General features: G+C 45.7%; 3 protein-coding genes across 9 annotated transcripts; 1 reads left to right on the top strand and 2 right to left on the bottom strand.

Moving 5' to 3' along the window:
- Positions 1-2899: 2899 nt before the first annotated feature.
- Positions 2900-14350, bottom strand: Zbtb8os (zinc finger and BTB domain containing 8 opposite strand). Of its 3 annotated transcripts, none has more exons than XM_039111528.2 (7): positions 13664-13802; positions 9682-9706; positions 8588-8709; positions 8371-8453; positions 6591-6643; positions 5388-5424; positions 2900-3702 (listed from the first exon to the last, which is right to left on the bottom strand). In XM_039111528.2, the coding sequence occupies exons 3-7, from the start codon at positions 8658-8660 to the stop codon at positions 3616-3618; spliced, it is 333 nt and encodes a 110-aa protein (XP_038967456.1). In that variant the 5' UTR covers positions 8661-8709; positions 9682-9706; positions 13664-13802; the 3' UTR covers positions 2900-3615. The 3 variants fall into 3 exon arrangements, with proteins under 3 accessions (XP_038967456.1, NP_001386419.1, NP_001386418.1); NM_001399490.1 differs by lacking the exon at positions 13664-13802 and adding an exon at positions 14275-14350 and having other exon boundaries at positions 2904-3702; NM_001399489.1 differs by lacking the exon at positions 13664-13802 and adding an exon at positions 13913-14083 and having other exon boundaries at positions 2904-3702.
- Positions 14351-14787: 437 nt separating this feature from the next.
- Positions 14788-34082, top strand: Rbbp4 (RB binding protein 4, chromatin remodeling factor). Its single transcript, NM_001107912.2, has 12 exons — positions 14788-14810; positions 15372-15519; positions 20927-21072; positions 24343-24516; positions 24752-24867; positions 24981-25141; positions 25245-25371; positions 26144-26221; positions 28019-28095; positions 28331-28388; positions 28484-28594; positions 33421-34082. The coding sequence occupies exons 1-12, from the start codon at positions 14795-14797 to the stop codon at positions 33484-33486; spliced, it is 1278 nt and encodes a 425-aa protein (NP_001101382.1). The 5' UTR covers positions 14788-14794; the 3' UTR covers positions 33487-34082.
- Sync (syncoilin, intermediate filament protein) lies at positions 33742-58574 on the bottom strand. Of its 5 annotated transcripts, XR_010066424.1 has the most exons (6): positions 57394-58560; positions 50360-51509; positions 38308-38432; positions 38099-38175; positions 36911-37748; positions 33742-35690 (listed from the first exon to the last, which is right to left on the bottom strand). XR_010066424.1 is itself a non-coding variant. In XM_063288024.1 (5 exons), exons 1-5 carry the CDS (start codon positions 57441-57443, stop codon positions 37729-37731), a joined length of 1422 nt encoding a protein of 473 aa, XP_063144094.1. In that variant the 5' UTR covers positions 57444-58560; the 3' UTR covers positions 33742-37728. The 5 variants fall into 5 exon arrangements, 4 of the variants coding, with proteins under 4 accessions (XP_063144094.1, XP_006239006.1, XP_038966285.1 ...); XM_063288024.1 differs by having other exon boundaries at positions 33742-37748; NM_001108683.1 differs by lacking the exon at positions 36911-37748 and having other exon boundaries at positions 35060-35690; positions 57394-57566.
- Positions 58575-63294: the final 4720 nt, after the last annotated feature.

The following is a 63294-nucleotide window of genomic DNA, read 5'->3' as shown; positions in this document are numbered from 1 at the left end:
CCTGGAAATGGAGTTTCAGTTAGTCGTTAGCCTGGTACCAGGTGGGTACTGGGAAGTTTACCCAGACCTCCTCTGCTTGGTTGTTTTCTGTTGTTTTTGTTTTTTGAGACAAGGCTTCTCTGTGTAACAGCCTTGGCTGTCCTGGAAGTTGCTCTGAAGACCAGGCTGGCCTCGAATGTACAAAGACCTGTCTGACTCTGCCTCCCAGTGCTGGGATTAAAGACATATGTCTGGCTTGACAAGTGCTCTTAACTGCTCAATTATCTCTCCCGCCCCAGTCCCATGCCTTTTAATCTCAGCACTCCAGGGAGACAGAGGCAGGAAGATCTCTGCACATTGGAGGCTAGCCAAGGCTACACAGTAAGATCCTGTCTAAAACAAAAGGAATAATTTTTATCATTTATGTCACCAGGCTGGGTGATAGTGGTGCATGCCTTGAGTTCCGAGCACTTGGGAAACAGAGGCAAGCGAATCTCAGAGTTCGAGGCCAGCCTGGTCTACAGAGTGAGGTCCAGGACAGCCAGGGTTACACTGAGAAATCCTGTCTTGGAAAAACAAACAAACAAACCCAGCAACAAAAACCCCACAAAGGAAAAAGCCACCTTTATGTCATGCTATATTTCTTACGGAGTGGTTTGTCCACAGTTCCTCGGTTAATCGGTGAGGTTGTAATCACAATCTGATCAGCTAGGGCTGAAAGGCAAACAGCTGGCAGGAGCGGTAGCTGTGCTCATGATAGACATGCTTTATCTTTGGGAATGGAGGAGGTGCTTTGCCTGGGACCCCAACGTTACTTTACACGGTTCCTTCTGCCTGAACACCAGCAGTGTCTGCCACAACACCACCAGCAGTTAAAATTGCCTCTTAATAAACAAGGTTTTCTTTCTTTCTTTTTTTTTAAAATAGATCTTGCCTCAAGCTTATTTGTAAAAACAGCATAGGACACTGGTCGTCTGCAAATAGTGTATAGGTGGGTGTGTCGCACCAGTCCGTCTGCCTTCACACTGGCAGGAGCCTTTTCTATGGGGCCTTCACAGGGGCCAGGGCACCCTTGGGAGCCTGGGCTGGAGCTTTGGCCTCTGCCTTGGTTTGAGCCTTGGGCTTTGGTTGGCAGAGCCTCCGACCCTCGTCCATGTAGCTTCCCAAGTCTGGGGTGAGTGATGAAGGCCAGACAGCTGAGTTTGCAACTGGAGCCCTTTGGCATCTTGGGCTTGAAGGCCTGAAGCTTCACAAGGGCCTTGATGGCCTCTGCTCGTGCACTCACTGACTTGGCATTGTTGGCCAGCATCTTCTTTTTTTTTTTTTTTTTTTTTTTTGGTTCTTTTTTTCGGAGCTGGGGACCGAACCCAGGGCCTTGCGCTTCCTAGGTAAGCGCTCTACCACTGAGCTAAATCCCCAGCCCCTGGCCAGCATCTTCTTCAGGCCTTTCTTTTTTTTCGGAGCTGGAGACCGAACCCAGGGCCTTGCACTTGCTAGGCAAGCGCTCTACCGCTGAGCTAAATCCCCAAACCCATCTTCAGGCCTTTCTTGTTGTGCTTCTTGGCACAGCACACGTTCCTCAGGAACTTGGGGTCGACCCCCTTAAGAGATTTGTATCTTGGGCTGGAGAGATGGCTCAGCGGTTAAGAGCACCCGACTGCTCTTCCAGAGGTCATGAGTTCAATTCCCAGCAACCACATGGTGGCTCACAACCATCTGTAAAGAGATCTGATGCCCTCTTCTGGTGTATCTGAAGACAGCTACAGTGTACTTATATATAATAAATAAATAAATCTTTAAAAAAAAAAAAAAAGAGATTTGTATCTTTGTGACTGGGGTTTCTTGATGCCATTCCTGTGCCATTCGCAGGACTGGTTGTGTGTGGTGTGGTTTTTGGACTTGGCCATGTCTACATGGTAACCCGCGGCTCCCACAGCCTAAACAAGGCTTTCTTACAGTTGTCCCCACAAACCTGCCCTCCAGGTCACCTGCTAGAGCAGTGGTTCTCAACCTGTGAGTCTCTATCTCTTTGGTGAACCTGTATCTCCAGTAATGTCCCCTTATCCATAACAGTAACAAAGTTACAGTTCTAAAGCTGTAATGAAATAACCTTATGGTTGGGGGTCACATGAGGAACTGTATTAGAGGGTCGTATTAAAGGGTGCTATTGAACATCCATTCCGTCATTTTAGTATCATAGAAAACCATCTAAGGGCTGAGATGGCACTGGGGAATGGGTTTGTGCACTGTGTATTTCAGGTGCTGACTTCTATGCCCAGACACCTCTTTGCAGTCCGGATGATGGCATGGTCATCTCAATGTTATGTAAAAATCGTTTCTCATCACCTTTGATTGGCTAATAAAGAGCTGGTCAGCCAATTAGCTGGGCATGAGAAGAGAATAGAGCAGGACTTTGGATCATAGTTGGGGGTCTAAAAGAGGAGGAGAGAGGGAGGCCAAGAGAGGATGTGGGTTAAGAGGGAGAGATGGGTGGAGGGAGGAAGAGGAGGAGAAAGAAGAAAGGTGTGGAGAGACCTGGAAGAACCAGAGGATTCACCATGAGGTTGGCTATGAGAGAGCAGCCATGAGGACACCTGTGGACAAGAGGAAGAAGAGAGCAGTCCACCTGTCTCAGAGCTGGAGGTGGAGGTCCGCAGATGCTCAGCTTCTCATACAGGTGCGGGATACGAACTCTGGCCCTGATTGCTCGGCAAGAGCTGTTAATCACTGAGCCATCTCTTCAACCCTTAGTAGGCTAAAAAGTGTTTCTTCCTTCTCTAACTGGACGCAGAGACTGGCTTTAATAAAATCACATCGTGCTGGGCACACCTTTAATAATCCTAGTACTCAGAAGGAAGAGGAAGGCACTATGAGTTCAAGGCTAGCCTGGTCTACAAATTGAGTCCAGGAAAGCCAGGCCTCTGTTATACTGAGAGAAACTTTATCTTGAAAAACAAACAAACAAAAAAAGCAAAATAAAATTACATGTCAGAAAGGTCTATATGTAAGGCACAATGTCAGATATTTATTCTAAGAAAATATTAAGTATCATTGCTCCTTAAAAAGAAGAGAGAAAAAATCAGGAGTCTTCTAAGTCTTCTAGAGGGCTCTGCTCAGAACCAGCTAGAGCAGAGGATGGCTCTGTTCCCTAGCAACGTAAGCCATGACCTCAGCCCACGTGGTGAGCATGCTCTTTGCTCTCCAGTTGACTTTTTGGAGACAGGACCATGTTCAGTTGCCCAGGCTAGCTCTGAACTCATTCTACAGCCAAAGATGGCCTTGAACTCAGGATCCTGAGTGTTGAGGTCACAGGCACAGGGCTGCTTACACCCGTGGGCAGTCCCTTCAGAGAGACCACGCTGGAGCGCTTTCATTGCAGTGGAGGACTTAAGGCGGCCGCGGCTATTGCTCATGGACCAAGTGCACGACTGCTCCTCAGAACCGAAGAATATATCCTCTAGGAATCACAGACCAAGGCTACACACTGGTTTTCCATTTCCAAAAATCACCCTTTAAATTCCCAGTTCTGCATTTTCATTTAGCAAAGACACTATAGAAAATGAATCATCATATCCTCTCTAAAGGAAGAAAACGAATCAGTTCTTCACAAGAGTCTTTCCTTTTTTTTTTGGTATCTTAAATGTCGATGATCACGAACACTTCTGGCTTCTCTTCATTGTAGACTTGCATTGCTGAGTATGTTATTGCTTTGACCTCGGTTCCCTAAGATTACAGTGACGGGGAAAAAGAAACTGGAATTAGAATCTTTATCTCTAGCCGGAGCTGGCAGAAACTCAGACTGTAATTATGAAACAAGAAACCGGCGGTTATCAAGTCAGTGCTGTAGCATGTGCTGTGACGTGGCCACAGGGAGCACAGCAGAAAGAGCACGGGGCTTGGAGCCGGTGCTGATGCAGGCCCAGGGCCAGCTGCTCAGGGAAACGACAGACCTGGCTGGGCATGGGTTTGTGTATTTATAAACTGAGTCGGGTCAGACAACACAAGCTTCTCCAGGCTGGCCCAGGGCCCTCTGTCCCTCTCCACTTCCCTCCGTCCTGACCTGGCCCCAGCCCTCAGCTTATTCTTTGGGATTCTTCTCTTCGCAGGTCCAGCTGGAGAGTGAGTTTCCCAGGCCCGAGCTCTCCCAGGATTCTGATACACGATATTACCCCACCCCTGCCCCAGTTTAGAGCAAAAGGATTAGATGTCCTTTTAAGTTCCTTCCAACTCTAAAGAGAATCTGTAATAATTCTGAGGCCATAAAATATGCCAGGTCACAGTGAATGGCACCTGCTGGCTCTAATGCACAACATGTGACGAGGACACAGGACGGGTGACTGAGGTCACTGTCTTCCCCTGCTATTATCATGTAGTGGCTTTCTACCGCAGGCACACTGTCTCTGAAGGCACCACCGTGTGTGCCCATCCACATCTCTAGTGGAGGTTTACTGACAGTGAGCTGCACGGGCAGCTTTTCTCCCTGAAAGGACAATCCACACTCCCTCCTCGGACATCTCCCCTCCACCCTCTCAATCAACATGCTTCTTAGGGAATAAAAGCTATCAATAAGAACCAACTCCTATGGCCAGCCTGATCTACACACATAGCAAGTTCCAGGATAGCCAGGGTACACAGTGAAACCCTAACTCAAAGAAAGCACTAAGAGAAGTAACTCCCATCACAGTCAGCCTGCCGTCCCTCTCCGCCCTTACCTGCCTTCTTGCAGTATGATGTTCCAGGCCTGTCAGGAATCCAATTCATACCTACAAACTGATTCCCCACCACCACTCACCAGCGTTCAACGTCCTCGTCCTTTCCAGTGTACCAATACACCCCTCCCTCCTTACTCATCCCATGTTGCATATAAATATGCTACAAAACCTCCTAACTAAAGCTACATGAAATAACTTGTCATTTCACACTTATTAAAACTAAAGTTTATGGGGGCTGGAGAGTTGGCTCAGCAGTAGAGAGCACTGACTGCTCTTCCAGAGGAACTGGGTTCAATTCCCAGCACCCACAGGACAGCTCACAACTGTCTGTAACCCCATGATCTGACACCCTCACACAGACTACATGCAGGCAAAACACCAATGCACATAAAATAAAAGTGAATGAATTGTAAACGAATAAAACCCCCTGTTTACGGGCTGGAGAGATGGCTCAGCGGTTCAGAGCACCCGATTACTCTTCCAGAGGTCTTGAGTTCAATTCCCAGCAACCACATGGTGGCTTTCAACCATCTGTAAAGAGATCCGATGCCCTCTTCTGGTGTATCTGAAGGCAGCTACAGTGTACTTATATATAATAAATAAATAAATCTTTAAAAAAAAAAAAAAACCCTGTTTACATTCACCTATGCAAATGAAATGCTTTCAGTGGCTAGATGTGTGAACATCCGTACGTACCTGAGGGTGCTTAGACAGTGAAAATTCTTCTCCCCACCTTGAGAAGGAAAGTAAAAAACATGGTTATTATTTAAACAATTTTCTATTTTTTATTTTATTCTGTACATTATAGAGTAAGGCTTCTAAGTGTGGTCTCAAACCGGGGGCCCTGGAGATGTGGGCAGGGGCAGGGATGAAGTGCGTGGGTCTAATGGAGGAGAAGGCGCGTCATTTCAGACTACTATGAAACACTGTGAGCAAACTGGGATCGAGCTCAGCGCGGTGGCACTCATTGAATCCCAGCACTGGGAGGCAGGTGGCTCCTAGAGTTTAAGGACAGCCAGGGCAACAGAGCAAATTCCAGGACAGCCAGGGCTACCCAGAGAAATCCTGACTTGAAAAGCCAAAACAAACAAACAAATAAACAAACAAACTGGAATCATCTAGTTGAGGGGCTGGAGAGATGGCTCAGTGGTTAAGAGCACTGCCTGCTCTTCCAGAGGTCCTGAGTTCCAATCCCAGTAACCACATGGTGGCTCACAACCATCTGTAATGGGATCCGATGCCCTCTTCTGGTATATATGAAGACAAGAGAGAATGTACTCATATACATAAAATAAATATATTTTTTAAAAAATGAGGGCTGGAGTGATGGTGGCTCAGCGGTTAAGAGCACTGGCTGCTCTTCTAGAGGACCTAGGTTCAATCGCCAGCACCCACATGGCGGCTCACAACTGTCTGTTACCCTAGTTACAGTAGCCCTGACACCCTCAGCAGGCACTAGGCATGCATGTGGAACACATACATACAAGCAAATATCCATACACATACATTTTTTTTCCAAGACAAGGTTTCTCTGTGGAGCCCTGGCTGTGCTGGAACTCTCTCTGTGGACCAGGCTAGCCTCAAACTCAGAGATCCTCCTGCCTCTGCCTCCTGAGTGCTGGGATTAAAGGTTGTGCACCACAAATGCCTGAATTAAAATAAATTTTTTAAAATTGGGAATCAAGCTTGCGAATCCAGAAAGAAATTTATTTCCGCAAGTTTCTGAGTCTCTAAAGCTCAGGTTAGCTCATACTCCTAGGGGTCTATACAGGTCAGCCTACCAAGGCTAACCGTCTGCAACGCTCCCCTGGCTCACCATTTATATATGCCATATAAATATCATATATATAAATTTTAATGTCTTTTGTGACTTGCTACTTAGCTGGTTTGAATACTTACCCAATGGATCGTAACTTGAAATTTTTTTGGTCAATATTAAGTACTTTCACTTCCTAAAGAGGAAAAAAATGTTACTTATCTTATTTTAAAAATACTTTTGGGGGGCTGGGGATTTAGCTCAGTGGTAGAGCGCTTATCTAGGAAGCGCAAGGCCCTGGGTTCAGTCCCCAGCTCCGAAAAAAAGAACCAAAAAAAAAAAAAAACTTTTGGGACAAGGTCTTATATTATGTGTTAGCCTCAAGATACAGCCAAGGAAAAGTATGCATCATGGGCCCTTCTGCCCTCATCTTTGTGGTAGCAGGGTCACAAGCATGTGCCACCGTGCTTGGCTTTATAGAGTGCTGGGGATTGAAACTAGGGCTTCCAGAATGCCAAGTTAGCATTCTTCCAAGAGAGCTACAAGCACAGCACAGAAAGCCATTACTTTCAACAAAACCAAACACAGAAGCAGCACATGGGCAATCGTGGCCCATGCTTTAATCCTAGCACTCAGGAAGCAGAGGCAGGCAGAGCTCTGAGTTCAAGGCCAGCCTGGTCTCCAAAATCAGTTCTAGGACAACCAGGGCTACACAGAGAAACTCTGTCTGGGGTGGAGTGGGGTGGGATCCATCTGTAACACAATACTGCCCTGGTCAAGTCTGTAGTGACCCAATGGATACATGGGATGGAGCTGACAAATGAGAGACTGGAGGATTTGGGGAAACACGAAAGGAATATGTGTCAGGTGCTGGAGACGAGTCCTAGAGGTCGGCAGCAGCAAACAATTTGCAACTGGCTTTTTTCTCTGTTTGCATCAAGAAGTCTAAAATCAATTGTTGAACTTAGGGCCAAGTGACAGAGGCACTAAACTTCAAAGGCAACAACTGGACATGTGGACATGAATACAGCTCACAGGTACACTGCCCCGCCTCCCTACTGCCCCGCCTCCACACTGCCCCACCTCCACACTGCCACTGCCCCGCCTCCCCTCTCCTCCCCCCTCCCCCCCCTTTTTTTTTGGCAAACTGGGCTGGACTGGAACTCAGAGTTCCTCATGCCTCTGCTTCCCGAGTGGTATAATAAATAGCGTGCCCATCATGCTGGCTCAATAAATATTCTCTCCACCTCTTAGTGATATCCAACATTTCACAGCCAGAGATGTAAGTAAGAGAGAGAAAGAGAGAGAGAGAGAAAGAGACAGAGACAGAGACAGAGAGAGAACGAACCTAGTCTAACAGGTTAATCAATCAATAAGGACCTACACGGAGCTGGAGAAACTGCTCAGCAGTTAACAGCACTGGCTGCTCTTGCAGAGGACCCAGAATTGATTCCTAGCACTACTGTGAGTCACAACTGTTTGTGAGTCTGGTAGCAGGGGCATGTCGCCCTCTTCTGGCCTTCATCGGCACTGCATGTACTTGGTGCACAGATATGCATACAGGCAAAACAACTATAAACTAAAAAGAAAACATTTGGCTTTTCCATGTGTGGGAGCTTGTAAATAAAGAGTGTGAATGTGGGGTTGGGGATTTAGCTCAGTGGTAGAGCGCTTGCCTAGCAAGCGCAAGGCCCTGGGTTCGGTCCCCAGCTCCGAAAAAAAAAGAAAAAAGAAAAAGAAAAAAAAAAAAAAGAGGGTGTGAATGTAAGAAAAAATTCTATTAAAAACCCTGGAATTTATATAATTCAACATTACCTCACATATCTCGATGGACTGGTTTTGGATCCCATGCCTTACCTTTTTAAAATGTGAACTAACAGTCTACTTGCTCAGGAAAAAAACCCAAGAAAACCCTGTGCTTACCCGGGGTATGAAGTACTCATCGGCACTGAACCTGTAAAGCCACTCGTCCAAAAAGTGAAACAGCAGAGACTGCAAGTCGTCTCCTACACAGGGTCAAAGGGACCAGGACAGGTGATGTTAGCAACGTTCATGATCCACTGAGGGCCACTCTATACTCAGATCATACAGAATAATGTACTCTCCTGCCTTAACTTTTCCTTGAGAATAGAGCACTTACCTTGGGTTTCCACTTCCACTGTTTGGAGGGGCTCCACAGTCCCGGTGTCTGTCATGTAACCAAACATGGCCATGGCACACTGTTCAAATGCTTCCTCCAGGGTGTCTCCCCATGCATGTAACCTAAAGTTAAAGAGTTTAAATTAAACCAATAAAAGGGGCCTTGCACACACACAACTACAAGACAGAAAAATCCCACAATGAAGCAAAAGAAAATCAGTTTCATAAATATAAACTAAATGCCTAATTTAACCATGCCCAAATTACATTTTTTAAACCATCATTTCAAATTTAAAACAACCACATAAAAGGAGAAAAACAGAAATACACTCGGGCCAGAAGGTGAAGATACTTGCCATCAAGCCTGACACTGTGGTGGAAGGAAAGAACTGACTTCTGACCTCTGCCCATACACGGTGGCACTCATGTCTTACACACCCAGCCCACAAAATAAAATGTAAGCATACGCTGGGGGCACACTTTTGATCTCAACACTCAGGAGGCAGAGGAAGGTGTACCTCTATGAGTTTCAGGCTAGCCTGGTCTATAGAACAAATTCCAGGCCAGCCAGGGCTACACAGTAAGATCCTATCTCAAAAAAGAAAAGATGGAGAGCTGGGGGGCTGGAAAGATGACTCAGTGTTTAAGGGCACTGACTGCTCTTCCAGAGGTCCCGAGTTCAAATCCCAGCTCCTACATAGTGGCTCACAACCATCTGTAGAATGAGATCCAATGCCCTCTTCTGGTGTGTCTGAAGAGCAACAGTATACAGTGTACTTACAAATAAACAAACAAACAATAAATATATAAGAAAAGATAGGGGCTGGAGAGATGGCTTAGTGCCTAAGTGTATTGGGTCCTAGCCTCGGCACCCACATGGTGGCTTATATCCATTTATAACTCCAGTCACACCTGATAACCTCTTCTGATCCTTTGGGCTTCAGGCACACACATGGTACACAAATATACACACAGGCAAAACGTCCACATGCACAAGAAAATCAGATAAATCTTAAACATAGTTAAATTTTTTATTAAAAAAATTAAAGCATTCATTCTAAAGACATTTTCAAGAATGACTCTTGCTATACTCACTGGACATCAGCTGTATGATCCAAATCTGAGGGAGAGAGGGGAAAATATGTGTAAATCACTGAACTTGACTCCAAGTCCTACAGAAATAACACTAGAGAACTGACGGCAGCAGACAGAAAGAGCTCTACTCACCTGCCACTCACTAAGAACATCATCCTAGCTGGCTCGCACCATAATCCTAGTACTTAAGTGGCTAAGGCAGGTAGAGCATAGATTCCAGCCCAGCCTAGGCTACTAAGACAACCTGGATACACAGTAACAACCCATATTCATTCACTCATTCATTCATTCCTGAGTCAGGGTTTCTCTGTGCAGTCCTGGATGTCCTGGAACTCACTCTGTGCATCAAGCTAGACTTAAACTCAGAGATCTACCTGCCTCTGCCTCACAAGTGCTGGGATTGAAGAAGTGTGCTGTCAGGGCCCAGCAATATTACTCCATCTCTGAGGGGGACAGCAAGGGGATGGCTCAGTGGCTAAAGCTTGTACTGGACCACATAGTGGAAAGAGAAAATTGACTCCCTTGACTTCTCTATGTATACTGTGGTGCATATATATATATATATATATATATATATATATATGTATATGTATATGTATATGTATGTGTATATGTATATATGTATATGTATGTGTATATGTATATATATAATATATATACTCATCCCCCTTCTTACACACACACACACACACACACACACACACAGCTTAGTAGGTAAAAGTACATGCTGTGCAAGGCAATATGACATTGAGAACCCATGTTAACATCACACACAACAGCACAAACATCTACTATCCCAGTACACTTATTACAAACTGGGGGAGGAAACAAGAATCCATAGACTGGTAGTTTTCAACCCGTTGGACGATAACTTGTGGAAAGTACCACGACAGGAGGCTTTCCGTGTTTTGTTTCATTTTGCTTTGGTTTTAGTCACAGGGTCTCCCTGTGCACTCCAGGCTGGTCTGGTCCTCCTGCCCCAAGTGCTAGGGTTACACATGCCCAGCTCCTTCTAGGTATCCTAAAACATCTAAGTTGTGCGCACCAATGGGTCCCTGCAATCCCAGTTTGAGTTTGAAGCTGGATAATCACTTGAGCCCAGTTCAAGGCTGCCCTGGGTGACACAGCCAAGTTGATGCTTGTCAGCTGTCTTACATATTGGCCTCTTGGTAAACATTTCCTATCATCAGTTACTTTTCCTGACTAACTAGCCCAATTCTGAACACTAAATAGTTTAGGAAGGCCGGGGGCTGGAGAGATGGCTCAGTGGTTAAGAGCACTGACTGCTCTTCCAGAGGCCCTAAGTTCAATTCCCAGCAACCACATGGTGCCTCACAACCATCTGTAAGGGGATCCGATGCCCTCTTCTGGTGTGTCTGAAGACAGCAACAGTGTACTTATAAAATAATTAATAAATAATTAAAAAAAATAGTTTAGGAAGGCCAATTCCACAGGCTGTGCACTGAGTGTTCCCACAGGACAGACAGACCTCAACAGCTCTACTGCATGCCCCACGGCGACCGTCAGTGCCTCCTTTTTCGTCTGTCCTTTGCCTCGTCCATGGTTTATATCAATTCTTTCCACCCATTTTGCTTTGGGCTGGGGTCTAACGCTGTAGTCCTGGCCGGCCTGGAATTCACTATGTAAACCAGCCTGGAATGGATGGATCTCTTGCCTCTGTCTCCAGAGTTCGAGGGTTAAGGATGTGGGCCACAGCAACCAGCAATTCTTCCCACAGCAGGGATTCTCAGAGGCCATGCCCAGCGGGCTGGGGATGTGGCTCAGTGGTAGAGTACTTGCCTAACGTGTGCTATATTCTGGATGTTATATTGAGCATGAGACAGAAGTAAAGCAAAGAGAATGAAAGAATGGAGAGATAGACAGGCAGACAGACAGGCAGATAGACACCTGGAGTCCATGCAGAACAGTAAAACTGGTAGAGCTGTTGTGCAACGAAGGTTTGCTGTAGACTCAGGCAGGAGGATCACAAGTTTGAGGATAGTGTGGTATATGTATTGAGCTCAAGTATTGAGGTACACAGAGCGCCATATTTCAAAGTACCTCGGACCCCAATGAAACTAATTTTAAAAGGGGAAGGGAGCTGGGGATGGAGGTCACTGGCAGTGTTTAACTTGCTACAACAAAATAAATAACTGATATAAGCATTATCATAAATCTGCAGAACTTAGTACGTAACAGCTGCATAAAAACACTGTATTTAACCAAACTCTAGCATGGCCTCTAGTAGCATAAAGCCACATCTTTAGGATAGAGCGAAGTCTTAGTTAAAATGGTTGCCTGGGGAAAGCCTAACAAAGGCTGTAGGATTCTCTCTGTTCTAGCCAACACTTGATAAGAGGCTCTGAATCTTTCTACTTTACAGCAAGAACCAAAAATATGCCTTAAAATTGTGAATATGTATCCCTTCTAGCTCGGAACAATCTTCCTTAAAGACCTGGTTCTTTGAAATGTTATCATCCCCACAACCGGGGCCTCTTGTCCCCAGTCTGTGGGAGGCTAGAACTCAAGCTTCAAAAACTGCCAGGGAGCAGGCATAACTGGCCTTGGCCTTGTCGAATCTACAGCGACTACAATGACTAACCCTTTGTACTCGGTCCCTCCTCTGACTGTAGGAGACTTTGCTCTGTCCTCCCTCATTCTCCGAGAACAGTCTCTGTGTGAACTGGAATGACTCTCAGCTCTTACAGCACCCATAGTTAACCACATTCCGACTTGTGTCTGCCTGTGTTACCTTAGTGGCGGGTAAAAGACCTAGACACAAAGAACCGAGAGGGTGAGTCCACTCATTGGAATCTCTAACACAGAAAATTATATCCTTGAAATCCAAAATATAACAATGGTGGCTTCAGGGATAAGAGGCTGGAAAGGAACTGAGGGAACTTTCTGAGATGACAGAACTGATCTATCTGGAAACTAGGGCAGCTTATACAGGTGTATCTGTTAAGCAGCAGTAATAATCTGCACCAGGTGAGGTGCCTCATGTCCTTGATTCCAGCACCAGGGAATCACCTAGTGAGTTCCAGGCCAGCGAGGGTTAGAGTGAAATCCTCTCACAAAAAAAAAAAGAAAAGTACTTTAACACTTTACTGAAGGATATGTAAATTATACTCAATTCTTTAAAATTTTTTAAAAAGATGATACATTGCTATGTAGGATGGTTCTTCAAGTTTTTCATCTCAGGAACCCTACACTTGAAGACTACTCTAGGGGGCTGGAGAGATGGCGCAGTGGTTAAGAGCACTGACTGCTCTTTCAGACGTCCTGGGTTCAATCCCCAGCAACCACATGGCGTCTCACAACCATCCGTAATGAGATCTGATGCTCTCTTCTGGTGTGTGACAGTGTCATATACATTAAATAATAAATAAATAAACCTTAAAAAAAAAAAAGACTACTGTAGGCCTGAAGTTATAGCTCAGCAGTTGACTACTGGTCTACAGTGTCCATTAAAGTCATAAGAGATTTCTTTGTTTCTCAAACAGGGTTACTCTGTACCCCTGTTGTCCTGAAACTATGTGGTCCAGGCTGGCCTCAAACTCAATACATCCTCCTGCCTCTGACTCCAGAATGCTGTGATTAGAAGTATGAAGCTGACGCAAGAACTTTATAAAAGGAAAACCCAACAATTTCAAAATATTCATTTAAAAATAACAACCCCAATTTAACATAAATTACCATTTTTATGAAAAACTAAATTGTCAAAAATTTAGTGTTTTTATATTTCAAGAAATTTTAACGTGAGGCAAAAGTTTCAGTACATAATAAAATACAACCTTGGGCTGTGAACACACCCATACACACGTACTCACGCAGAGAAAAAGGTCTCTCTCGATTACTCTAACATGCTCATACTATTCCACTACTGGGAAAACTCGAGGATAACCCAGAAAACACTTAAAAATACAACTAGCCCACAAGTATAATTTATAATGGTAAACGCTACTACACCACTGAACTATACCCGCAAAGTTAAGTGTGATTCAGGCACACGAGGACTTTTAGGAGAATGTTTGGGGCAGGTAGGGCCTCAGGTTTCTTCATTCTCTAGTATGGCGATCTTTTTCTTCACTTTCCCCCTAAATTAGGTACAATGAGGGGCACACTGTGATTATGCCAGAGCACCTGTGGGGCAAAGAAATGGGTGAGGCAGGAAGCTGCAGGTAGGCAGCCGAGGTTGTCCGAATGTCACAGATGTGAGCCACCTACTCACATTCATACTTTCGATTGACTGGAGGATACTTGTTCTTGATCGCCTTCTGCTCCTCCGTCAAATTGTAATCTCTAACATCTTCCTCTTCTTGAGCCATGATTGCAGATTTGGAACTCTACTTCCGCCCTTCATCAGCCAGACTTCGGCCCTGCGCCATAACTTCCGCTCTACACCCCACCCCTTGGCAGCTGGTCTAAAAGGACCAGGACTCCATTCTGGGAGCTCGCGGAAGGATATTGCCGCTTGCGACTTCCAGTCTAGGTCCTCCCGATTTTATAGCATGTTTTAGAGAGCGGCACCCTATTTCCACACTCACTGCGACTAGTATTCTCAAAGCTGAGGGAGTAAGCTAAATTAGGCACCTGTAAATCTAGACAGTGATGCGTTTTCTCCTCGTCTGGCCTTCGGGGTTGCTAACTAGACCCGGAAACACTTCAATTTTTTTTTTCTACCCTGAAGGTGTTGTTAGCATAACGGCCCTCTTAGGAGCTGGCTGCGCATGAGCTTGTGTGGGGCGAAGGGAGAGGGGAAGGGATCACGTGATCTGCACGGGAATAGTCCGGGCAGGCGGGGCGCGCGCGCAATCCGTGGAAGCCTCTGGACCGTAGTGGGGGGGGGAAGGGGCGGAGCGCGCGCCTCGACCCGCGGAAAGCGACTCTTGAGCGTCTCCATAGGCCGCGACACAGATGCTCCGCCCACCCCTCCGACCCGCGCTTCCTCATTGGCCAGTGTTGGCGCGAAGGCACGCGAGCCGGCCCCCCACGCACGGGCCGCAGGAAACAATAGAGGCCGCGCGCGCGGAGCGAGCGCTCGTAGCCTCCCCGCCCCTCCTGCAACGCACGACCCCGGGATCCCCCAACCCCTCCCGGCTCTCCTGCCGCCATGGCTGACAAGGAAGGTGAGTGTGCCGAGGCCGGCTCGGGAGGGTGCTGGGTTTCGGGGCTGTGTCGTGGCCTGTTACGCGGCCTAAGACGGAGAGAAGGCCCGACTCTGGCGAGCCTAGTCCCAGTAACTCCGGCCTGAGGAATGAGCTCCCAGCCGGGCGGGCTAACGGCGCGCCGGCTCCTCCGGAGCGGATGCCCGGCGACGCCAGGTCTCGGGCCTAGGCGAGTACGACGTTCCCTGCCAACCCCTCTGCCTGTCGGGACTCGGGGCGTCGCTCCCCAGCCCCGGGCTCGATGCGCAGGCCTCCTCCTGGGTTTCGTGGACTTGGCGCGCGCCACCGTGCTTCGAGGTTGGACAGCATCGCCCCAAAGGAGTAACGGAGTGTCCGGCTGGGTGGCCCTAGGACTTCCGGCCCGTGGCGGCCGAGAACGGCATTAGTGCCTGCGACCTAGGAGATTAAGACGAATCTCCATTTCGTTGTCAGAACCCGGGCGCCGCGCCGGTGGCTTTGGAGAGGTTTGTTCGCTTTCCGTTTGTGTTTGCTAACTTAACTTGTTTTTTAAAAACGTTTTAGCGGCCTTTGACGACGCGGTGGAAGAACGTGTGATCAACGAGGAGTACAAGATATGGAAGAAGAACACCCCATTTCTTTATGATTTGGTGATGACCCATGCCCTGGAGTGGCCCAGCCTAACTGCCCAGTGGCTTCCAGATGTGACCAGGTGACGAGAATATCTTGAATATTACTTTGGTAGTTGATATCTTTGTTTTCTTTTTTTCCTCCTGTCACTCTAGGGGTAGGGGGGCATAATCAGAGCCTATGGGTCGTATTTATTTTCCTCGACTAAAAACTAAGGTCGAGAGCATAAGATTATTTTGTAATTTATCCTGCAAGAGAAAACATGCATTTTTGTTGTTGTTGTTGTTGTTGTTGTTGTTGTGTTTTTGTTTTTCCCTCGGCAGTGAGTTGAATAGCCATCCTTATAACTGGGGTTGGTCATGTAATATAAAGCTTGACAGTTTCCAGAAGGTATTCTGGGTTGTTTATTCAACCAAACGTGTGATTTCTCGACATTTATGATAGCCAGGTTCTTAAATAGTAAGATAAATCTCGTATCTGCCTAGCTGAAGTGGGGGGCAGGTGTTTTCAGCAGTAATGTGTGAGGTTTTCAGTAAGTAGATAGGTAAGGCCAAGAGGGCTGGGGGTTGTACTGTTTAGTGATTGAGCACCTACTGGCAAGAACTTTGATCGAAGACAGCACAGAAGGTTGGGTTGTGGGGGATGGGGCGGGGGGGGGGGATGAGACCCTCCAGTGAACCTGCATACACAGAATGTTCTAACCAAGGGGAATGTCTGTCACCATGAAATACGAGAACTGGCTTGCAGAAGCAAGTGGCAATACAAACATGGTGAATGTGGCTGATTACTAATGTAAACTTGTCAGGAGTGAACGTCTGAAATTCAGAGCTAAGATGGGCACAGAATTGGGTTATGAGACTGATTGGGTTCAGCAGGTGGTAGAAATTGGGAGTGAAGCGCTGTTTTGGTTTGAAGGCTGGGAATTGAACCTTGTGCCTGGTAAGAAAGGCAGTGCCTCTACAATCCGTCTCTACTTCGTGCGGAATGGAAAGTTGCTGTGTGTTTTACTAGTAACTTAAGAATGAGGCTGCTACTTTTGCAGCAGTGTAGAGGGAAATGGAGACCTTTATCTGAAGGATGTTGAACAAATCCATGCAACCATCTCGAATGGCCTGTGTGTGTGTCTGATGTGAGTACAGTGCCAGCAGAAGTCAGAAGAGGGCTGGAGCTCCATGGAATGGGCGTTATAGGTCGGGAGCTGCCACAGAAGTGTTGGGACCGGATTCCTGGCTTCCGAAAGAACAGGCAGTGCTCTTTCTGCTGGACTGTGGTCTCTCCAGTCTGTGGGGTTGGGCATGTGTTAGATTAAAAGCTAGTTGGGAACTCAAGCTTAGTAGAGTTGCCTGTCTGTTCTCAGTGGTTGTTGACCCTACTGTCAGTGTTGAGAGGGTCTGTGGTCTACACACTTGTAATTCCAGCACATAAGAGGCAGAGCAGGAAGATCAGGAGTTCAAGACTAGCCAAGTTTCAGGCCAGCCTGGGTTACATAATACAACTGTCCTCTCCAAAGTGTGCGTTGGAACTATGACTCCCAAATTTTTAGCTATTACATGATAGTTCATTATAGGTCTCCTCCCGCTCCCACACACACTTTTTAAAAACAAAAAGGGAGGGAACAGACTGACTGCATCTTTGCCTCTCAAATTTAGAGAAATTCCTACTGTTGATATCTTGAGACCCAAACTGAAGTTCATCCTGTTTCTTGGACCCTTGTAGTGTCTCCATTAGAGTGTCTAGAGTGTCTTACTGGCTTCTCTTCCTCGATATGCTTAAAGTAGTTGGCTTTCGGGATTTCCTAGGTAGTTTACGTAATCCCTTTGACAACAATTGTGAACTTTCATTTAATCCTATTGGTACAGCATCTTTCCCATCCAGACAAAGGGTTTCAAATTGTAATGTGCAAGTCAGCTGTAGGTATTGTAACCTTTGTGTCTCCTACTCTCTAAGGCTTCTGATTCTATAGAACTGAGAATTTGCGTTCCTTAATCTTTATCCATGGTACTGGTACTGTTGGTCTAGGACAATGATTTCAGAAACTCTGCTCTACAATGTAGATTAACTCCCCCCCCCCACCCCCCAGCTGGGGACCGAACCCAACCACTGAGCTAAATCCTCAACCCCCATAGATTAACTTTTTACAGGCGAACACAAATGGTATCAAGCTACGTCTCTTTTTTGAAACTTAATATTCCTTGTTGCCTACAGTATAAAATCTAGACTGCCTTAAGCTGACATTGAAGAAATTGGACAGAGATTTTAATTCTCTTTCTAGGTTTCTCATTTGACTTTTCCACTTCCAAAATTAGAATTGGACTTTGCTCTGTTATCTCAGCTGTATTGCTTAAATTCCTCAAATTTCAAATATTTTCATTTCAAATTGGAATAATTCTCCAAAGTATTGAGTTTAAATCTAGCCCAGCCCATAATGTATTAATTTGCTTTTCCTGAATTGGATGGGCCCTCATGCATGCCAGTTTCACACACTACTGCTGGACTGTATTCCTCAGCTGTTGCCTTCCAGGGGTTTGTGTGCCTTTCATGTGGTGTATACCGCCTAGTATTTGTGTCACTGACTAATTACTTCGTTATTTTTTTAAACAGCTTTTATTTTTATGTATGTGTTAGTGTTGTCTTAGTTTGCTTTCTCTTGCTGTGATAAAAACCACGAACAAAAGCAACTTGGGGGTTGGGGATTTAGCTCAGTGGTAGAGCGCTTGCCTAGCAAGCGCAAGGCCCTGGGTTCGGTCCCCAGCTCCGAAAAAAAGAATAAAAAAACAAAAAAACAAAACAAAACAAAAAAAAAGCAACTTGGGGAGAAAAGAGTTCTGTTTCAGTTTACAGTTTATAATCTGTCATGGAAGGTCAGGGTGGAACCTGGAAGTTGGAACTGAAACAGGCCATGGATGAACATGGCCTCTGTCTTGTTCAGTTTGCTTCTTACATAACTCAGAGTCATCTGCCCAGGGATGGCACTGCCCATGATGGGCTAGGTCCTACATAAATCATTAATCCCAGAAAATGCCTCCACAGGGTTGCCTACAAGCCATTCTGATAACAGCAAGTTTTGAGTTGGTTTTCTCTTTTGTTTTTGTCTACATGCATGTCAGTATATCAATTTGTTCCTGTACCTTGTACTGTGTTCCTGGGACCTGGGTAGGCTAGAAGAGGGTATCAGATCCTTGTGAGCCAGCATGTGGATGCTGGAGACTCAACCTGTGTCCTCTTCGAGAACAACAGCGGCTCGACCACTGAGAGTCATCTCCCCAATTCTTGGTCCTGGCTCTCTAAGAAGAGTACCTGTCTTGTTTTTTATTTTGTTTTGAATTTAAGGCATGTGCATATTTTGTCTGTGTGTAAGTGTATACCCCATATGTGGGTTTCCAGAAGGTGGCATTGTGGGTCCGCTGGGTCTGGATTACCTCCATGTGGGTATTGGGAATGGAATGATGGTTCTCTGGAAGGAAGAGCAGCCAGTTTTCTTAACTGCTGAGCAATCTCTCCAGCCCCAGGGAGTTATGTGTAATCATCTGTGTTTTCAGTAGGAGTGCATGTTGCTCAGTGGTAGAATGTTTAAGTGAATAAATAAAGTTTGGGGTTGTGGGCCAGTAGATAAAGCAATTGTAGAAGTTTGAGGATCACAATTCAAATCCCAACATTGGTATAAATAGCAGCACACTAGTAATTCCAGGAGGCAAACAGGATCACTAGAATAAACTAAACTAGCAGACCTGGGAGACTCTAGGTTGAGGAGAGTTATTATGTCTTCAGTCTATCTGGAGGAAAAAGATAAGCCAGAGGCCCATTGTCACATTCTAGCCTCCATATGTGTGATCGCACACATAGATCTGTACACACAGAAAGGATGGTCGGTAAGAGACAACTGTAGGGTTAGGGAGAACTGTAGTGAAAACAAAACTAATTCCAAAGTGTTTGGAGCAGTGTACTTATTAATCAGGAGCACAGTAAATGTTTGGACAGTTTATTTAATGTTCTTTTTTGGTTATTTGGATTCCTCTGGAATTCAGAGATCTATCTGCCTCTGCCCCCTGAGTGCTGGGTTTAAAGGCATGCACCTCTGCCTGCCTAATGTTCTTTTTCTTTTGTGGAATACAAGAACTCTTGCACATGACCAGGCACAAAGCTCTGTCGTTGGGTTTTTTTTTTTTGTTTTGTTTTGTTTTTTTTTTTTTTTCCCCCGGAGCTGAGGACCGAACCCAGGGCCTTGTGCTTGCTAGGCAAGCGTTCTACCACTGAGCTAAACCCCCAACCCCTCTCATTGGTTTTTTCTTTTTTCTTTTTTTTCGGAGCTGGGGACCGAACCCAGGGCCTTGTGCTTGCTAGGCAAGCGCTCTACCACTGAGCTAAATCCCCAATCCCTCTCATTGGGTTTTACACTGTAGTTTCTCCTTTCTTTCTGTCTCTTTCATCTCTTAGAGCTCTTGGTAAACAAAAATATATTGGCATATCTAACATGTTTTCTTTTTACCCATTATAAAGGGTGTGTAGTTATTCACTTTTTTATTTCAATAAACTGGGAGAAAAGTAAGTTTCCTTCGAGTAATTCTAAATTTTTTGGCCAAGGTAAGTAAAAATCGAGTGCTGTATTTGTGCTTTAGCCTAAATAGAGGGCCACTAGAGCTAGGAAATAGACTGCCAAGTAGAGTCAGTGGGTAGAGGTGCCTACTGACAAGCTTGACAACTTAAGTTTGATCACCTGAACCCATGGGGTGGAAGGAAGAACTGATCCTCAACAGTTGTCATTTATTTTATTCCATCGTGGGGAGGGGATTGTGTGTGTGCACTCAGGATCTCCTGGAGCTAGACTTTGAAGTGGTTGTTTCTTGACATGGGAGTTGGGAACTGAACTCAAGTCCTATAAGAAGAGCAACAACCACTATTAACTGCTAAACTATGGTTTTAGTTCCACTTTTTTTAAAAGTGAGAAAAAGTCTGAGAACCAAGGAGATAGGTAACAGGAGGATCCCTCAGTCTCACCAGCCAGGCTAACCTAATTGGTGAGCTCCAGGTCAATAAAGCAAGTCTTGTCTTAAAAGAGATAAATAGCATCTTGAGAGGTACTTAAAAAAAAGAGTGGTGGGGCTGGAGAGATGGCTCTGTGGTTAAGAGCACCGACTGCTCTTGCAGAGGTCCTGAGTTCAATTCCCAGCAACCACATGGTGGCTCACAATCATCTGTGATGTGGTCTTGGCACCTTCTTCTGGGTTACAGGAATATATGCAGGCAGAACACTGTATACATAATAAATAAAAAAATCTTAAAAAAAAAAAAAGAGTGGTATCTGAATTGTCTTCTGGTATCCACATGCATGTGTGCTTGCACATAGGAGGGTTTTGTTGTGTTTAAGTAGGAAGTAGTTTTTACTATCTCAAGATTGAATCATTTGGGTTTGTTTTGTTGTTTTGTTATATGTATATTACTGACTGGTTTCCTGGGTTACCAATTTGAATAGTGGTGAATTGTTATTACAGGCCTGAAGGGAAAGATTTCAGCATTCATCGGCTTGTCCTGGGAACACACACATCAGATGAACAAAACCACCTTGTGATAGCCAGTGTCCAGCTCCCTAATGACGATGCTCAGTTTGATGCATCCCATTATGACAGTGAAAAAGGAGGTGAGACTTCGGGATGGAGGAAGTAATGGTGTGTGGGTTGTATCTTCATTAAGGGGGATACAGTTTGGTCAGCAGGGGAGACACTGACCCAAAGACAGAAATTAGTTCACAGATGTGGGTTGCTAAGGGGGTTCAAACCTAGATCTTCATCTTTGCTATATAGCAAACTTCTTGCCCACCAAGCCATCTCTGTCCTCCGAGGCTGTGTAACTATACAGTTATAAATTATTAACTTTTCCTGTAATGTCCTCCAGCTTTTTTGTCATTCTTTGAAATACAATCCTGTTTGAAGAGCTCAAAATAATTTTTTTTGTACTTCAACTGAAAAATCTTTGGTCTGTTTATTTTGCTGGTGTGTTTGATTAGAATTTAGTCCTGTTCCCCTGAATGTTTTTCTTGCTGTGGGGAATTGGTGGTCAGCATGCTCTCTACCACTGAGCTCTTTTCTTTGACTACAGTTTTGTTTTGTATGTCGGTGTGCCACAGTGCCAGAAGGGGAAAATTGTCATACATTAAAGGCAGTTGTAGTCTGCACATTGAGACCCCTAGTGAACATCCCAAAAGGGCTTCTCTTTCCAAAAACAGTGACAAAAAAGCAGTAATGTGAATAACAGCTGTGGATACTTTATTTTATCAAATACCCCAGTGTTACACACTTCGTTTTTCCTTCCCCATTAAAGTAGTGCTTCACAGATCAGAGAATAGACTTGGTATTTAAAAGGTGTGGGGGAGTGGTGACTTCAAGCAATGGGTACAGTTATGTCTAAATGTCTACATCTTTGGGTGCTGGGTTGTATCTCAGTGGTGGAATTTACTAGTCTTGGATCTATAGGACCCTGGACTCTATTCCTAGCACCACAGACACAAAAAGAAAGTGTTTTGAGAGATTATTAGGTAAGTAATTTCCTATCTGAAAGATGAACTTCATTATAAAAATTCATTGATTGTGATAATGGCTTTATTGTTTGGTTTGTGCTGTTAAAACATATTCTTTGAGATTCCACTAAATTTGTGGCCTAGAAAGGTGACTTGGTATTAGAAGTAGTCAAGGCTTGCTAGGAACTTGTGTTGTGATAATCAAATTAATCTTCACTTCCCTCTCTTTTTAAAAAGAGTTGCTTTTATCGTTAGTATTAATGTATATGGGTGTTTTCTCAGCATGTGTGTCAGTGTGCTGTATAGGTGCCTGGTGTCTATGGAGGCCAGCACCAGGTGTCAGACCCCTTGGAACTGAAGCTACAGGAGGTTTATGGGCTACCATGTGGGTGCTGAATACCAAAGCCTGGTTCCTCTTGAAAAGCAGCTCTTGCTCTTCACCAGTGAGTCACATCGCCAGCCCACTAGAGTGTTTTCATTGTGATTTGAAGAGTGCTTCTCCTGGTATACACAGATCTGTTTGTTTCTGTTGTGTTTGGGTTAGTTTTAATGGTATTTTGCCTTTGAGAGTGGTTTTTTTTTTTTTTTAACTTGGAAGAATTTTTTACTTTCAGTGAGTTTTTAGTTATTATTTTAGACCTTTCCTATTTTGAATGGCCCTTTCACTTATCTACTTTATAGTGGCAATCTCTAATTTTAAGTAGGTGTGGCTTGGGTTGGGGGATGTTAATGGCTCAGTAGTAATATGTTTGTCTAGCAAATGTGTGGCCTTAGGTTCAGTCTGCAAAAGAGACACGTCCTAACCTGTTAAAGCTCAGTTTGAGAGCTGCATATGGTAGTAGCACATGCCTTGTAATCTCAGAACTTGGAAGGCAGGAGGCTCTTGAGTGTGAAACAAGCTGGGCTGGGCAGACACTGTCTTCAAAACAAAATAATCTCAGTTTAGATTCTCTGAGCTTCTACTTACTACTGTATTTTAAATATATGCCCCAAACTGAGATCATGCATTATATGACTTGATTGTCCCTTTTCCTGTGGGTTCTGCCAAGTGTTGGTTTTCTCCTGTAAGACTGTTAGAAGGTCGGAGTTGTGTGTAGCTGTGTGCTTACTGCTACCATGTGCTTACACTGCAGTTTTTTCTTTAAAGATTTATTTATTTATGTACATGAGTACACTGTAGCTGTCTTCAGGCACACCAGAAGAGGGCATCGGACCCCATTATAAATGGTTGTGAGCCACCATATAGTTGCTGGGAATTGAACTCAGGACCTCTGGAAAAGCAGTCAGTGCTCTTAACCTCTAAACTCTCTCTCCAGCCCTAGAGTCTTTTCAAGGACAGGGTATCACTGTGTTCCCCTGGCTTGCTGGCTAGTCTAGCGCTCAAACGATGTGTTGCATGGTATGTGCACTACAGGGGAAAATGGATAAATGTGGTGGCTTGAGTCTGTCAGTACTTGGGGAGGCGGAGGTAGTTGGATCACTGTGTGTTCAGGCCAGTCTGATCTATATAGCAGGTTTTAGCCTAGCCAGGGCTACAGTGAAACCTTGTCTCACAATAAATGAATGTATATTTTGAGACTGAAGATTACCCAATAGGCCAACAGTGTTACTTACTATTTACATCTTTGCTCTCTGAGAACAATTTTTGTCCTTTAGTTAGTAGTACTTTGCTGGTAATAGAGATGTTTGTCTATAATCCCAACACCAGAAGTGGAAGTTCAGGTCATCCTTGGCTACATAGTTGTTGGAGGGTAAGGTGGGCCTATACTAAATAAATGAGACCCTGACAGTCAACCAGTGGATAAGTAAGTAAAGTAACACTTGTTGTTTCTTCCTCTATTTCTTTTTTTCTTATTTGTTTGTTTTATACATGTGAGTACACTGTAGCTGTCTTCAGACACAGCAGAAGAGGGCATCAGATCCCATTACAGATGGTTGTGAGCCACCATGTGGTTGCTAGGAATTGAACTCAGAACCTCTGGAAGAGCAGTCAGTGCTCTTCACTGCTGAGCCATCTCTCCAGCCCATAAAGTAACATTTGAATAGTGGTGTTAGTGACAGAACTTTTTTTTTTTTTTGGGGGGGGGGTTGGTTTGGTTTTCCAAAACATGGTTTCTCTGTGTTATCCTGGAACTTTTCTCTGTGGACTAGGCTCGCATCTAACTCGGATCCACCTGCCTCTGCCTCCTAAGTGGTAGGATTAAAAGTATCCATTACCACACCTACACCTGACTTGACATGCTGTCATAATTTCAATTAATAATGTATTTACTACTAATCTATCTATAATTAGAAATGTATGAAAGTTCTTCGGTTCTGTAAATGTCTAGGTTCAGTCTTCTAAATATGAGACTTGGTTGCTTAAGTACTTTGTATTTCTATATATATTTACAGAATTTGGAGGTTTTGGTTCTGTCAGTGGGAAAATTGAAATAGAAATCAAGATCAACCATGAAGGAGAAGTAAACAGGGCCAGGTACATGCCTCAGAACCCTTGCATCATTGCAACGAAGACTCCATCCAGTGATGTTCTTGTTTTTGACTACACAAAGCACCCTTCTAAACCAGGTACCTCCTCTTTTTATTCAGATACAGATTTTTATTTATATTTATATGTGTGAGTATTTTACACTTTTCAAGTGAAATAATGCTTTTGTGCAGAAGAAAATCATGATGTCTAACTTGAGCGTTATATATCTGGTAATGGGCCTGTATTTTGTATACTGATATGTTTGTGACATTATTTTGCTTAATAAACCCAGAAAGACAATGGATTGTATACTCTTGATGTATTATTTTGCAGACCCTTCTGGAGAATGCAACCCAGACTTGCGTCTCCGTGGGCATCAGAAGGAAGGTTATGGGCTTTCTTGGAATCCAAATCTCAGCGGGCACTTACTTAGTGCTTCAGATGACCATGTGCGTATCCTTGTGGTTTTGAAGCAAATCTGGGATTGTTACCAATTGGTTTCTTTTTTGGGATATGCGGGGAAGTGAGAATCTTTTATATAATGGTTAATTTTACATTTAAGACCATCTGCCTGTGGGACATCAGTGCAGTTCCCAAAGAAGGAAAAGTGGTGGATGCAAAGACCATCTTTACAGGGCATACAGCAGTAGTGGAGGACGTTTCCTGGCATCTGCTCCATGAGTCTCTGTTCGGGTCAGTTGCTGATGACCAGAAACTCATGATGTAAGTGGAGCCCATTGTTTATTTTTAATGCATATGTTTTCACAGTTTTGTGTTAGTCACCATGTCAAGTTTCTTTTTCTGTTCTCTTTTTTTGTTAATTAAGTTGGGATACTCGTTCAAACAATACTTCCAAGCCAAGCCACTCGGTTGATGCTCACACAGCTGAAGTGAATTGCTTATCTTTCAATCCTTATAGTGAGTTCATTCTTGCCACGGGATCAGCTGACAAGGTAGGTTTGCCTTGTTAACTTGAGGTTTTAAATTTTATGGGTATGGGTGTTTTCACAGACGTGTGTTTTAAGCACAGCGCCTGGTACCTGTTGAGGTCAGATCTCTTGAGATTTAATTTTACAAATGTTTGTGAGCCACCAAGTAGGTGCTGAGTTAATGTTTTATTTTAGTTAAAGGTTTTCTGTTCTTTTGTAATTTTTTTTTTAAAGATTTATTCATTTATTATATATAAGTACACTGTAGCTGTCTTCAGACACACCAGAAGAGGGCATCGGATCCCATTACAGATGGTTGTGAGCCACCATGTGGTTGCTGGGAATTGAACTCAGGACCTCTGGAAGAGCAGTCAGTGCTCTTAACCACTGAGCCATCTCTCCAGCCCCCTTTGTAATTTTTAAAAAGAGCTTATTATTAGATTGGCAGGATGCCTCAGTGAGTAAGGCACTGGCTGGAGTCTGGAGATCTCACAGTTACATTCATCTATTTGATTGGCAGGGGTGGAGGAGGCGCATGTGCCATGACACCTGTGGAGCCCAAAGGACAGCTCTCCAGAGTCTGTCCTCCTCCTGCCCGCTGCTTGGGTTCTGGAATCACTCATTTTGTCAGGCTTGTCAGCAAGCACCCTTACCCTTACCCATAAACCATCTTGTTATCTCTAGGGCGCTCTTTTTTTTTTTCTTTCTTTTTTCTATTTTTCAGAGCTGGGGACCGAACCCTAGGGTGCTCTTATTTAATAAATTAGTACTGATTTATTTTTCTTTTTGTACATAGACTGTTGCCTTGTGGGATCTGAGAAATCTGAAACTCAAGTTGCATTCCTTTGAATCACATAAGGATGAAATATTCCAAGTAAGAGAAATCAGTGTGCTTACCCCATCACTTCCCTTTCCTTTCTTTCATCTCCCTTTATCATACAGAAAATCTGCTCAGGTTAGTAGAACTTTAGAGCTTGAAACAGTTCTAAAGAAGAAAAAAAATTTTTTTTAAAGATTTATTCATTTATTATATATGAGTACACTGTAGCTGTCCTCAGATACACCAGAAGAGGGCATCGGATCTCTTTACAGTTGGTTGTGAGCCACCATGTGGTTGCTGGGAATTGAACTCAGGACCTCTAGAGGAGTAGTCGGGTGCTCTTACCTGCTCAGCCATCTCTCCAGCCCGAAGAAAAATATTTTTATACCTATGCTGGTTTCTTGGGATATTAAGAAACTAGTGCTGGATTTTTGGGTACCTGCTTATAATCCCAGTACTTGGGGAACTGGGGGTTAGAGATAGGATTTTTCTGCATATTCCTGACCATCTGGAACTTATTTTATAGACTAGGCTGGTCTTGAACCCAGAGGTCTGCCTGTTAAATGGTGGGATTAAAGGAGTGCACCACCACAGCTGTCTCTTTTCTGATTTTTAAAATTATTTTGTTCTGTGTGGTCATGATTCACACCTTTATCCCAGCACTTGGGAGGCAAAGGCAAGTGGATTTCTGAGTTCTGGGGCTGCCAGGTTTATTGCACAGAAAAAGAAAAACCCTGTTTCTAAAAACTAAGGTATGTGCATGTGCATATGTGTGGAGGTGTTTTGCCTACACATGTGTTTTGTGCACCTCAGAGACCAGTTACAGGTGATTTCGAGCTACTGTGCATTCTAGGAATTGAACCCTGGTCTTCGAGAAAATTGGCCAGTACTCTGACCCATATCTCCAGCCCCACCTTTTTTACTATTTTAGCCATTGCTGGAGTCCTGTGTGCCCCCTTTTTTAATAGGCTGGTCCCTCTGGCTCAGACAATTGTCTGCTTTAAAACACATGCTCTTAAGGCAGTGTGTGGACTACTTAGCAGCCTTCTCTCTCAAGCTTGAATTTTATAATGAAGGGGCAGGCATTACAGTACATGACTCTAGTCCAACACAGGGGTAGCTTACAACTCCTGAGTTCATCTTGAGCTATCTTATAAGAGACCCTACGTTCATGAAGACTGCTAATAATCCCAGGAGGCAGGAAGAAGAGGCAAGAGAATGAAATACAAGGTCATTCTTATCTAAATAGACTAAGTGTTGAACATATTTTGTCCTTGACTCCTCGTGGTGGTGATGTTGCTTGAAAGAATACATTCTTCCCTAACCCGTTAGTCAATAATACCTTTCTTGTGCCATGAGCCAGCATTTTCTCAATAAATAGGAACAGAATTCGTGATTGTTGTTTGTATCTTACAGCTAACGTGATTGTAAGGAATCTTTGAGGAGAAAGGTAGAAGGAGCCTATCTTGTATTATGTGACACAACGAGCAGTTGAGAAAATAATAGATTTATGTCACCTGTCAATATTTTAGTTTACATTTCAGAATTGAACTTCTTTTGACTAAAAGGCAGATTAGGTATAAATAATTTGTCAAGAAGAGGAGGAAAATAAGGTTTCAAGGGTGTTTCTGTTTCAGTGTGTGTGGTTAAGGCAAGAGGCACACAATTTTGAAGCCAATTTGAGCCGTATGCTCTGAGGCCCTATTGAGCCAAACCGTGGAGCACTGTAAAATGGAGCAGAAGCTAATATCCTGTCTTTAGTGATGAGTTATTCTCACATGAGTGAGAAGTACCTGTCAGGTTTAACCATATCCTTTTATTAATGAGGTTTTTCTTCACTCTCGGGTATAGGTTCAATGGTCACCTCACAATGAGACTATCTTAGCTTCCAGTGGCACTGATCGTCGGCTGAATGTCTGGGATCTAAGGTGAGTTTTATGTTAATTACTCTATCCTGAAGTGATTTGGATGGGGGTGTTCTGTGGACGGCTGTCCTCAAGTTCCCTCGATAGGCCAAACTCAAGCAACTCTCCTGCCTCTGCTTCCTGAGTGCCGCCAAGCTTAGCAAAATCACTCTCTTTACATTGTTCAAACACAGATACTGAGTGTAATGATGTTTTTCTTTTTTCTTTTTTCTTTTTTTTTCTTTTCTTTCTTTTTAAGTAAAATTGGAGAAGAACAGTCCCCAGAAGATGCAGAGGATGGCCCACCAGAGTTGTTGGTATGTCACACAAATCAGGCACTTGGGGATCTTAAAGCTTTTTAAATAGTGAAATATGTCTATATTTAATATCTTTGTTTTGGTCCTTCTTCCAGTTTATTCATGGTGGTCACACTGCCAAGATATCTGACTTCTCCTGGAATCCCAATGAACCTTGGGTAATTTGTTCTGTATCAGAAGACAATATCATGCAAGTGTGGCAGATGGTAAGTGGCTGTTTGTTTATACAAAGCTAGATGGGAGACGTAATTCCTTCCTTACCTATGTATGTAACTGAATGATGGTAGAGATAGACACACGCTTTGTAGACACAGCTGCCGTCTGTGTTCAGTTTTCTTTGGATCTGACTTCAGTATTTTTGTGTCTTTTTTTTTTTTTTTTCCTTAATGTTTTTGTTTTGAGGCAAGGTCTCATGTAGTCCTGTCTGGTCAAACTCTCATATGTGTCATTTTGTTTTTTGTTTTTTGTGTTTTTTTTGTTTTTTGGTTTTTTTTCCAGAGCTGGGGACCGAACCCAGGGCCTTGCACTTGCTAGGCAAGCGCTCTACCACTGAGCTAAATCCCCAACCCCATATGTGTCATTTTGAATTCTGCCTCTTTTCAGTGTTTTTTGGTTTGGTTTTTCAGGACAGGGTTTCTCTGTATAGCCCTGGCTGTCCTAGAACTCACTTTGTAGACCAGGCTGGATCCACCAGCCTCTGCTTCCAGAGTTCTGGGATTTGGTGATGTGTAGCGCCACTGCTACCTGGCTCAACTTTTCTTTATCCGATCGTGCCACTGGTTATTTTTAGCTTAACTAAATAAAAATTAATCTTCTCTTTGTTTTATTCAGTGTGGCTATACTTAGAGACTTTAAAGCTCTTCACCTCTGGGTCTAGTTAAATCATCATATTAGATTTAAAAATATTTCCTGTAGTTTTGCCTGACATTAGAGTGTTGTTTTTGTTTGTTTGTTTGTTCGTTTGTTTGTTTTTTTAAGAAGTTGAGACATTCTTCTTTAAAGAGAATTTTAAAATCGTTTAGCAGTTCGTGATGTGGCGGCCTTTTTAAGATAGTCTTCAGACAATAGAGACCTAAAAGGTTGTGTTTGGGATTTATTTACATGTGTGAGTATTTTTCCTGCATTTATTTATGTGTACCATGTGCATGCAGTGCCTCTGGAGGCCAAAAGGAGGGCATCAGATTCCCCTTGGCCTGCAGATGCAGATATTAATGATAGTGAGGTACCATGTGGGTGCTTAGAACTGAACCTGGGTTCTTTGCAAGAACAAGTACTCTTTACCACTGACTCCTGGATTTAATTCATAGCAATCCACCTGCCTCTAGGGGGTTTTTTGTTTGTTGGTTTGGTTTTTTTCTCTTTCTTCCTTTTTATTGGGGGGGGGGGGGCTTACTGTGTAGCTCTGGCCATCCTGGAACTCACTCTGGACTAGCCTGGCCTTGAATTCACCTGCCTCTGCGTCCCCCAAGTTATAGAACTCAGGGTCTTGTGCATGATAAACACTCTACCACTGAGCCAAAATTTAGTAAACATCAGAAGAGCCATCGTTCTGAGGTTCCGCCATGAGCTTTGCACAGGCTATTAAGTTTAGACTTGTTCTAGATATTTGAATGTTAACATTTAAGCGAGAAAAGAAAGCTGTAGATTTTTTCATTTAAGTGGGGTTTTCTTTTTGGACCCCATATGTTTTAATTCACTTCCTCAAGACTGAGATTGACAACAAATTTCCTTTGGCTTTGGGCATTCTCTTTATCATTGGTTACTTAGTCAGCCTGATTTATAAAGGGCCCTACATTATCCAAAAAAAGACAACCCTGTTACATGTTTGTCCTGTCAGCCATCCAGAATGTACCTGATCATTACCTGGAATTGCTTGAGTGTGAGTTTATTAGGCCATTTTGAACTCTGCTAGTGTTTGAGGGTAGCCATCATTAGAGCTCTAGGCCTGTCCTTCCTTTAGAAGATAGGACGTTATTCTTGACTGTTCGAGGTGGGTGCGGGTCTGTTTCTTAGAACCTGGCTAAGGAGCAGTTCATTTCTGGGTGCTCAGTTTTCATCATTTTGGCAAGTATAATATCTTCAATCTGGGGTTTGTCTGAAGCAGCAGGAAAATCAATTGGGCTTATTTTGTTTGTTTTCCATGGACCCTTTGGACTGTCTTTGTTGCTTAAAAATCTCAAAAGAAAATTTAAAATTTAACTGCTCCTGTTAGGTCCTTCAGTTGAGTCACTCCCTCCCTGTGTAAGGATAAGCGTATTACATATTGAAGGAAACAGTCCTTGGAAAGCAGCGTAGCAGAAACACTCCTAATTTAGTAGCATGCGAACAGTGTAAAGACACACAAAGTGTTGGGGTTTTTTGTTTTGTTTTTTTAATTTGTAATGCCTATCTGTTTTAAATTCTGATTATTTTTCCCATAGGAGTAAGCAGTCTTAACTGACAGCATTACCCTTCTCAGACACATAGCTAACCTTTGATTATGTCAACAGCTTGGTTTTTAGATAATGATTGTTGGTTTTAGTGAGAACTTGTTTTATTTCAAGACAGGGTTTCTCTGTGTAGCCATCTTCCATCCTAGAATTCACATTGTAGATCAGGCTGGCTTTGAACTCAGAGATCTTCTTGTCTCTGCCTCCCGAGTACTGGGATTAAAGGCACACATCACCACTGCCTAAATCTAAGCCTGGTTTTTCGAAAGAAGAAAGCACCAGTAGACAGGCAGCAGATCTTTATGTATAAATGTCATAGCTATAAGTTAAATTTTACCTTAAAATGTAAGATTAGTGTAAAGATTTCATAGCATAGCCATTTTTATTACATAGAGCAAGCCAACTTAGTTTATGAATGATATTACAAAGATTGTGTCACTTGGCATTTGAATTATGAATGAGAAATTAAACATAAGGCTTTTCACAAACATTACATCATACCTTTAGTAAAAGTCTTACATTCATCACTTGTATAGTAAGAATATTCCTGGAAAAGAAGCACAGAAATTAATAAATTTTAAATGTACATTAGTTATTTTTGATTACTACAAACTGGTTTTATGTCCTATAATTTTTGCATTACTCATGACTATTTTTTAAAGATTTACTTTAGAGAGTGTGTATGTGGGCATATGCAAACAGGCCACTGCGTGCTAGTGTCAGAGAAGGCAATAGGACGAGTCTGATACCTTGGAGTTGGAGTTACAGGTAGTTGTGAGCTGTTTGACCTGAGTGCTAGGAGCTGAACTCTGGTCCTTTAGAAGAGCAACAAGCACTCTTAACACTGAGACATTTCTCCAACTTTGGTATATTGTATTTTAAAACAGTTTTATTCCTTGTCATGCACCTGTCTAAAATTATACGCAGTGTAGTTGTGAATATATTGTGGGGCCAGGCACAGCTTTAATCTCAGGACTCGGGTATCTCTGTGGTTCAAAACCAGCTGGTGTTCTACATACTGAATTCCAAGACAGCTGGGCCTATGTAGAGACCCTAACTCCAAAAAAAGCCAGGAAAGGCCAGGAATGGTGGCGCACGCCATTAGTCCCAGTGGCACTTGGGAAACAGAGGCATTTGAGAGGCATCTCTGGGTTTAAAGGCAGCCAGGGTTACACAGAGAGGAAACCCTGTCTCAGAAAAAGAGAAGAGGTTAAGAGAGTGAACTAGATCCAGGCACACTGCCTCCATTGTGGGTTATATCCGTGTAATACGCAGTACATGCTTAGGCTTTGTCTGACTTTTGGCATAGAACTGCTAAGAAAGCATTGGAATTTCCAGCTCATTTTATCCTGTTTATAATGTCCCTTGTGGGTCATCTCTGAGTAAAGGCAATTTTGGTGGCACCCTAGATAGCCTCACAGTTGGGCTAGTCAACAGAATTGCTGATAAACATTTGGCACTCTCAGCCTTCCCAGTGGGAAAGGGGAAGTTTGAGCTTCCAGATTTTGGTGTTCACATTGACTTGCTTGGAGAGTAGTATGAATAAATAGTCTGTGCCTGCTCCCTGTTGTATTAATCTCTTCCACTTGGTCCCTTGGTTACATCCACTGTAATAAACCCAATAATAAACAGGGTGTGTATGGTGGCCCTGTATTCCTAGTTCATGGGGAAGCTGATACAAGGGGGGCTTGTACGTGCACAAAGGTAAATGTCAAAATCTCTTGTTTCTGTGTAATTGTAGCAAGTTTTCAAATCAAGCAAAGAAGTTCCTTGCAAAACTCCCAAACTTTATAGCAATGGTGAATAGAAATGGCACGATAATTCTGTAGATTGGAGCTTGCAGTGACCCTCTGAGGTGGTATCTGTCAAGTCTACTGATGAGTATTGACATGAAATACCACCTCCACCCACCACCACCACCACCTCCACCACCTCCACCACCACCCACTACCACCACCAAAGTTACAGATAGTGGCTGCTAGCAACAATAAATTTTGCCCAGAGGTTAGTGGTTTGGGGATTTAAGATTAATCTGTTTTGTCACCTTGTGGAGATAGGGGTTAGTTTATGTGAAAGCGGTTTTTTCAAAACATTTATAAATTGAGATTTGGACATAGGCCTTGTTCAGAGTTACTTAAATTTTACCATTCAGTGAGTTTTATACTCCTAGAGTCACACATCACAAAAATTTTTACAAAATTCTATCATCCCAAAAAGAAATTCTGTGCTCACAATCATCACTTCCCTGTGTATTTCGTAGAGACTTTCTGGGTTTTATTTTAGCAATTAACAATAATTTCTCTATTTAGAGGGTTTGGGATGATGATCACCTATACTTAGTGAAAGTGCCCTCTACAGGAGGCCATGGCCTGTCCTTGTTTTTATTGAGCACGCCGCACTAACTTAGATTCACACTGGTTGCATGTTGCTGTTTTTATTCAACAGTAGTTGTTAAGTTAGAAATGTCTGACCCTGCTTGAAATGTTATCCGGTACCTTGGCATAATACTTTATAGAAATATATCTTAAAGAAATAATTTGTCTTAATGCTAAATACCCTCCTCTCTTTATTTATTTTTTTTATTTTATTTTATTTTTTGGCAGGCAGAGAACATTTATAATGATGAAGACCCTGAAGGAAGTGTGGATCCAGAAGGACAAGGATCCTAGATATGTCTGCACTTGTGATTTTAGACTCTCCTTGTTTTCCTCTGAAGCCTGAGATGGATTTAACATTGGTTTGGGACACAGACTTTGTTCAGCTGTCCAACTTCAATAGGTCCCACCAACAATGCTATTAGCCCAAACCATGGGTGTTTTCTAAATCTTAACTGGGGGGCTTAATTCAGCAAAGCCTCCATTGGTGGCTTCAGTTGTGGCTGGATAGCTGAACAGAGTCTGTTTTTTGTTGTGTGTGGTTTTTACTTCTTTTTTTTTTTTTTTCTTTCTTTCTTTTTTTTTTTTTTTTTTTTAATCTTTTTTTCTTTTTTAAACTTGGGACCACCAAGTTGTAAAGATGTACGTTTTTACCTGGCAGTTGTACCACTGGTGCACTGTCATGTTGAGAAAGAGTGGATTGCTAGTTTGTATTTGTTTCTAAGATTAAATTAATCCTTGATAAACGTTGCTTTTGTAGGGTTAGTCTTTGACCACTATAGTTTGACGCCATCTCCATTTTGGCTAACCTGTCTCACCATCAGGCCTATTAACTCTCCATGACTAACTGTGTAAGTGCTTATAACGGAATAAATTGCTTTTCTATATAGCCCCATGCTGGTGGGTTTTATTTAGTATCCATCAGACAACAGTCTCTGGCTTCTGGAAGAATTTGTTCGAATGACAGTTGTTTTCCATGATTTTGACTATCGAGATTAGAATAAACATAACAGACCTACAACCATAGATAAAAGAGAGCTTTACTCCAGTTGGGGAAATTGTGAAGACATTACTGAATAGAGTACACAAATCAGCCGTGGTAAAATGACATATTCTTGAAGTTTTCTCTAGAGAGCTCCATGGTTTCCAAGAATCTCGGAGGCAGTGTGATAGAGAACTTAAGGCATAGTTTAAATTTGAAAGACACTTGAACTGTTTTACAGAGAGCTAATATCTGACGAATGTTTTTCATTGGAACCCCTACTTTTAAAATATAGTCGGTGCCTTTATTGGCACGTGGTGATAGCTGGGAAAAGTAACTGCTTTTGCTTGGACTGACTAGCTGAGTCTCACCTCCAGAACCATTTGTGATCTTTGGGAAAGTTTGAAAAACAAAGTGTCTGGTCCAAATCTGAAGTCATTCCTAGGAGTTCTGGTTACATTAGCATGTAGTAAAAATTATCAAGCTGGGCATGGTGGTGCACACTTAATCCTAGCTCTTGTGAGGCAGGTAGATTTCCATGAGTTTGAGTCCCTCCTCTGAGTCCCAGGACAGCCAGAGCAGCAATCCATGGTGACGGTGACTCTGGAGGTTGGGGTGTGTCTTGGGTCGTGCTTGATGGTGCACACCTGTAGTCCCAGCAGTTGGGAGGTAGAAGCAAGATCAGAAGTTCAAGGTCATCCTGACCTACATAACAAGTTAGAAACCAGCCTAGACTACTTGAGGCCTGGTCTCAAAAACAAGCCTGTCGTGCCTTTAGTCCCAGCACTCCAGAGGTAGAGGCAGGCATAGCTCTGAATTCAGGGCCAACATTGTCTACAAAGTGAGTTCTAGGCCATCCAGGACTATATATAAGTGGGGTCTTGTGGTGGTTTTAATTTGACACTATTTTAAGAGTAAATTATGGGGCTGGGGATTTAGCTCAGTGGTAGAGCGCTTACCTAGGAAGCGCAAGGCCCTGGGTTCGGTCCCCAGCTCCGAAAAAAAGAACCAAAAAAAAAAAAAAAAAGAGTAAATTACGTGAGTGTAGACTTGAAGGGGAACATCGCTTTGTGAGTGGAGTCATTTAAAACTCTTAATACCTGTAGCACAAAAGATTTTGTTGTGGATCCATGTAGCAAAAATTGGCTGACTTTGACACCAATGTTTTCCCGTAGATGTTCTTGGTTTGGATCAGCACAAAGCAATCCATAATGTTCTTGATGATACTTCAGGGTGTGGTGATCTATCCATTACTCAGGGTTCTGCCGGAAGATAAGCCGCACTGACGTCAGTACCTGTAGCCTACAGCAGACTCCAGATACGAGCTGACTGGGAGTCTGCCTCCAGCCAGCCTGACCTCTCCAGGCAAGCCCGCCAGTGTATGTACTTTTACAGGGTACATTGCTTGCCAGGTGCTTGCTACTCTTATCTTGGGAAAGTCCATCCCTACTGATCCTTTGATAAATGCGTTCTTGTTTCTGGGTTACAGAGCCAACCATACATTTCTAAACAGTCCCTGTAAAATTGAAAGAAATACAGTTAAGTTTGTTCTTTTTACAATCTGAAATTAATTTTTATAACAATGAACATAAAGGTTTTCTTAGAGCAGCGTGGGTGGGGGATAGATTTCTACAATGTGGTTTGTTTGTGTTGGTTTCATTGTATAGCTTTGATTGGACTGTGGTTGACCGTAGAACACTTGGGCCTTTTGCTCCCAGAGATCCTCCTGCCTCTTGAGTGTTGATTAAATTCATGTGCCCCCGAACCTGCCTACAGTGTGCTTTCATGAGACCAGGAATGACATTCCACTAGCAGGGGCTCACGTTGCTCTTACTTGCAAAACTGAGTGGTGACCCTGAGGTGGAGGAGTAGACGGATGTGACGGCGCACGGCTACAGTGAATGGCAGTCAGAAGGCTAAGGCAGGAGAGCTGAACCTCACATAAGTACTAGAGTGCCTGGTCCTTGTCTTTGGGTTTTGTGATTATGATGTGAGTATACCATGTGTTCACAAAAGCCCATGGAGGCCAGAAAGGGCACTGGATCCCCTAAGACCCGAACTACACTCTGTTCGTGTAGGCGCTGGGAGCTGAACCTCAGCAGAGACCACAAGTGCTCCTAACCAGACCTTCTCCAGCCGCGTCAGTGTTGTTTCTTGAGATTTTGTGTGTGTAGAATGTATGCACGTCTTTGTCTTTGGGGGCTAGAAAAGACCTTATATTTTTATGTATGAGTGCTTTCTCCACTTTAGTGTGTGCTTAGTGCTTGAGGAAACCAGAAAGGGGTGTCCCAGAACTGGAATTAGGGGTGTTCTGGAAATCAAACTTGGGTTGTCCGAAAGAACAAGTGATCTAAACTGCTGAGCTAGCTCTAGCTACAGTCTTTCCTTTCTGAAAGGGTCTCCTTTACCCCAGGGTATCTTGGACCTCTTTAGGGCCAAGGATGGCTTGAACTCAGAGATGTTCCTGCCTCTGTCTCAGGTGCTAGGACTGCAGGCATCCACCACACCATTTATTCAGTGCTGGAGCTTAAACCTGGGGCTTAGTCTTGAAATAAATTGAGCTGCATTGCATCCTCAGCTCTGATCTCTTTATATTTGTTTTTATCCTTTTCCTGTTTAAAAAGGTATTCATCAGATCATTTCCTCATTGCAGGGTTAAAGCTCCCAAATGATCAGTATAACTATAAGAGAAAATCTAGAAGCTTATTGAAGGAATCATCTGAAGTAATTACTTACCAGTTCGTATCCGATAAAGTGTGTGGACATCTGGGTTGTGTACAGCTTTGGCTCTATTTGTTGTTTGTCTTCCTGAAGACATGCTTGCTTGACATGCTCTCCCACCTACTGAGGTGACCCATCTATGTACATGTATGCATATTATTTGGCTTTGTGATACTAGGAATTGAACTAGGACCCCATAGAAGCCAAACAAACAGCCTACCACTGAGCTATATTCCCTCAGCCCTTTAACTTTCTCTCTCTCTCTCTCTTTTTTTTTTTTTTTTTTTTGGTACTTTTTTGAGTCAACATCTCAGTTTTACTGGAAGGGCTTTTGAATGTATGATACTCCGGCCTCAGCTTCCCTTTTTTTTTTTTTTTTTTTTTTTTTTTTTTTTTTTTTTTTTTAGTAATTTAACTCTCTTGTTGGCCTCTTGTCATTCTGAACTTGACAATAAGGTTGCCTTTTGATCTGTACCAAGGAAGCTTGAGTGCCAGTGTTGGGAGGAGTGTATATAGAACCTGGATTTAAATACTTTATGTGTGAGTGGATGTTTTGCTTGCATGTACCTGTGTATCACGTTTAAAGGCATTAGATTGTCTAGAACTGGAGTTACAGACTTGAGCTGCTATGTGGGTCCTGAGAGCCACTTCTGTGTCCTCAGCAAGTGTTCTAATCACTGATCCCGACCAGCCAGTAGATGGTATCTATAATTTAAAAGTTCTTAACGGGGCAGTGGTGGCTCAAGCCTTTAATCTCCACCCTCCAGAGGCAGGTGGATGTCTCAAGTGCAAGGCCAGCCTGGTCTACAAAGTGAGTTCCAGGACATCCAGGACTACAACAGAGAAACCTTGTCTGAAAAAAAGAAAGATTAAAGCTTTTCAAATCAATTACACTTGACCTTAGGTATCTGAGAGACATATCCTTACTTCCTATCCTTAAGTTAGCGCATGAAAATCTAGACATAGCACTTGGGAGGCTAAGGCCAGGAATTCTGCCTTGAATTGAAAGCCCATCCTCGGCTACATAGTGAAACTTCATTTAAGGGGGAGGGTATTAGGCACAGAGGCACATGGCTGTTAACTGCTTGGGATCCAGTAAGAGGATCCCAAGCAAGGGTAACCGTAAGACCCTCCAGAGTGAGGCATTAGTGTTGTTAGGCAAGCAGTAATGAGCAAGCAGCACTGTCCGCCCACGAGGATCACCTGGGGATTGTGCCTCGACTCCACCTGCCTGAGGAGTAGGTGCATCAGCCTGATCCAGACTCTTGGGTAGCATGGCCCTTTAAAAAAAGAGAGCTGGTTTCCATCCGTTCATGGGTTCCCCAAATGGTTTGTTTTCTTTCTAAATGAACTTCCCCCTGGACCCTCCCGCCCGCCATCCTGAAGAGACTTGCGAAGCAGAGAACACTGACTTATATGTGGAAAGCTCTTCAGCAAGGCTTGTCCTCAGCTGCTCCATCTCCTTGTTCTTCTGCTGCTGAACTTGCACCCCACTGCGTAACTGCCGCTGCCTCTCTTCCATCTCCTCCAGCTGCTCCTGCAGGGATGGCCAAGATGTGTGAGCCAGGCAGCGAGCACCTGATGTCTGCTGGTACCGCACCTGCATGCTGCACTGTGCTACTTTGTTTTCTTGATTTCTTTTCTTAAAAAGGTCTCGCTATGTATCTGGCTGGCCTGGAGCTGTGTGTAGGCCATGCTGGCCTCCAACTCTGATGTGCTCCACTCTGCCCCCTCTGTACTGGGATTAAAAACATACACCACTGTCCCCCCACTGTGTCATTGAATATAGCAGGATCGAGCACTGGCAACCTTTAAACCTAGCACTTGGGAGGTAGAGGCAAGCAGATCTCTGAGTTTGAGGCCAGCCTTGTCTACAGAGTTCTAGAACGGCCTGAGCTACACATAGAAACCCTGTCTCACAAAACTGAGGGACAACTGGGGGAGGGAGTTGACCTGAAACTACATTACCAATCATTTGGCTACTTAAATCTTTTTTTCCAATTTAAAAAAAAAAAGTTTAAAGATGTATTTAATATATATGAGTACACTGTTGCTGTCTTCAGACACACCAGAAGAGGGCATCAGATCCCATTACAGAGGGTTGTGAGCCTTCCATGGATGCTGGAATTTGAACTCGGGACCTCTGGAAGAACAGTCAGTGCTCTTAACCGCTGAGCCATCTCTAGCCAAGTTACTTAAATCTTGACACGGGTGAAAAGGCGAGTGGGGGCGATGGCTCAGCGGTTAAGAGCACTTGTTGCTCTTGCAGAGGACCGAGGTTTGATTCTTTGCACCCACATGACTCACAGCCATTGGTAACTAGCTCTAGACTCCTGAGTCCTCACCTCTCTGGGCACCAAGAATACATGGAGTGTACAAACGTGCAGGCCAGACAAAGTGAGTTCTGTTAACGAAGTGAAAAGGTATATTCAGGGTTTGGTGTTCTTGGTGCCTTATCAGTTGTTCACATTCCTCAATTCATTACTTTCTATTTTAGGAGCATGGTAAGGTACTAACTTGTGGGTTGGAAGTTTTTTCTTTTTTTGTTTTTTTTTTTTAAAGATTCATTCATTTATTATATATATGTACACTGTAGCTGTCTTCAGATACACCAGAAGATGGCATCAGATCTCTTTACAGATGGTTGTGAGCCACCATGTGGTTGCTGGGAATTGAACTCATGACCTCTGGAAGAGCAGTCGGGTGCTCTTAACCGCTGAGCCATCTCTCCAGCCCCGGAAGTTTTTTTTTTTAAAGGATTTATCTGCACTTTGTAAAGTATTGAGATTCTTTAAGGTTTGAAAATCATTTTACAACTAAAGCCAAAGGTAAGCCTGAATAGAGGGGGCTAGAGTTAGGGTTCAGCAGCAGAGCACATGTCTACACCCTAATGAGCCAGCACTGAAAGGAGGAAGCCATGGTGGTACCCAGGAGCACTGCGAACGGGGAAGGTAGGTGGGTCATCCTTGGGTACATCCTTTTTGGCCAGCCTGCACTACATAAGACACTGCCTGTTTTGAAAAGGAAGTATAGGATGACAGCTCGTGTGTGGTGCTGAGGATAGATACTAGCTGAGTCTTCTGGAAATAAAGGAAGGCGGTCAGCGTGGCTGCCGTGGCTGCCAGCTGGCTTCGGTCCTTGAGGATTGGGGTGGGACAGCTGGGGTGCAGCTCACATGGCAGACTGCCTTTCTTCACAAAGCCCTGGGCTTGACCCCTAATGGTGGCATAAATTACGGGATATGCATTTTGGAGGAGGAGACAGAGTCAGGTTCCAGGCCAGCCTGAGCTGTATGTGACTTTGCCTCAAATGGTCTGAACACTGGGGACACTGGGTGTTGGTGTGTTTGGGGGAAGGGGTGTACTGTAAAAGGATGATTTCAAAAGACAGGATCAGGGTTGGGGATTTAGTTCAGTGGTAGAGCGCTTCCCTAGCCCTGACTTCAGTCCCCAGCTCCAAAAAAAGAAAAAAGAAAAAAAAAAAAAAAGGATCAGTTTGGGGTATGTGCTATTATTAGAGAGTTTTTCTGATTTGAGGCAGCTTTGGTACTAAGGCACAGAAGTCTGTGATGCTGAACACTTGCTGAAGCTCACCTTTAACCAAAATTGTCAAAAGGTTTTGTTTTTAGTGCCCAGCCCCCTTGGGGACCACAGAGATGTGGCCTTACCACCTAAGAATGTGGCATTTGAGGGGAGGCATTAACTGCCCCGGTTTTCTTTTTTTAAAGATTTATTTATTTATTATAAGTATACTGTAGCTGTCTTCGGATCTCACAAAACAAAAACTCAAACCAACTATCAAGCCATCTCTCCAGTTAGCACCCTTTCCCCTTCTATTTTTTTTTTTTTTTTTTCGGAGCTGGGGACCGAACCCAGTGCCTTGTGCTTGCTAGGCAAGCGCTCTACCACTGAGCTAAATCCCCAGCCCCTCCCCTTCTATTTTTAAAGATTGATTTATTAATGTATGTGAGTACACCGTTAACCTTTTCGGACACACCAGAAGACATCAGATCCTATTACAGATGTTGTGAGCCACCATGTGGTTGCTGGGAATTGAACTCAGGACCTCTGGAAGAGCAGTCAGTGCTCCTAACCACTGTGCCATCCCTCCAGCCCGCTGCCCCAGTTTTGATTAAGGTACAAAGTACATGGGTGGGGACAATGCTGCACAGTACAGGAAAACAGCATGATAATGCTTGCCCATAATCCCAGAAGTCTACTCAGTCTGCGTGTCATCCTTTGCCACAGTGAGTTAAGAGGCCAGCCTGGAGTCTATGAGACCCTATCTCAAAAGAGAAAACAAAATAAAATTTAAAATTTTTTTTTAAAAAATGGCTTGGGGCTGGAGAGATGGCTCAGTGGTTAAGAGCACTGACTACTCTTCCAGAGGTCCTGAGTTCAATTCCCAGCAACCACATGGTAGCTCACAACGGTCTGTAATGGGATCCAATGTTCTCTGGTGTGTGTGAAGAGATCTATAGTGTACTCATATACATAAAATAAATAAATCTTTTTAAAAAAAATGGCTTGACGTGATGACACCCACCTTTAATCCTAGCAGATTTCTGAGTCCAAGACTACCTTGCTCCACATAGTTCCAGAACAGAGCTATGTGGAGGATCTGTCTCAAAAAACACTTTAAAAAGTAAAGTATTCTTTGGAGAAGTTGCTTAGTCACTAAAGTTCTGGCCACATGATAAGAGAACCTCAGTTAATCCCCAGAGTCCATGGGAGAAAACACTGGTGACATGCTCACACGGGTAATTCAGAAACAGCTCTCTAGCTGGTCTAGCTGAGTCAGTCAACCATCTCCAGGCCCATAAGGACGGTCTCAAGGAGCTAGGTGGAGCCAGCATCTCTAAGGGGACCCAGGCAGGTGAATGGAAGAAGCCACCTCCTGAGTCATAGTGAATTCCTAGCTAACCAAGGATAAGTAGAACCTGTTATTAAAGAGGGCAGGAGGTGGGGGCTGGAGAGATGGCCTAGCAGATAAGAGCACTAACTACTCTTTCAGAGGTCCTGAGTTCAATTTCCAGGAATCACATGATGGCTTACAAACATCTGTAATGGGATCAGATGACTTCTGGTGTGTCTGAAGAGGTAACAGTATACTCATATACATTAATAAATCAGTCTTAAAAATAGAGGGGGAGGGCTGGAGAGATGGCTCAGCGGTTAAGAGCCCCGACTACTCTTCCAGAGGTCCTGAGTTCAATTCCCAGCAACCACATGGTGGCTCACAACCATCTGAAGTGAGATCAGATGCCCTTTCCTGGGGCAGCTGAAGACAGCTACAGTGTACTTGTATATAATAAATCTTTAAAGAGAATAGAAGGGGAAAGGGTGTTAACTGGAGTGGTGGCTTGATGTTTGGGTTGGTTTGGGTTTTTGTTTTGTGGGTTTTTGTTGTGGGTTTTTGGTTGGTTGGTTGGTTGGTTGGTTGTGAGACAGGGTTTCTCTGTACTCCTTACTGTTCTAGAACTCACTTTGGAGGCCAGGAATCCAAGAAATCTACCTGCCTTTGCCTCCTGAGTGCTGGGATTTAAGGCATGCGCCACCACATCCCTTAAACACCGAGATGGCTCAATGTTTAAAGCAGGACCCACAAGCATCTGTGCCTCCAGTTCCAAGGGATCTTACGCTGCCTTCTGGTCCCTTGGTACACAAACATACATACAGGCAAAACACCCATGCACACAGGATTTAAAAATTAAATTTAAAAAAAAAATCACACAGTGCTCTTGCAGGGAATCCGGTTCAGTTCCCAGCCTTCACCTCAGCAAACTCATAACTGCTGGTAACTGCAGCTCCCAGGAACCCAATGACTGACATCTGTGCTTGTATGCACCAATATGCATGTATACCCACCAAGACTCACACACTTACAATTAATAAAAATAATTTTAAAAAATTCTAAGACTAAGCCAGGTACAGTGGTGCAGGCCTTTAACCCTGGCACTCAGGAGGCAGAGGCAGAAGAATTCAAGGCTGACCTGGCTAGTCTACAAAGCCAGAAATATGATAATAAACACCAGGTCTGCTTCCAAAGGAAAATGTCACCTGTTAAACAATGAAAGGGAGGGGTAGGGGATTTAGCTCAGTAGTAGAGCACTTGCCTAGCAAGCGCAAGGCCCTGGGTTTGGTTCCCAGCTCCGAAAAAAAAAAAAAAAAGGAAAAAAAAAAATGAAAGGGAAAGGAGGGGGCTGGAGAGATGGCTCAGTGGTTAAGAGCACTGACTGCTCTTCCAGAGGTCCTGAGTTCAATTCCCAGCAACCACATGGTGGCTCACAACCATCTGTAATGAGATCTGATGCCCTCGTCTGCTGTGTCCGAAGACAGCTACAGAGTACTCAGATACATGAAATAAATGAAATAAATCTTTAAAAAGAAAAAAGCCCTACCCTAAGAACAGACTTGTACCACAATTAGGCTTCCAAGTCCTTTTTTTTTTTTTTTTTTTTTTTTTGGTTCTTTTTTTCGGAGCTGGGGACCGCCAAGTCCTTTTTTGTAGCCCTGATTGATCTGTCTTAGGGTGTGTTTAACTGAGATCAGTGTTCATATGGTTTGTGTGTCGATTCCTGCATCCCAACAACAGAAGCTGGTAATCCTAGAGGTTAGGGCAGCAGGATCAGGAGTTCCAGACTAGCCTGAATACATAACAAATCCCTGTTTTAAAAGAATTAAGTGGACCAGGCCACAGTGATAGTGGTGGTGCACACCTTTGACCCCAGCATTCAGGAGGCAGAGGCAGGCAGATCTTTGAGTTTAAGGCCAGCCTGGTCCCTGGTCCACAGAGTGAGTTCTAGAATGACCAAGGGCACACAGAGAAACCTTGTCTACAAAAGAAAAATGTATGTATACAGAAGCAGGTAGTTCTCTGAGGGTTTGAGGTCAGCCTGATCTACATAGTTCCAGGTTAGACTATAGAGAGAGACCCTGGCTCAAAAATAAAGAGTATGTAGGTATTAGCCTGGTACTACTGCAACAGCTTTGCGAACAATAGCTAGCTCGTTCTATGCAACCCTGTGGACTGGCTATGAATCCCATTTTTTAAAAATATTTATTTGTTTATTTTATGTGTAAGTACACTATAACTGTCTTCAGGCACACCAGAAGAGGGCATCAGATCTCATTACAGATGGTTGTGAGCCACCATGTGGTTGCTGGGATTTGAACTCAGGACCTCGGGAAGAACAGTCAGTGCTCTCAACTGCTGAGCCATCTCTCCAGCCCCCATTTTTTAAAAAATAATATGAATTTATCTGTACCTCAGTGTATATATGTGCACCATGGGAATGTTAGTGACTAGGGAAGTCAGGAGAAGTCATGGGGCCCTTGGAGCTGGAGTTAACAGGAATGTTGCAGGATATTTGGTCACACTGTAAACCCTAAGATTGTGTTATATACCGGGAAAAAAAAAACAAAAACAAAAACTGGTTTTTGGGCTGGAGAGATGGCTCAGCAGTTAAGAGCACTGTCTGCTCTTCCAGAGGTCCCGAGTTCAATTCCCAGCAACCACATGGTGGCTCACAACCGTCTGTAATGGGATCTGATGCCCTCTTCTGGTGTGTCTGAAGACAGCTACAGTGTACTCATGAATAAAATAAATAGAGCATAAAAAAAACCCCACAAAAACAAAAAAAAAACTGTTTTTAGTTGTGGTGCGGCTCAGCCCTCAGCACACACCTTTAACCCTCTGACTGGAATACAGACCTGCCCTTAGTACGCACCTTTAATCCCCAACAATGAAGGCAAAAATTAGTTTGTAGGAGGAAGCACCCATGTTTGAAAGTGATGGCTATTTGAGTGGTAGAAAAAGTGACAAATCAAAGAAAGACTTAGACAGAATGAGTGAGACATAGAATCTGCCCAACTCTCATGAGGAGAGAGGAAAGGGAGGCTACTTAAGAGAGCAATGCAGAGACAGAAAAAAGAGAAGGAGGAGACAATTTTACCAGGACAATTACAGACAGATTTCAGAGAGAACAAGCTAGACACGGGTGAAGACAGAAGGAGACAGAAGGAGAAGGAGTCAGAAGATTAGAACAGATTGACAAGAGTTTGAAGCCAAGTAGAGCAATTCAGTCAGAAGCTCAGAGAAGCCAGATTGAATCAGTCAGCTTGGAGAGGAGTTTGAGCCACCGCAGTTGAGTTGAACCAGCCAGCCATAGTTCAGAAAGAACTAGGAAGGGTGAGCTTATTCAGCAGTAAGTCTCAGAGGCCGAAAACATTGTGGGCCTAGATAAGATTGTACAGAGGCTGGGAGCTCTCGGGAATAGGCCTGGGTTAGCAGATGGATGCAGTAGGCCTCCCAGAGACATTTACTACAGGCAAATAGAAACAATATTTACACAGGGAGGTGTAAACTGCCCTACATCTCTAAAGGAAATGAATGACCTCTACAAGAGCAATCTCTCCAACCCCGGAAGTCCCATTTCCTCTGCTCCTTAGCCTCTTGGTTAAAATCAGGTATGTTCCCATTTTACCTGTGAGGAAGCAGGGCCAGGATTGGCCTTGTCTCTAAGCTCACATTCCTCATTCCTCTGCTACTTTCCTTAGACAGATTCTTGTGACCTCTCTGTGAAACCCGAGAAGGCCAAACCACCAAAGTGCTTGGCACTCTGCCATTAGAGAATGTAGACATTTACACTTTCTAAATATATGTTTACAAAAAACAAAAGCATGAATATAAGGGGGTGGGGGCTTGCTGGAAAGAGGGAGGGGTTGGCAGAGGTTGGGGAACGAAGAGTAGGAAGGTTGGCTGTGATCAGAATATATCACATACAGGTATGAAATCGTCAAAAGAACTTTTTTAGCGTATTTGGAGTGGAGGGGGAGGGGTCTGTGACTTTAGTGAAAACTTGGGCAGGGAAGATGGCTCAGCAGTTTGAATACTTGGCACAGATGCATGAATGTTCATGGGGAGAAGTTTCATAACAAGCTCAAATGTGGTCACGCACAGGTCTTTGGTCCTCATACTGTGGGCAGAAAGGAATAGACCAGCTACTGGCATAGCTCCATGCTGTTAGAGACCTCTCACTGATAGAGGGTCGAGAGTGACAGAGCAGGGGACCTAATCAGCATGTACAGTTGAATGTAGTTAATGTAGTTATACACACACACACACACACACACACACACACACACACACACACACAAATCACCGATGTAAAACCATTCCCATTACCCACTCCAGCCCTTCCTGTGTCCTCATTCCTTGCAGCTCAGTCATACTGAGCTCACTTTCTGTGCACTCAGATGAGCTGTCCGCTCTGCCTGGAATATTTAGCCTAACCAGTCAGTGAACTCATTCAAGACCCAAACGAAACACGTTGTGGAGGCAGGGAAAGAGCATGTTCTACAGCACGCAGGGTTACGTGCGCGGGCCATTGCTCTGGAGCTACAGAACGCTGGACCGACCCTTCTCTGTCTCCCCTCTCTGCACACCTTTCAAACGTTTCCTATCCTGCAAAGGTATAAAGTAAACCGAACTCTGTACAGAGCTTGCTTTTACATATTAGCGAGTTACTCTGCTGCTGAGCACATACGAGGGGCTAATTCCTCAGATGCTTCTGGGCTTAGCACATTGAAGACTATCCACTGAGTCTAAGACGTTCATATTTATCCATCTCAAATCAGGCCACCTTTTTTTTTTCTCTTTTCTTTCTTCCTTCCCCGCCTGGAGTTCACTGTACACACCAACCTTAAATTCAGAGCTCCACCTTCCTGGATGCTTGTATTAAGGTGCACACCACCATGTCAGGCCTTTCTCTTTTTGTGTGTGCAGTGCGGGAGGTCAAACCCAGGGCCTTGTGCACGCTAAGCAAGCAGCCTAGCACTGAGCTACATCCTCAGCTCAGGAAGCTTCATTAACGTCAGTGATGTTGGATTTTATGAAAACGTTCATTCTGTCTGGCATCCCTCCCAGAATGCGAACTCTGAGAACAGCAAGACCTCATCCCTGACAATTTCCTGTCTTTTCTTGCCAGCACCTTAGCCTCAATTATACTAGACACGTAGAAACTGTGAATGGATGGATGATGAAGGTGATGGTATTGACAAACGGACTCTTAAGAGGGCAGGCGCAACCTAAGAAGCTAGACACTGCCTTGAAAAGTAACCAGGATGGGGCTGGGAATTTAGCTCAGTGGTAGAGCGCTTACCTAGCAAGCGCAAGGCCCTGGGTTCGGTCCCCAGCTCCGAAAAAAAAGAACCAAAAAAAAAAAAAAAAGAAAGAAAGAAAGAAAGAAAGAAAGAAAAGTAACCAGAATGAGACACGGTTCAGTCACCGGCAAACGCCACTTAGGAGCCCTTTCAGAAGAAAAGAACTTGGATAGGCATGGCGATATAGGCCTTGAGACCTCAGCACTCAGGAGGCTAAGGCAGGAGAATCAAGGGTTTAAGGCACTCTATGCTCAATATTGACAGCCTGTCTCAAAAACAGCTCACAGAGGGTTGGGTACAGGGCACACAGAGGGCTGGGTACAGGGCACACAGAGGGCTGAGTACAGGGCACACAGAGGGCTGGGTACAGGGCACACAGAGGGCTGGGTACAGGGCACACACAGGGCTGGGTACAGGGCACACACAGGGCTGGGTACAGGGCACACACAGGGCTGGGTACAGAGCACACATAGGACTTGGTACAGGGCACACGTAGGGCTGGATGTGTGCTTTTTACAGGGCTTTTGCAGAGGTCCAGAATTCGATTGATCCCCATTAGGCAGCTCTCAACCACATCTGAGTTCAGCTTCTGTGGACCCCATGCCTCTAGCCACTGAGGACACCAGTGCTCATGTGCGCTCACCCAAATGATACACAGGATTAGAAATAAACTCTGCCAATGGAGGAGTTAGAGAAAGGACTGAAGGAGCTGAGGGGGTTTGCAACCCCATAGGAAGAACAACAACATCAACCAACCAGGACCCCCCCACCCAGAGCTCCCAGGGACTAAACCACCATACCAAGAGTACACATGGGGGAGCCCATGGCTCCAGCTGCATATGTAGCAGAGGATGGCCTTGTTGGGCATCAGTGGGAGGAGAGGCCCTTGGTCTTCTGAAGGTTTGATGCCCCAGTGTAGGGGAAAGTCAGGGCAGGGAGGTGGGAAGGAGTGGGTGGGTGGGTGACGGAGCACCCTCAAAGAAGCAAGGAGAGGGGGGATAGGATATCAGGTTTCTGGAGGGGAAACTGGGAAAGGGGATAACAGTTAAAATATAAATTAAAAAATACAAAATATGGGGCTGGGGATTTAGCTCAGTGGTAGAGCGCTTACCTAGGAAGCGCAAGGCCCTGGGTTCAGTCCCCAGCTCCGGAAAAAAAAAAAATACAAAATATAAAAAAAGAAAAAAAAGAAACTGACTTGTTGGCCTGGAGAGATGGCTCAGAGGTTAAGAGACTGCTCTTCCAGAGGTCCTGAGTTCAAATCCCAGCACCCACATGGTGGCTCACAACCATCTGTAATGGGATCTGATGCCCTCTTCTGGTGTGTCTGAAGAGAGCAACAGTGTACTCACATGAATAAAATAAATACATCTTTTAAAAACAAAACAAAAAACGAAATGAACACAACCATTTTCAAGACTTCTCTTGAGGGAAGACAGACGACTCCAAGTTTACCTAAGGAAATAAATGTTTCGAAAACCAAAAATCCCAAGTTAGACCTGCTGATGTGTGATACTCCCAGGATTTGGGTGGCTGAGGCAGGAGAAGGGTGAGTTAAAGGCCTGCACACAGGAGGTAGACAGAGGTAGCCAGAGCTCCTGGTCACATGTAACTCTGAGGCCAATCTGAGCCCCTTGAGACCCTGTCTGCAAATAAAACAAAACGTGGCTGTAAAAGGCCTCACAGGGAAGTTTCCTCAGTGCGCCTAGCAACACTTACCATTTGCCTGCTGTGTCCCCTAAGCCGCATGGCAGGGACTATGGGATAAGTAACGAGAGCTCCTGCCTTTTGCACACCCAGCCTGCAGTGCCACCGGCAAATATCCATTCGCTCAGTTCTTATCTCCTACTCTGTTCTAAAACGGGGTTAGGACTGGCTCACATCTAATCAGAAATAACTCGAGTACAAGGGATATGGTGACATGCACAAAAATGGAAAATGCCAAGAGGTTCCATCCCAAACCCTGCACAGCTTCAGGGTGGAGGCCGGATCATTGGTTCTGAGGGTCACTGTGCCCAGGAGAGCACAGAATGAGCTCCTGCGTTGGGCCACTCTAACTCTCTACTGCCAACCATGAGTCACTGCTCAGTTAAAGTCGAAAAAGGAAGCAGGGAAACACTTAGGGCTGGCCAGGCCCAACTTCGAATTCGCTGAACCTCAGTTTCATTTTATATATATATATATATATATATATATATATATATATATATATATATATATATATATATATATATTAAAAATAAGAATCCAAACCAGGTATGGTAGCCCATTTTACCCTGGAAGCATAGGCCTGTAATCCCAACTACCTGGGAGGCTGAAGCAGGAAGATCTCAAATTCAGGGCCTGCCTGAGCTACTGAGCGAGTTCAAGACCAGCCTAGACAACTTCTCAAGTTAAAAGAGGATTATGAGTAAAACTATGGGGAACTTGACCAGCCTGTGTGAAGTCCTGAGCTCAGTCCCCAGAATCCACGCATGCACGCACATGTACGTGCACACACACACACACACACACACACACACACACACACACACACAGAAAGAGTGCTATGTAAAACCACCTGTCAAATCCTAACCCGGGGGGCTGGAGAAATGGCTCAGAGGTTAAGAGCACTGACTCCTCTTCCAGAGGTCCTGAGTTCAAATCCCAGCAACCACATGGTGGCTCACAACCATCTGTAATGAGATCTGATGTCCTTTTCTGGTGTGTCTGAAGACAGCTACATATAATAAATAAATAAATCTTACAAAAAAAAAAAATCCTAACCCAGGCCTAACCAAGTGAAATCAATAAAGACCAAAGGAAAAGAATGAGATGGGGGGAGGTAGACCAGGAGGAATATGGGGGGGCGTGGTCGAGATATATTGTATGAAAGAATAATAAATAAAATTAATAATAATAATAATAACAGAATAAATTAATGGGCCCAAAAAACAGGTTTTTCTCTAGTACCAAATGGTAAGTAACCCCTACAAAGACATTCTGAGACCTATCTGGGTGGGTGTGGTGGTGCCTACCTTTAGTCCCAACCCTCAGGAAGAAGAAGCAGGTGGATCTGGGAATTTGAGGCCAGCCTGGTCTATAGAGTGAGTTCCAGGACAGCCAGGGCTATAACCCTGTCTCAGAAGGACAAAAGAAGGACATCAGATTTCCTTTGAGCTAAAAGATGTCACTTCTGCTGGGTGTGGTGGCACACACCTATAGTCTCAGCTGAGGCAGGAGGGACTCAAGTTTCTCAAGCCCTCCAGGCCAACCTGAACTACAATACTAAAACTGTCTCTTGCACAGCCAATGGGCCTACCCTGTACTGTAGAACCTCTTCGTCGTGTTTTTGCCTCACGAGCGTGATCTGGTCCTCCAGGTTCCTGTTCTGAAGCTGGAGCTGCCGGGCCTCTGCTTCCAGGGGTCTCAGAGCCTCCCTCATCTCCTGGATCTCCGCCTGGGTGTCCTGCAGAGCTCTGGTCCCCGCCTCTTTCCTTTCCAGGAGCCGAAGCAGTTGGGGTTCATATTCGTCCTCCAGGCCCTGACGGCTTTCCGCCATGAGATTTTCAAACTGTGTCGACAGCCGTCGGCTCTCCTGGAGAAAGTGCCCATCGCTCTGGGTCGGGGGTGCCTCTAGCTGTTGCTGCAACTGCTCCTTCTGCTTCTGATAGGCATCGCGGAGCTGGGTCAGTTCTCCAGAGAGCTGGGCGGCCCGGGTGGTCAGCGCTTCCCTGCAATCTGCAAACTGAGCCACGTCCTGCTGGTGGCACTTCAGCTGGTATTGGTAAGCCACGCATTCCTTGGTCACCTTGAACAGCTTCTGCTTCACCGTCCGGATCTCCTCCCTGAGCCCGTCCCTCTCCAGCTCGGCCTGTGCGTGCAGCTTGTAGGCAGCCAGGATGTCCTGGTGGACCTGCTGTACCTCCTGCAGGGCCGGTTCGCGGAGCAGCACCAGCTCGTGGATAAGCCGGTCCCTCTCCTCTTCCAGCTGAGATACAGCCTGTACGCACTGCTGGAAACGGCCTTCTAGCAGCTCCAGGTCCTCCACACTGAGGCTCTCCTCCGTGCCGGGAATCGGTTGAGCTGGACGGCTTTCCTCCGTGGTGGTCACCATTTCTCCCTCGCAAGCAGTTGGGCTCTCAGCTGGCGCCACAGGCTGCTCCGAGAACTGTACCTCCTCTGGTCTCACAGGTTCCTCCACAGACAGCGTCTCCTCTGGACTCACAAGCTCTTCCAGGTCCAGGGCCTCGTCTGGCTGCCTCGATTCGTCAATATACAGTGTCTGCTCTGGCTTCTCAAACTCTTCCTCATAAAGACTCTCTTCAAAGTCCCCCGATGCCCCCAGATAGAGAATGTCCTCTAGGTTCACACTCCCCTCCAAAGACAGAGTGGCCTCTGGGTTAAAGGTCTTGGCCTCCTTGGGGGATTCTGAGTCCTGAAGAGGAAAACTGGCCTCTGTGTGTGTATCCCTGCAAGAGAGATGTTGGGCTGTGAACGAGCAGCCGTGTGTCGTCACGGCCTCTACCCCACAGTTAGCGGAAGCAGGTTCTCTCACCTATCTGTGGCAGTTTGAATATGCTCGACCCTTGGGAAGCGGCACTACTAGATGGTGCAGCCTTATTGGCGGAGGTGTGGACATGTTAGAGGAAGTGTGTGTCACCGTAGGGTTGTGTTTTGAGGTCTCCTCCTGTGCTCAAGCTCTACCCAATATGGAAGAGGTGCCCCTCCTGGCTGCCTTAAAATCAAAATATGGAACTCTCATCTCCTCCAGCCCCATGTCTGCCTGGACACTGCCATGCTCCCACCTTGATGATAATGGACTGAACCTCTGAACCTGTAAGCCAGCCCCAATGAAACGTTGTCATTATAAGAGTTGCAATGGTCATGGTGTCTCTTCACAGCAGTGAAACCCTAAGACACTACTCTCCTCATCAGTCTGCCTCTTCTACACAGTCCACTGTTTTCGTTCCCTCACCCCACAGCATCACTGGCTGGTCTCTGCCTACATCACTTCCAGGAGAGGAAGTTTACTCTCAGACATAGCTGGGTGTTCCACGGTTCTACTCACATTCAAAGGTAATTGGGACTACGGAGAGAAACTGTCCCCGAAAAACAACAAAGAAAGACAACCTTTCTTTCCTGTACGCCTATAATCCCAACACCTGGGAGGCTGAGAGACAGGGGTTAGAAATGCAAGGCCAGCCTCAGCTACTTAGTGAGTTGGAGGCCAACCTGGTTTCATGGTGGTCACTCCCCCACCAAAAGGGGGTTCAGTGAATGGCTCAGAATGGCACTTGCCACCAAATCTGATAAACTGTGTTCAATCCCTGGCTTCCAAATGGAGATAACTGATTTCTACAAGTTGTCCCAGGAGTGCGCACACACACACACACACACACACGCACACGCACACGCACACGCACACGCACCAAATAAGTGAGTACGTATTAAAGGGGCAAGGGTGGGGCTGGAGAGAGGACTTAGTAGAAAGATCTAAAGAGCAATGGGTGCACCTGCCAAGGACCAGAGTTCGGTTCCCAGAAAAACCACCTGCAACTCCAGTTCAGCAGGGACAATACCCTCTTCTGGCCCCGTGCACCCCTCCCAGCATCCATGCCAAAAACAAATGTTAGAAATCAAATTTAAGTTGGTGATTTGGCTCAGTGGTAGAGCGCTTGCCTAGCAAGCGCAAGGCCCTGGGTTCGGTCCCCAGCTCCGGAAAAAAAAAAAAAAAAAAAAAAAAAAAAGAAGAAATCAAATTTAAAAGCAATTAAAAAAAAACCCAAAGCAAACAAACAAACAACCCAATGGGTTTCGAAGATGGATCAGTCAGTAAAGTGCCTGCTTTCCACACAGGAGCAAGAGAACCTGAATGCTGGTCCTGGCAGCCCTGGGAAAAACCCAGATGCTGTGTAGGCAGAGGCAGGAGAAGCCCAGAGACTTGGTGTAGCTGACCTGGCGAGCTCCAGACCCATGAGGGATCCTATGAAGAACCACTGAGGAAGACGTACAAAATTGACCCCTGGCCTCCACATACATGCACACATACGTGCAAACACACAAACACACACAAGTAACAGTTGAGGATATAGCTCAGTGTGCTCAGGGAACACTCAGGATGCCTTGGCTTTGACCTGTAGCACTACAGAAAACCAGCTATGGTAGTGCATGTCTCTTCCTGTAACCCCAACACTCAAAAAGAAGTTCAAGATCATCCTTTCCAGCATAGAGAGTTCAGAATCAGCCTGGGTGCTTGCATATGTCTGTGTACACACACACACACACACACACACACACACACACACACACACACACACGCATATGGACTCCAAACACTAATGTTGATGAGACGCTTGCTGAATAGCTTTTCTCCCTTAGTCACTGGGGAAGGGTCTCTCAATCAAACCCAGAGCTCATCAATCTTCCCAGCCAGCTTGTCCTGGGGAGTCCCATCTCTTCCTCCTAGGGCTGAAACTACGGGTGGTCTGCCTCATCCAACCAGAATGGAGCCATCTCCCCAGCTTCGTGAGAACTATAATAGGGGGCAGCTGAGCTTCAGGTACCCCAAAAAACACCAGATGAAGATACTCAAACCTACTTCCTCTCTGGGTGGGAAATGGTTGGAGCACAATGGTGTATGCCTTTAATCCCATGCAGAAGCAAGGGGCTCCCTGTAGTTTCTAAGCCAGTCTCATCTACATAGCAAGTTCCAGGCCAGCCAGGGCAACCTAGTGAGATTGTCCAGGTCTACTTCAAATTTATATTCCTTTTGCATTTTATTTAGTGTGTACGTGTGTGTGTTGGGAGGGGGCATGTGTGCACAGTGCAAACGTAGAGGTCAGAGTGTAGCTTGTGAGGGGCGCTTCTCTCCTTCTAATGCTTCCAAGGCTGGTTCTGGGGGTGGAGCTCAGTATCAGGCTTAACCACAGCCCACAGTGTCGGGGTCAGGTCAGTTAGCAAGAAACCTGCGCTCATAGTTCCTGCTCCATTTAGCCGCCTCCCTGCAAACTGACCTTTTACCACAGGGAGTCTCCAGGCCTGTCCAGCCTTCTCCATCCCACTGCTAGGACCCTAGTCCATGCCACACGGTCTGTTTACTCTGGTTCGTATCAGGCTTTTTGGTTGTTTGTTTTTGTTTGTATTGTTGTCTTTTTGAGACAGGGTTTCTCTGTGTAACCTTGGCTGTCCTGGAACTAACTCACTCTGTAGACCAGGCTGGCCTCAGACTCAAAAACATCTGACTGCCTCTTCCTCCTGAGTTGCTGGGACTAAAGGCCTGCTCCACGATGACTTGGCTGTTACTGCCTTCTAACGGGCTTCCTTGCCTCTCTGTAGCTAAGTCTGGCCATAATTTGCTGTCTACCACACAGTTGCTCCAGGTCACAGTTGCAAAGCCTTTGTGACAGGGTCCTGCTATAAAGCCCTGGGTAGCCTGGTACTCACTATGTAGCCCAAGCTGGCCCCAGACTCACTTTCTTAAAATATTTACTTATTTTATGTGTCTGGATGTTTTGCCTGCATGCATGTCTGTGCACCATGTGCATGTTTGCTGCACTCAGTTAAAAGTTAAAAGAAGGGGTTGGGGATTTAGCTCAGTGGTAGAGCGCTTGCCTAGGAAGCGCAAGGCCCTGGGTTCCGTCCCCAGCTCTGAAAAAAAAAGAAAAAAAAAAAAAAGGCATCAGATCCCCTGGAGCTGGAGTTGTGAATGGTTGTGAGACACCATGTGGGTGCTGGGAACCCAATCTTAGGAGCTCTGCCAGCGCTACAAGTGCTTTTTTCTTTCTTTTTTTTCTCGAAGGGGGGGGGGGACCGAACCCAGGGCCTTGCGCTTACCACTGAGCTAAATCCCCAGCCCCCGCTACAAGTGCTCTTAACAGCTGAACCATCTCTCCAATCCCAGGCCTGGAACTTTTCACGATCCTCCTGCCTCAGCCTCCCAAGCGCTGTAATTACAGGCACAAGCCCGTCCGTCGGTGCCCGGCTCTCAGAATCTCAGAGGCGTGGCCAGTTTTTAGCCTCAGCTCACATTCCTCTTGCCATCCGCCCAGCGCCTGGCAACATGTGGTAACCCTCCTACTCCGAGTCCACCATGTCTAAAGGAGGTAGCTGAAAAATGCAACTTCCTGAATTCCAACCTGCCTGAAAACACCAATCAGAGCCACCAGAGAAGGTAAAATTCCTGGCACCAGGAAGGAGCAGCCGCTGGGGCAGCAGGGCCCACCTCTCCCGTTCTGCCAGAGTCTCCGCCATGTTCCGCCTCAGGATGACTTGACCACTATTCTAAGCGCTTACATGAATACACACTTGTAGGTTGCTCATCTCTTACGCCCAACGGCCCAAGGCAGAGGCCAGCAAGCCAAAGGGCAAAGAGAGGAAGGATCACCTGAGGTTCTGTAAGTGGAGGGAGCCCGGAGACCACAGTGCCTAGTCCTTTTAGCCTGAAAGACTCTGAAACGTCGTTTTCAGGTCTTTCTAGGGTTAGGGCTGAGACTGAGGGGCAGAACACTTGTCTCGCATGCAGGAAGTACTAGGCTCACGTCCCAGTCAGAAAAAAGATAATCTGTTGCTGGGCAGTGCAGCGCATGTCTTTAACCCCAGCACTTGGGAGGCAGAAGCAGGTGGATTTCGGTGAGTTAAAGGCCAGCCTGGTCTACATAGTGAGTTCCAAGACAGTCAGGGCTAAAACAAATTTAAAAAAAAAAAAATCTGTTTACTTAAGAAATGTCTAAGGGGGGTTGGGGATTTAGCTCAGTGGTAGAGCGCTTGCCTAGCAAGTGCAAGGCCCTGGGTTCGGTCCCCAGCTCCAAAAAAGAGAATAAAAAAAAAAAAAAAGAAATATCTAAGGGGGGCTGAAGAGATGGCTCAGCAGTTAAGAGCACCCGACTACTCTTCCAGAGGTCCTGAGTTCAATTCCCAGCAACCACATGGTGGCTCACAACCATCTGTAAAGAGATCAGATGCCCTCTTCTGGTGTATCTGAAGACGCTACAGTGTACTTATATATAATAAATGAATAAATCTTTAAAAAAAAAAAAAAGGAATGTCTAAGGGGTTGGGGATTTAGCTCAGTGGTAGAGCGCTTGCCTAGCAAGTGCAAGGCCCTAGGTTCGGTCCCCAGCTCCGGAAAAAAAAAAAGTCTAAAAATCCTCCAACTCCATCGACTTGGTACCATGTCCCCCAACAAACACCCACTGTGTCTTCATGACGTTCTGAACGCAGCTCACCTTTGGGAGTAGGGACATTAGATTATGAAGGGAGAGCACTGGGTGAGAGCAAACAGCCTGAGGACAGGGCTACTTGTGGGGACCTTGGAAGGCAACAGAAAGCCAACTGAACTCCCAGATGACTGTGCCCAAGGTTAAGTGGCACAGGTCTGTGGCATAGAACCCAAGCCTCCTGACTTCCAGGCTGCCACACCACCCTGGGTACCAGAAGTTGTCTTCAGCTGTCTTGAGAAGGCAAAGGAGCGGACTACGGGAGGCCAAGCAAGAAAGGGACAGTGCCCAGCCGGGGCCCCTGACCTCAAGGCTTCTTCCACTCTGTCTCTGTCCCAGGGGGCTTGGACAACTTCTTTACGCTGTCTGTCAGACTGTGACTTGGACGTGTCTTATTTGTCATGCAAAGAAGAATTCGTGCCCGGTCAGAGCTTACTAGTATGTGTGTAGGGAATCCAGGAGAAGTGTGTTAAGACCCAGCTTAGCTTTGTCTTCTCATGTGACAACAGGGGGGACCAGGAAGTATTCCCATAATTTGATACACTGGGAAGTCCCTGGACCACAATGTGACCCGGGGCAAAGACAGAGTGGCAGAATCCCCAGTGATAAAATTACAGTGTGGACAGCTGTTAGGTTCAGCCAGGGCCCAGTGCTAGGCCAGGAGAACAACCCCTCGCTAGGCCTCCACCCTGAGCCACACCAGGGAGAACAAGCCGGCTGAACAGACCCAACTTCAGCCTGGCAGGTGCCCAACCCTGCACCAAGTGGCTCAAATGCAGTGAATTCTCAAATGGTTTCTTTCTCCCTCGCTCCGATAACAAGCGAATGAGTAATAAGACTAAAAAAAGACAAAACTTACACTTTTGGCCAGTTAGGCCAAGTACGTTTTGACAGGTTGCTAGCCTGAAAGGATTAATCCCTCTCAGCCTGTGGAAGGAGTAACACAAACCACCCAAAAGAGGTGTCAGGTCCCCAAACCAGGGCCTCCTATCTCCCTTCCCCCGTGGCTCCGCCCCGTGCCACACCCGGGCAGGACCACTACCCACAGCCAAGGGAAAGGGGACGCGGGTCAGAAATGGGAGCCCACCCAGCACCCCATGTCCTACCGGGCGGCGACACGGGCCCTGGAGGATCCTACCTCGCGGCCCGGGCGCCGTCCCCGCCGCGCAGGGGTTCCTGGCTGGCCATGGCTGCACGACCCCGGGCTCGCCCGGAACGTTATTAATAGCCAACGCCGTCTGCGATTGTGCCGGTGCCGGCGCCCGCCGCACTGCCAGCTGCAGCGGACACCAGATCCCCGCGGCCCGGGCGGGACGCGCCCACTTGGCCGGACGATCGCCCGCGGGAGGAGGACGCGGGCCCCCGCGGCCCTGGAGGCGGGGAGAGGGTGGGAGGGGTGGGGGTGGGGTGGGATGAGGGGGCGGCCCAGCGGCACTTCGCGAACGTTCCCTCCATCTCTCCACTTTTCCTTCTGGCCCTGGTTGCATGGTGAGGAGAAGAGGGGGTTTTCAGTCCCAGGGGGAGCAGCTCCCAAGTTCAATCGAGGCGGGAGGAAGGTTCACTGGTGGGGTACCCAGAGGGACCCAGCACCCCGCGTGTTGGCGCCTTGAGATCCCCACCCGCGCAAGGGCTTGGAGCCAGGCCATCTTCTCGGTGGCCCGCAGCTGTCGTGACGGGGTGGGGCAAGGCGTCTGCTGGAGAAGGGGGGGGTGTTAACTGCCACACCCCATGCGTCTGGGGATAGCTGGGGGCCACGTCTGAGGAAGAACTGCAGAAAGGCAGTAAAGTTGAGTCTGTTTAATTCAGGTCTTTCCCCCTCGCCCTGGGAGGTTTCTTAGGGTCTTCTGAGGGTCCACTTGTCGCTCCTGCTCAGCCACTTCTGTTGTGTTTCAAGGCATGCACCCACCCCTAAGTCTTTGGCCCTCCGGTGTGGTGTCAGGGTTAGACTTCCCGGCTTAGACTGAAGGCACTCTCCCCCTCCCCCAAGGAGAGCTGCTGGGCCCCTTCCCAGACCTGGGCCCCAGGCATTCTTGCTCTGATTATTTTTTTCCACTTCGTCCCTGTGTCAGGGAGGAGGGCTTTGATTCAATTGCAGAAGAATGCTGTGCACCCAGCGGCCAGAGCCAGAAAGCTGGACACCATTTAATCAGATCTTTAGAGCAGCCTAGGAGATGGTGGATGAGGACTGATGAGTGCTGTTGACTGGGTAGCTTGTGCGTGGTGATCCATGTGCCCACATCTGGGAACATCTGGTGAAGATTCCGTGCGTGCGTGCCGCGGAAGATGGGTCTAGGGTCCGTATCCCCAGTGTGATATCATTCCTGTCCTGGGTGGACGTGTGAGAATGCAACTCTATGATGTGAGAGCAGGGTGACTGTGTCAGGTGTGAATGTCCTAAGGCGAAGTGGGTGCTGGCTGGAGCGACTACGGAGCAGGTGCATCACCATGAGTGAGTGCCATTGTGAGCCTGGGGGTGGAGGGGGGCGCCGTGTGCCAGCGTGGCAGCTGAGAGGTAGGGGTAGGGGTGTTGAAGGCGGCTGTATACTCTCTGGAGTGCCTCCTGTGGCTGTGTATTTGCATCTTTTTGTAGACTGCAAAGGGAGGAAGGGAAAAGCCCAGAGCAACCCAATATACCCATGTAAGGTCTATGGAAGAAGAGATTCGGAGGCAGTTGGTCATTTTCTGACTTATCCCTGAAATATTCCAGGGGAGGAGGTTGGCAGAGCCTCCGGCTGCTTGCTGGACAGCTGTTGCCAGTCAGAGAGAAGGAAGGGAGCAAGGGCAGGGCCTGCCAGCCTGCTGTTTACCCCAAGGTGCTAGGCAACAGGCAGCAAGGATGGCAATCACAGGACAGGGACTGCCTCCCCCTTCACCTAAACATACAAAGCCCTGTATACATCCATCCCTTAAGAACATTAATAATAACCTGTAAATACCCAGAGCAGAATCTTTTTTTTTTTTCCCAGAGCTGGGGACCAAACCCAGGGCCTTGAGCTTGCTGGGCAAGCGCTCTACCACTGAGCTAAATCCCCAACCCCCATCCCCAGAGTGGAATCTTAATGTCACCTGCCATGGCTTCTTGCCCTCTCCCTCCCGTCTCTTCTCTCCCTTCCAGTCTCCTCCTCTCCCTTCAAACTTCTCTCCCGCCCATCCTTCCTTCTCATCCAATGACAGGCCTCCTTCTATCCCATACCTGCCCCTCACCTGTATTTTACAAATTCAATGGAGAGAAGGTTCTGGTGAAGTTACCTGAGTTCTGACAGGGACTAGGCAGCTGTCCTTGGGGCAGCGGAATTAGCATCAAAATACAGATAACTCAGGGCAAACCACAACACAGAGTGAGTTCCAGGACAGCCAGGGCTGCACAAAGAAACCCTGTCTAGAAAGAAAGAAGGAAAAAGAAAAGAAAGAAAGAAAAGAAATCTCAAAAAACTCCTAACAACTCAATAGTGTTCATTTGTTTTGTTTTTGCCCTGGTTTGTTTCCTGTTTTTGTTTTTCAAGACAGTGTCTGTGTAGCCTGGACTGTCCTGGAACTGGTTCTGTAGATCAGGCTGGCCTCAAACACAGAGATCCGCCTGCCTCTGCCTCTCCAGTGCTGGGATTAAAGCCTCGTGCTGCCACCATCACCCGGCAGTAGTGTTCATTTGTAATTCCTAACTTTCCTGCATTGTCCACTAGAATGGAAGCCCCAGAGGGGAAGGGACTGTGTAGCTGTGGCATCCTCAGTGCTGCGTCCTCAGAAGCTAACAACGGGCCTGGCATGTAATAGAAATCTCTCTTAGACAGTCTCAGTGTCAGGACACTATGCTGAGCCAGCCTTGCTACTGAATTTAATCCCGGAACCCTCGTAAAGGTGGAAGAAGGGAATCAACTCCACACAAGTTGGCACACATGCCACCGTGCCCACACACACATGTGATATACACACACGTGCACATACAATGAAAACTAACAAATATTGGTTGAATGGAGTGAATGGAGGAAAGACAAGAAGGATGGGCGATTCTATCAAGATCAGTTCAGGCAACGTGTTATCCTGGCTGAATGCCAGGTTCATGCTATCCACCACTGTAGAGTTCCAGTGGACCATGGCAGACAGACAGACAGACAGACAGACAGACAGACACACGCACGCACGCACGCACGCACGCACGCACATGCGTGTCCAGATTGCATCCACCCAGGGGGCGTTCTGTGAGCAAGGTCACGGGACTCAGTCCCTTGGCACACATCGACATTTGGTCTGTGCTGAGTCTGTATCAGAGGAAATGGCTTTCTTGGCACAGGTCTGCAAGAAGTCCATTGTGTAGAATTTGCCAGAACCTTCACCTGGGAGTGCAAGCTCGCATCGAGAACAATGCCTGAGCGCTAGGCTAAGCAATGTAGCCATAGAGACTGACACCCAGGGGCCCAGGGTGGGGAGAGGTCCTTTCTGGGACTGCCTCATGGACAGGGCAGACTGGACCTGGGAAGATAAGAAGAGGATTTTTCTGAGCCAGACCCAGAGGGTGCTTTCAAAAATAAATGTATCCACAAAGTGGAACCCAAGAAGAGGAACACAGCCATTCTCTGCCTAATCCCCCACTCCATCTCTCTGCTGCCCTGCTTGCCCAGGAGCTGATTCCTGCCACAGTCTCACTGAGGGCCTTCTGCCCTCAGTGGTGGAGACAGCAGAATAAGAAGAGAGAGAGGGGGCTGGGGATTTAGCTCAGTGGTAGAGTGCTTACCTAGGAAGCGCAAGGCCCTGGGTTCGGTCCCCAGCTCCGGAAAAAAAAGAACCAAAAAAAAAAAAAAAAAAAAAAAAAAAGAAGAGAGAGAGAGCTGGGTGGTGGTGGCACAGGCCTTTAATCCCAGCACTCTGGAGGCTGAGGCAGGTGGATCTTTGTGAGTTCAATATCAGCCCCTGGGCTACAGAGTGAGTTCCAGGACAGTTGGGGCTATAAAGAGAAACTCTTATCTTGAAGGAAAGAAAGAAAGGGAAGAAAAAAAGAGGAGAGAGTGACTGCAATAGTCCCACACTCTCCTAGCTATTCTGAGAACTGGACCCAAAGCCTGGCACATGCCAGGTCCCACCCCACCACTGAGTTGTAGCCGGAACCTGAGCCATTTATCAGGCTTTTGTCCCACAGTGAGGTCCTCCTGGGCAAGGATCACAGTCCTCTACCAAAGGCTACAGCTAGCGTGTGTCTCATGCATGGATTCGCTATCAGGTTTCCTGGCAAGACCGCCTGCCCTTAACTCCTCTGGCTCAGGGTAGTGTCTGCTGCAAGGCCGTGTCCCTGTAAACACTCCTTTCACGAACCCTCTTCCAGCAAAGGCCTCAGGCGAGTGAGCCTCTTTACTGCTAAAACCCCCAAGACGAGAACTGAATTCTCCAGGGGGCTGGAGAGATGGCTCAGTGGTTAAGAGCACTGACTGCTCTTCCAGAGGTCCTGAGTTCAATTCCCAGCCACCACATGGTGGCTCACAACCATCTGTAATGGGATCTGATGCTCTCTTCTGCTGTGTTTGAAGGCAGCGACAGTGTACTCATGTATATAAATAAATAAATCATTTAAAAACAAAACAAAGCAAAACTGAATTTCAGGAAGCCCTGGCCACAAAGGTTGAGGGGCACCAAACACCCAAATGAGAAGAGTGGGAAGAGAGATATTTAGCTGAGTGATAGTGATATAGACTATAGACTATAAATTATATGTGTGTGTGTGTGTGTGTGTGTGTGTGTGTGTGTGTGTGTATGACCTGGTGCTTAGACCTCAAATTCAATTCTCTCTCTCGCTTTTTTAAAGATTTATTTATTTTATAAATGATGAGTACACTGTAGCTGTCTTCAGACACACCAGAAGAGGGCATCAGATCCCTTACAGATGGTTGTGAGCCACCATGTGGTTGCTGGGAATTGGGATTTAGCTCAGTAGTAGAGCAGTTGCCTAGAAAAACAAGCAAACAGAAAGAACTAGAGATGGGGAGAGAAGGGAAGAGAGGGGAGGGGAGGGGTGGGGAGGGGAGGGGAGGGGAGGGGAGAGGACAGGAGCTGGAGAGATGGCTCAGCAGTTAGGAGCACCTGCTGCTCTCTTAGAGGACAGAGTTCAGTTCTAACATAGCTCAGATATTTCACAGCCACCTGTCACTCCACCTCCAGGGATTCTGACATGCCTTTTTGACCTCCATGGGCACCCACATGTGGTTTATTTTGACTTGTTTGTTTTAAGTTAGGGTTTCTCTGTGTAACCCTGGCCTTCCAAGAACTTACTCTTCAGACCAGGCTGGCCTCGAACTCACAAGAGATTCACCTGCCTCAGTCTTCTGGGTACTGGGATTAAAGGTGTGTGCCCCCTCCCAGCACACAGGAAGCACACATCCACACAGACATACAGACATACATTGTGATAGTTTGAATGAGAATGACCCCCGTAGACTCCTATTTGAATGCTTGATCCCGGTTAGTGGAACTGTTTGGGAAGGATTGGAAGATGCGGCCTTGTTGGAGGAGGTGAGTCAGTGGAGGTGGGCTTTGAGGCTTCATCATGGGACATCAGGAAACACCAAAGCCCACACCGTTCCCAGTCACCTCTCTCTGCCTTGTGGTTGTCATCTCAGTGTAAGCTCTCGGTTACTGTTCCGAGGTTATACATGGTTACAGATTAGCCCCCCAGAGCTGTAAGCAACCCTCTAATTAAATGCTTTATTTTTTGGTGAGTCACCTTGGTCATGGTGTCTCTTCACGGCAACAGAACAGAACTAAGACCTATTTATACACATAAATAAAGACAAAGTAAGAGAGACATGAGCATTCTTAATCAGTCTTGAGTCCGTAAGGTCCTGAGTCATGCAAGATGAACAGGGCTATGATTGTCACAGAGGTGACCTAGGAAGTGGGGAGCACTAGAGAGCAGCATGGGAGACACTAACAACAGTCCCCCCTCACCCTGCTCATACTGTACAGCCTGCCCTAATAATTATGGGAGCAGCATTCCCTAGGCCCTGGCTCTCTGAGAGTAAAGTGCACCCTCGACACTCTCTTCATAGGACTGTTG

The sequence above is a fragment of the Rattus norvegicus genome, chromosome 5 (genome assembly GCF_036323735.1).
Source record: "Rattus norvegicus strain BN/NHsdMcwi chromosome 5, GRCr8, whole genome shotgun sequence".
Lineage (NCBI taxonomy): Eukaryota > Metazoa > Chordata > Mammalia > Rodentia > Muridae > Rattus > Rattus norvegicus.
This window is presented reverse-complemented; position numbering and strand designations above follow the sequence as displayed.

Excerpts from the sequence above, each read along its gene's own strand:
- Sync (XM_063288024.1), bottom strand. The coding sequence starts at position 57,443 with ATGGCCAGCCAGGAACCCCTGCGCGGCGGGGACGGCGCCCGGGCCGCG. Across the intron at positions 38,433-50,359 it reads AAGAGGTTCTACAGTACAGG|GAGCAGCTGGAGGAGATGGA; the intron begins GTAGGCCCATTG and ends CCATCCCTGCAG. Across the intron at positions 38,176-38,307 it reads GAAGAGCTTTCCACATATAA|GGCCATGCTACCCAAGAGTC; the intron begins GTCAGTGTTCTC and ends CTTTTTTTAAAG.
- Rbbp4 (NM_001107912.2), top strand. Across the intron at positions 24,868-24,980 it reads TTAGTGCTTCAGATGACCAT|ACCATCTGCCTGTGGGACAT; the intron begins GTGCGTATCCTT and ends TTTACATTTAAG. Across the intron at positions 28,389-28,483 it reads ATGGCCCACCAGAGTTGTTG|TTTATTCATGGTGGTCACAC; the intron begins GTATGTCACACA and ends TCCTTCTTCCAG.
- Zbtb8os (NM_001399489.1), bottom strand. The coding sequence starts at position 14,009 with ATGGCTCAAGAAGAGGAAGATGTTAGAGATTACAATTTGACGGAGGAG. Across the intron at positions 8,710-9,681 it reads GATCATACAGCTGATGTCCA|GTTACATGCATGGGGAGACA; the intron begins GTGAGTATAGCA and ends CTTTAACTTTAG. Across the intron at positions 8,454-8,587 it reads AGTGGAAGTGGAAACCCAAG|GAGACGACTTGCAGTCTCTG; the intron begins GTAAGTGCTCTA and ends GACCCTGTGTAG.